The following is a 72,089-nucleotide window of genomic DNA, read 5'->3' on the forward strand; positions in this document are numbered from 1 at the left end:
AGCTGATTTTATTGCTAAAATTGTATATAATTTTTACCCTTTGAAAGTAATTTCAAAAATTGTTTTCAGTTTTGTTTAAATCGCCAGCCTGACTACACAGAACATGCAGAATTAAATTATTTATAATTGTCCCTGTGCACACTTTTACACTTAGTCATCTTACGCCCTATACCCTATGCCCTATGTTGCTTGTAAAATGCTTGTAAAATACCTGTAGAATACCTGATAAAAATGCTTTAACCACTTTACCGCCGGAGGATTTTGCTGTCTTCCGTCCAGGCCACTTTTTGCGATTCGGCGCTGTGCGACTTCAACTGACAATTGCGCGGTCGTGCGACGCCGTACCCAAACGAAATTTACGTCCTTTTTTCCCACAAACAGAGCTTTCTTTTGGTGGTATTTGATCACCTGTGCGATTTTTACTTTTTGCGCTATAAACAAAAAAAAAAGCGTTTATTTTGAAAAAATAACAATATTTTTAACATTTTTTTATATGAAATTCCCCCCAAAAAAGATGTAAAAACCAATTTTTTTAAAAAATTTTGGCCAATTTGTTTTATGCTACATATGTTTGGTAAAAAAAATCGCAATAAGCGTATTTTGATTGGTTTGCGCAAAAGTTATTGCGTTTACTAACAAAGGGAAAGATTTCTGTCATTTTTGGTGTTTTTTTTTTAACGCGTAATGGCGGCGATCTGCGATTTTTTTTGCGGGACTGCGACATTGCGGCGGACAGACCGGACCCTTGACTGACATTTTTGACACTTTTGGGGGTACCAGTGACATTACTGCAGTAATCAGTGCTATAAATATGCACTGTTACTGTAAAAATGACACTGGCAGGGAAGGGGTTAATTTTATTGGAGAGGGAGGGGTTAATGTATGCCTGGTGCTTACTGACGTGTAGGGGGGGAGGTGACTATGTGAGTCATGGACAGATCGGATGTCCAGCTATGCTGAACAGTCCGATCTGTCACTCCCTGTCACTATGGAGATCCGCCCGCTGTGTTTACACACAGCGGGCGGATCTCCAGACTCGATCCCCGACGATCGGGTAAGAGCAGCGGCGATCGCCGCTGCTCCTCCCCTGGCCCGACTCCCGCTGTGAATGAAAACAGCGGGAGCGAGCCTCCGGCGGCGCGCAAGCGCCGCCCAGAAGGGGGAGTGTCCAGTCACGTTAATACTACGTGGCTGGACGATAACGAACCACTCTGCCGCAGTAGTATTACTGTGAGCGGTCGTAGAGTGGTTAAAATCAATAGGAATACATTCTGCTCATGTGTGAATACAGTCTAAATGTTAGTGAATAAGGTGAACTTGTGTTCACATTGAATGCCCGATCATGGGCTAGCAAAAAAATCCTATTTTTTATTTTGCTTGCACTTTATTAGGTATTCAAAGTCAACACATCTTATTTGCTATCATTCACTTTTCAAATTCAACAAACACTTTCTAAATTGAACATTGCTAGTTTACTGGCTCTGTTCTTTTAGTAATTAGTAATTACTAGACAATTTTCTGATTGTCTAGTAATAATCAACAACAGTCCCTTTGTTAGGCTACTGACACTTATGTACTGTACATGTAATTCTGTTTCTGAAACTACAAAGGTATTTACGGAGCATCTTTAAACATAGAGAGTATTTGTGCAATACAGTGAAGTCACTAGGCTTTCAAGTAATCATGCGCTTGTCCTGTTGTTTTCTGTAGCTGAAAAATATTCTGAATTAGGTAAAAGCCCCAATTCAGTTTTCTTATAACTTAACAATTATACTCTTTTTACGTTTCACAGAAAGTCTGGAGATTTCAACATCATTTCATTATTTCTACAAAAAGCTTTGTAGTCAATGGAAACGGCAAAACAAAGCTAACTTTTAAGAGTGCAAGAAACTTTTAATAGCTACTGCAGGTTTGGGAAGTTGTTTAAACTATTGGTGTGTTGGCATGTTCTTATACTCTCATTAGCTGGAAACTTGATGTCAGATATTGTAATGAGCATCTGAACATCGTCAGAAGAACTGCCCATTTCTTGCATGTGTTTTGTAATTATTGCCAGTTTGTTGCCTGTGATTAGAGCCAAACAGCGAACATCCAAACTGTCAAGGCGTTCGACCGTTTGTTCGGCCCGCCGAACGACCACAAAGCACTGCGCTTCCACACAGTGCATTGGAAGCCCTGATTGGCTGAAGCAATAAAAGATTTGCCCAATCTGGGCACATAGCACAGTCAGAGCCATGATTGGACATTGTCATGATGACTCTATCCAATCATGGTTCATTCCTTTTAGTCCCACCCCACACTATAAAAATATTCTTCTCATAGCAGCTGTTTGCAGTGTGATATTGGCATGGAGAGAGATAGAGACAAGGCTCTGTTCAGCGCTACTAGCGAGTTAGTGTGCTATAGTGGGCTATTGTGATTCTATTGTGAGTGTAAAGTATCAGTTAAGTGTGAATCTAGTGATAGTGCAGTGTGAGTGTAGTTGTAGCCATTCATTTTTACTTTTGTGTCATTTTATTTTGTCATGGCAGGTTTCCTCCAGTATATTTAAGTGCATTACTGCATGTTTACCGCAGTATATTTCAGTGCGTAATTGCAGCTTTATCGGAGTATATTGCAGTGTAATAGTGCACGTTTAATGCAGTATATTTCAGTGTGTTGGTGCATGTTTAACGCAGTATATTTCAGTGTTTTATTGCAGGTTTACTGCAGTATATCGCAGTACGTTAGTGCATATATAACTCAGTATATTTCAGTGCGTTAGTGACCGTGTACTGCAGTATATTCGAGTGAAATGGTGGGATTTTCTGCGCTAATCAAAAATTGGCTGATGAAACAAAATTACAAAGGTGAGCTGCTGCACAAAGGAAACATAGAAAATCCAACGTGATATAAAGTCAAAAAAATGTGCTGCGCTACAGTAAATCGCCCAATTAAATGGAAAAGTGTTAATATGTTAATAACGTTTAAGTAACATTATGTGCATATGATATAAATCTTTTATAACGAGAACAAACTGTGCTCAAAATAAATATAAAAATATAAACAGGGGTGTTTTAAATCCCAGAGAAGTCCATAGCAATATAACGCAAGGATGGTGTTCAAGAAGATCAACAAAAGGTCCCAGAGATTGAATCCGTGTGACACTGTATGAGGAAATACATACTGGATACATCGCTGGATGGCGACCATTCAGGGGTATTCCCTTTATCGCAGAGATAGAGAGGGTAAAAAAGGGGGAGGGGTATGTTTGTATATTAAGAACAGTATACAGGTAAATATGAGGGATGATAATAATGGAGCTATGGACGAGGCAGAATCCCTATGGGTAGAGCTTCAAAGGAAAGGCACGGTGGGGAAGGTAATATTGGGCGTATGCTATAGGCCCCCAAACCAGAGGGAGGAGGGTGAGGTGGACCTCATGTTACAGATAGGATTGGCAGCAAGGATGGGAAATGTCATTATAATGGGGGACTTTAATTATCCTGATATAGACTGGGCAGAAGGAACCGCGCATTCAGCCAAGGCTCGGCAGTTCCTAAATGTTTTGCAGGACAATTTCATGGGTCAGATGGTGAATGCACCGACAAGAAACAATGCGGTACTTGACCTACTGATTACCAACAATACAGACCTGCTCACGGATATAGAAATACGGGACAACTTAGGGAACAGTGACCATAGGTCAATTGGTTTCAGTATTAATTACAGTAATAGGAAACACAAGGGTAATATAAGGACACTGAATTTCAAAAGAGCCAATTTCCCTAAACTGCGCTCGCTGCTAGAAAATATCAAATGGGATAGAACCCTGGGAACAAAGAACACGGAGGAAAAATGGGAGTGCTTCAAGAGCATACTTAACAAGGGGGTGGACCAGTGCATTCCACAGGGAAATAAATTTAAAAGAGCAAAACTAAACCCTGGGTGGCTAAACTCCAACATAAAAATGTATATTAGAGCTAAAGAAAAGGCCTTCAAAAAATACAAGACTGAGGGGTCATTGGCAGCATTTAAGCACTACAAAGAGTGTAATAAGAAATGTAAAGACGAAATCAGGGTGGCTAAAATAGAACACGAGAGACATATAGCGGAGGAGAGTAAAAAGAACCCCAAGAAGTTCTTTAAGTATATAAACAGTAAGAAAGCGAGGCCAGAACACATTGGCCCCATAAAAGATGATAAAGGAAAAATGGCCACTGAGGACAGAGAAAAGGCGGAAGTGTTAAATAATTTCTTTTCTTCAGTCTTCACAAAGGAATCGGGGGGCTACACGAACCCCGCTTGTAAGGCCGAACTAAATAATACACCTCAGGAAGTGCCGCCATGGCTAACAGAGGATAGACTTAGAGCTAAACTAGAGAAACTTAACATAAATAAATCCCCGGGACCGGATGGCTTGCACCCAAGGGTTCTTAATGAGCTCAGCCAGGTGATTGTCAGACCATTATTCTTAATCTTTAAGGATAGTTTACAGACGGGTATGGTGCCAGCTGATTGGAAAAAAGCCAATGTGGTACCAATATTTAAAAAGGGGCCGAGATATATCCCGGGTAACTATAGGCCGGTCAGCCTAACATCAGTAGTCTGCAAAATTTTGGAGGGGATGATAAGGGACCACATACAAGACTTTAGTAATGAAAACGGTATTATAAGTAGTAATCAGCATGGATTCATGAAAAATCGTTCATGCCAAACCAATCTATTAACCTTCTACGATGAAGTGAGCTGCCACTTAGATAAAGGTAAGCCTGTGGATGTGGTGTATCTGGACTTTGCAAAGGCCTTTGACACCGTTCCCCACAAACGCTTACTGTACAAACTAAGGAAGGTAGGTATGGACCATAAGGTGAGTACCTGGATAGAGAACTGGCTCCAGGGGAGAGTCCAGAGGGTGGTGATTAATGGGGAGTACTCTGATTGGGCGGGTGTGGAAAGTGGGGTCCCCCAGGGTTCTGTCCTGGGACCAATCCTGTTTAATTTATTCATAAATGATCTAGAGGAGGGGATATCTAGTACAATCTCAGTATTTGCAGATGATACTAAATTAGGCATGCCAATATCTTCTATGCAGGATGTGGAAATCTTGCAAGCAGACCTGAACAAAATAACGGGGTGGGCAACTACATGGCAGATGAGATTTAATGTAGAAAAATGTAAAGTAATGCACTTGGGGGCCAGAAACCAGAAAGCAAGCTACTCACTAGGGGGGGAACCTCTGGGTGAGTCTAGGATGGAAAGGGACCTGGGGGTACTGGTAGACAACAGGCTTGGAAGTGGCATGCAATGCCAAGCCGCTGCAAGCAAAGCCAACAGAATACTGGGTTGTATAAAAAAGGGGATTCACTCCAGAAATAAAGAGATTATTCTTCCACTCTACAAGACTCTGGTCCGGCCACATCTGGAGTATGCTGTCCAGTTCTGGGCACCGGTCCTCAGGAAGGATGTGCTGGAACTGGAGAAAGTCCAGAGAAGGGCAACAAAAATAATTAGGGGAATGGAGGACATCAGCTATGAGGAAAGACTACAAGCACTGAACCTATTCTCTCTGGAGAAGAGACGATTGAGGGGGGATATGATATCAATGTACAAATACTGTACTGGCGACCCTAGCATAAGGAACAAACTATTCAGAGAAAGGAGATACAATAAGACACGTGGCCACTCACTAAAACTTGAGGAAAGGCGGTTTAACCTTAAAGTGCGTAAGGGGTTCTTCACTGTAAGAGCGGTAAGGATGTGGAATTCTCTTCCGCAAGCAGTCGTATCAGCGGGGAGCATTGATAGTTTCAAAAAACTATTGGATGGACACCTTAAAGACCACAACATACAGGGGTATACAATGTACGGTTAAAAGCAAACACACACACACACATCATAGGTTGAACTGGATGGACTTGTGTCTTTTTTTTCAGCCTCACTAACTATGTAATATATGTAACTATGTAACTATGAAAGTGGAGACACCAACGTGCAGATCACCAGATATGAAACAAAGGGCTGCTTACCAGAGCAAGTTGGTCTCTCAATTTAATGAGTTGACCAATTTGAGCTTAGATGTAATACCAGTGGTAGCCACCAGATGTCTCCTTAATGACCCAGACACGACATTTACCTCATGTATCCAAGCAATGGAACTTATGTGTAGTACCACAGTACACCACAGGGTGTCTCCTTACGAGCTCACATGCGCGCGCGCACTCCCTAGACCCTCACAGGCTAGCGACGTAGACCTACGTCGCTTTGCCTGTGAGGGGCTGACCGCCGACGTAGATAGTCGTGCGGCGGTCGGCAAGTGGTTAATATCGTGATGTGGATATCGCATGTGAGCTCGTAAGGAGACACCCTGTGGTGTACTGTGGTACTACACATAAGTTCCATTGCTTGGATACATGAGGTAAATGTCGTGTCTGGGTCATTAAGGAGACATCTGGTGGCTACCCCTGGTATTACATCTAAGCTCAAATTGGTCAACTCATTAAATTGAGAGACCAACTTGCTCTGGTAAGCAGCCCTTTGTTTCATATCTGGTGATCTGCACGTTGGTGTCTCCACTTCCCTCATACAGTGTCACACGGATTCAATCTCTGGGACCTTTTGTTGATCTTCTTGAACACCATCCTTGCGTTATATTGCTATGGACTTCTCTGGGATTTAAAACACCTGTTTCTATTTTTATATTTATTTTGAGCACAGTTTGTTCTCGTTATATAAGATTTATATCATATGCACATAATGTTACTTAAACGTTATTAACATATTAACACTTTTCCATTTATTTGGTCGATTTACTGTAGCGCAGCACATTTTTATGACTTTGTACTGCAGTACATTGCAGTACATCAGTGCAGTTTTCCTGCAGTATATTGTAGTGTGTCCGTGGAGTGTGTCTGTGAAGTGAATACTCAAGTTAAAGTGCACCAAACACCACTTTCCATTGATTAAAGTGCACCATTGTAGACGTGTTATATTCTCCGTGTTGTGAGAGACACAGGACTCTGATCTGGAACAACGGATGTTTATTCAGGACTCACTGTACACTCCAACATGCATTACAGGACAGCTCGGTATATCAATGCATCTCTTACATGTGTCTAAGATGGCCACTCTGCCCCTTGACCCTTGTCATCACTCCTGGGTGGAGCCAGCCTTAAAGTAACAGTACATGTGAAACCCTTCAGGTATAACACCTTCCATCCATGCCGAAAAAAAAAAACACAACAAAACGAGAACAGGCATAAAACAGGAGCTAATAATTGTCCAATACAGTCCTCCAACTCAGGAGATTTACATGGCTTCTTCTGCGTCCGGATGTGAGAACAACTTCCAGGGACGCTACGGGGAGAACATGGCAGCGGATCACTTTCGGCGGGCCCGTCGAAAGTCTCGTAACCGCTCTTGTAGCTGAAACCGGTCAGGATGGCTACAGCGTCGTGGAGGATGGGCACCCAGCGACTTGGGGCCGGAGGAAGCAGGGCTGGCCAGAATGGACACCGGCTGGGCCAAGAGGGGATCCCCTAGCTCAGAGGGTGAACAGGCCTCTGGACCAGGGCTGGAGGGCTCTGTGGGAAAAGTTCAGAGTCCCCCCAAGCATCAGTCTCAATGCATCCTGATCTGGTAAGAGCAGATCCTTGAGACACTGGAGGTGCAGCCGATGTCAAGGATTCAGGCAGCTGAGAACGAGGACGCAATTGGTCCACATGCCGTCTGCAAATGGAACCATCTTCCAGGCAGACCCTATACATTTTGGGTCCCAAAGTCTCTGCGACGATCGCAGGAAGCCAACGAGTGTTGGAAGCGCCATAAGATTGAGCCCATACCTTTTTCTGGGCTGTAAACCGGGGAATCTTGACGTGTTTGACCCTCTTGTCTTGGGACTGCCGTACATGTTCCTGGACCGTTTGAGGGCGGAGCATGTCCAAAACAGTCCATGGTTGCCGACCCAAAAGAAGTTCAGCTGGAGTTTTCCCAGTGGTTTCATGTGGTGTGGTTCTGTAAGCAGAAAGGAAGGAGTCCAGCTGCTGGGGTGACAGGGACTGTTGTTTACTTGTAGCCACAGTAGCTTTGAAATAGCGTTTGAAGCTCTGTACAAACCTTTCTGCTTGACCATTTGTAGCCAGGTGGTAAGGTGCGGTCAACTTGTGTTTGATGTTGTGGGCAGTCAGGAAACTCTGAAACTCCTGGCTTGTGAATTGTGCACCGTTGTCTGTGACAATTTCTCTGGGGTATCCAAACGTAGCAGCGAGATGTAACAGTATGGAAATCGTCACCTTAGTCGTCGGCTGGGTAACAGGAATGACCTCAGGCCACTTTGAATGGGGATCAATAATGATCAAAAAGGTGTGTCCTCTGATCGGGCCTGCAAAGTCCAAGTGTAGGCGAAACCAGGAAACCGTGGGCCAAGTCCAGGGCTGGACGCACCCTCGAGGAGGGTCTCTTGCAGTTTGTGCACATCCAGCACACGCATTCACATATGTCGTGATATCTGAGTCTAGGTTCGGCCACCACACATAGCCTCGGGCCTTTTGTTTCATACGTGTGCCCCCGTGTGTCACCTTAGTCGTCGGCTGGGTAACAGGAATGACCTCAGGCCACTTTGAATGGGGATCAATAATGATCAAAAAGGTGTGTCCTCTGATCGGGCCTGCAAAGTCCAAGTGTAGGCGAAACCAGGAAACCGTGGGCCAAGTCCAGGGCTGGACGCACCCTCGAGGAGGGTCTCTTGCAGTTTGTGCACATCCAGCACACGCATTCACATATGTCGTGATATCTGAGTCTAGGTTCGGCCACCACACATAGCCTCGGGCCTTTTGTTTCATACGTGTGCCCCCGGGATGACCAGTATGTAGCAAGTCCAGAATGTGTCTCCGGAGGGTCTGTGGAACGATCACTCTGTCTCCCCATAAAACACAGTTGCCAGCCACAGTTAATTCCAGACGCCTACGGATGTAAGGTTCATAATCCTGTGTGACAGTTGCAGGCCAACCGTACCGTACCAAGGAGAGTATTGTCTTAAGGAAGGTATCCTTGGCTGTATGGGCTGCTACCTCCACAGAAGACAGAAAGGACAGGCTGGTGTAACGACAACTCTTGACTGGTGGAGAAGAGTCTGTTAATGTCCTTGTCAGACGGGACATTGGCATCATGGCTGCGATACTGGATTTTGTAGCTATATGCTCCCAAGAATAGGGCATAGCGTTGAAGACGGGCCGCAGTCATCTGGGAGATGCCTTTGTCAGGGCTAAAGATCTGAAGGAGTGGTTTATGATCAGTCTGTATGGTGAATTCCCTACCATACAGGTAAAGATGAAACTTCTTATTTGCCCATATGAGCGCTAGAGCCTCTTTGTCAATGTGAGAGTAGTTGCTTTCTGCTTTTGTCAAGGACCTGGAGGTGAATGCCACTGGTTTCTCTGACCCATCTGGTAAAACGTGAGATAGCACAGCCCCTAGACCATAGGGTGAGGCATCACAAGCCAAGGTGAGAGGCCTTTGGAGGTCATAGTGCACGAGCATGCGTGACGCCAACAGCTTTCGCTTAGAAACTTCAAAAGCACGTTGGCATGCAGCCGACCAGTTCCATCTGGAGTGTTTCTCCAAAAGCTTGTTCAACGGAAACAAAGTGTGTGCTAGATCTGGCAGGAATTTGTGGTAATAGTTTAGCAAGACCAGGTATGATCGCAGCTGTTGGACGTTGCTTGGGGCTGGAGCTTTTACTAAAGCATCAACTTTGGCTTCCGTGGTGTGTATACCCTCTGCATCCACAAGGTGGCCACAAAACTCCAATTTAGGTACCATGAATTGGCATTTCGCCAAGTTCACTTTTAGACCCTGCTCCTGGAGTCTCGCCAACACAAGCTCCACGTTACACTTGTGTTCCTGGTCCATCAGGCCCGTGATGAGCATGTCATCTAACAGGCACTGTTTGAAAGGAATGTCCGCCAAAATCTCATCCATTTTGTGTTGCCAAATGGTGGGGGCGGAGGCTACACCAAACACCATCCGATTGTATTCATACAGTCCCTTGTGAGTGTTGATAGTTAGAAACTTGTGGGACGAAGGGTGGACCTCAAACTGTAAATACGCTTGCCTGAGATCAAGCTTGGTGAACTTTTGACCTCCTGCAAGAGAGGCAAAAATGTCATCTACTCTGGGTAGGGGATACTGATCTATCTCCAGTTGCGAATTTAGTGCCATGCGGAAATCGCCACAAATGCGTAAGTCCCCATTTGCTTTCTTTACTGGTACAACTGGTGATGCCCACTCGCTGTGCTCTACCTTTGAGATGACACCTTGTTCCTCCAGCCAGCTTAGTTCAGCTTCCACACCTGCTGGGAGTTTGAAAGGTACCGTCCGAGCTTTGAAGAACCTAGGCTGGGCGTTGGGTTTCAGCCTGAGTCTCACACAGTCATGCTTTATTTTCCCCAAATGGTTATCAAAGACTTGTGGGAATCGCTGTTTCAGGGATTCCACCCATCCCTCTTTATCTCCTGATGGGATGGCCACGGTGTTGCAGGGGTTTATGGCGATGTCTGGCATGCCAAAATGAGCAATCCAGTCTCTCCCAAAGAGAGGGGGTCCCCCATGTTCTAGGATATATAATAGCATTCTCTTCGTCTGACCCTTGTAGGATACCTGTACTTTCACGTACCCCAGTGGGTGGAGTATCTGCTTTGAGTATGCCTGCAGTTTGATTGGTGTTGGACGGACAGTTGTTCGGATCAGAAGTTTTCTCCATTGTTTCTGGGTGATAAATGAAACTGCTGCTCCTGTGTCTACATCCATATTGAGTTTCTTTCCTTCCACGGTTACCTCTACAGTCATTGCAGAGGGTGCTGAATGCATATGATGTATGTCTAATCTGTGGAGCACTTCCTCATCCTCTGATTCAGATGACGATGTATATCTTCCCAACATATATGCCTTTGTCCTGGTGTTCAGAGGTTGTTTATTTAGCACCTTCTTACTACGGCAGACTTGTTTCAGATGGCCTGCCTTACCACAATTATGACAGAACTGATCCTTAAACCGGCAGACTTTGTGATCATGGTCTGTATTCCCACAACGGTAGCAAGCTGACTCCCAGCTTGGTGAGGGTCTATGTTTCCAGTTTGCTGCAGTTGGCTTGACTGCTGTATGGAAAACTTCCTCTTTAACCTCTTCCCTTCTGCTCTGGGGGTTCAATGCCTCTGTATCTTTCACAGCCATTTCCATCACTGAAGCTATCTCAATTGCCTTTGTAAGGATGAGGTCTTTCTCTGTTAACAGTCTCTCTGGCTAGATTCACTATTTAGTCCCATGACAAACGTATTCCTCAGTGCAGTCGGTAAATACTCCCCAAAAGAACAGGTTGAGGCTAGTCTGCGAAGGGCGAGCACATAAGCCTTAATATCTTCACCCGGCTGTTGCTGCCGCTGATAGAACCTGAATCTCTCTGCAATCTCTAGTGGTTTAGGCTGGAAGTGATTCGCTAACAGTGTCAGGAGTTCTGCCAAAGTCTTAGTTGCTGGTTTTTCAGGGAAAAGGAGATCCCTAAGAGTGTCATATGTCCTAGCACCAACCACTGTCAGAAATACTGCTACTTGTCTGTCGCCTGGGATGGCATTTGCACAAAAATACTGTTCGAGTCTCTCAATCCAGGAACTCCAGCATGTCTGTTCTCCTTCAAATTCACTTAATGTCCCGATCAATGACATTTTCCTGCTGGGCTCTGTGGGTGTTTGTATCCAGCTGACAATCCAGAGTTTTTTTCTTCTTTTCTTTTCTCACACGGATAGTAACCTTGTAAATCCCATCCTCGTCGCCACTGATATATTCTCTGTGTTGTGAGAGACACAGGACTCTGATCTGGAACAACGGATGTTTATTCAGGACTCACTGTACACTCCAACATGCATTACAGGACAGCTCGGTATATCAATGCATCTCTTACATGTGTCTAAGATGGCCACTCTGCCCCTTGACCCTTGTCATCACTCCTGGGTGGAGCCAGCCTTAAAGTAACAGTACATGTGAAACCCTTCAGGTATAACAACATGTCCCCATCTTTATTAACTTTTGTTAATAAGCCCCCCTGCATCATGTCTGGGAGACCAACAAGGAGAGGCAAATGTTCCTATGTGAGTGCGTCAGCAGCGTATGTGTCCACAGGCAAAGGTGGACATGGTCCGTCTTCAGGCAGGGCATCATTTCCTCTGTTTAGTGTTTTTGCCCATGCTATCCAGCCACAGCATGCAGAGGAGGTGGTGGACTGGCTTACTCCTCATCCTCCTCATCCTCCATCACCCAAGCAGAGACTAGTGCGCAGCTGCCAGAGAGGCTTATTTTTCCTCCTTGTCTACAGCTTCTCCTGCTATAGCTCCAGCATCAGGCATGGAGGTGTCAGCTGAGTTATTTGAACAAAGTGTCAGCCACTTACTCCTTGATGATGCACAGGCGTTACTTGATTCATCAACAGTACCTCTATAGGGTTACGATGTAAAGGCACCACCAAAACACCCAAAGCCCAATTTTTCCACACCTGTTATTTCTAACCAAAGTCTGCAAAGAGACACCAGAATTTATCCAAAACATCTCTAATCTTGTTCCAAGTGCACTAAATTGTTGCCTCATCATACTGAATGGCTATCAAAGCCATTGTTTACAAAATAAAGAAAGCTTGCAGGGAAAATATATATATATTTTTTGGCTTTATAAATGTAATTATTGCTGCAGCAGGTTCTACACACAGTACAAATGTGCCACTTTATAGGCAGACTAAGGGGACCCCCTGGGCACTATATTTAAAGGAATTTTTAATTGTTATTGTTATTTCTCATTTTTATGGTTTCACTAAATTACTGCTCATTAACAAAATGATGGTTTTTACAAACTTTTTTTCATTGATACATGTCCCCCAGGAGAGTACCCGAACCCCCATAACGATTGTGTGCCCAATTGTTTGCATATGAGCCTTCAAAATTAGCACTTTTGATTTTTCCAGTTCGGGTCCTATAGACATCAATGGGGTTAGATATTCAGTTCTGAGCATTTGCGATGTTTGAAAGTTCTGCTGCGAACCAAACAAGGGGTCATTTCAGCCCATCTCTACCTGTGATGTATTGTAAAAATGATTTACTTGGTGTCCCTGTATTGCAAAGATAGTTGGTTTGTTGCCTGCATATTGTAAGAATTGCCTGGGTTTTTTTCCCCAGTTATTGTCAAAATAACCCCTTTTATGGCTACACATACTAACAGTTGTCTGTGTGTTGTCCATGCATAGATAGTATCCCAGCTGAGCTGATATAAGGGATCCAAACAGCAAACAGGAAATTACATATCATCACAAACTACACACTACATATTTAGTCCATCAACTTCCTCAGGGGCCAAGGAAATCAACAGATGAAACATGTAGGGTACAGCTTGTGGTGATACCTAATTTCCTGTTTGCTGTTGGATCCCTGATGTGCATTTGTTACTGCAGTAGGTGCCACCTTAGATACTGACAGTGCCAGTAAAACTGTGGGATACCATTTACATTTGAAGTCTGCTTGTACCAATAGTGCTGTAATGCACCTTTTAAGTGTAAGTGTGATTTTATTCTTTTACTGAGACAAATAAAAAGCAGTGTTGCACTATTTAGCTCTCTTTCTTACATGCTCTTCTGATTACAAAAACTGGGGTCATACTGAATACCTTGAGAGCTGTGAAGCAGAGGTGAAGACTATAAAGAAATTGCATTCCGGGATCAAAGATCATGCTGTACTATGACCTTCTGTAACAAAAGGCCATGGGTATCTAGTACGGGGTGTTGCTATATGGTATTTGGAAGTGTTAATCAAATTTAACATTCTTAGGAAGTCCATATTTTTTGGATGTTCCATGCTACACACATGAAAATGTATTTTATATAAATTTTACATATCTTTCTGTACTGAAGCACATGTACTTGGACATTTTTAATAAAAAACATTGTTATGTGTTATTGCACAGCTAGATGCACTTATTTGTACTAGTAAGTGAATAGCGCTGTTTTTTCACAATATAAAATACACTGTTTATTTAAAATAGACACTTTTCAAAATGTAGCTTAGGTCTACTTATAAACAGTGAAATATTTTGAAGGTATGATAATTTTTTTTCTTTACTACACACACTTGTCACTTTGTTGCTCATACATTGTAACAATTGCCAACAGTGCCATCTTAAGAGCCTTATAGGCCCCTGGGCAATGCAGTGCACTTGGGCCCCCTGCCTACACAATCACCCATGAGAATAAAAATGCAAATTATTGATAAGGCGATATTTATTTTTATTGGTACCTCAAACAAAATCAGTGTTTAAACATTAACACAAGTCTCCGGAGTGTCCAGGTGTCTGGTCCCCGAACTCCCCGCTCCCCCCGGACTCCTCCGATCTCCGCTCTCTCCCCCCTTCTTCTTCTTCTTCTCCTCCGCTGCCCCAGCTTCCCCGGTCCGGACTGCTCTCTGACTCTGGGCGGAGCAGCGATAGCCCGGCGGCCAATGGGAGGGGCGCCTGGAGGAAGAGGGCGGGGCGGAGAGGAGTCCGGAGGAGGTGAGCGAGGACATGCATTCATCATGGCAAGAGAGCACAACTACCTGGAGTATATACCTTACTATATACATATTACAGGGACCAATATATACTACAAGAGAGTACACCTACCTGTAGTATATACCTGACTATATACATATTACAGGGACCAATATATAATACAAGAGAGTACAACTAACTGCAGGATATACCTTACTATATACATATTACAGGGACCAATATATACTACAAGAGAGTACAACTACCTGCAGTATATACCTTACTATAAACATATTACAGGGACCAATATATACTACAAGAGAGTACAACTACCTGGTGTATATACCTTACTTCCGGCGACAATACCGCGACTTCCAGTTAAGGAGAGAGGGCCGGGCGAATTCGCTGGTGCCACGCATGCTGGGGGACAGCAAACAGACACTACTGCAAGCCACCCCAGGAAAATGTCGGAGGCACAAGCCGCAGGGACCGCTCCTGGGGAAGCCAGCACCAGCCTTCCAAAGGTAAGGAACCCTGGGGTGGTGTTTCCTTACCTATCCCACTAGCTCCACAGTGTTTTCTTTTCCCCTTTGTGGCTTAAGGGGTGGAAGGGAGGTTTAGTTGTAACGCCGAGTGCTCCGGGTCCCGTGGCTTCCCCGGAGCACTCGAGGCGTCCCGCGGGCTGCAGCGCTCCGGTCGGCGTCCCCGAACCGTGAGCGCTGTTCCCCCGCATCGACAGTACTTACCCACCGGGTCCCGTCATCTCTAACTCCCGGCGCACGCCGGGTTCCTTCCTCCTCCCGGCGCGCGCGGCCCCGCTCCCTAGGGCGCACGCGCCGCTGCATTGAAATTTAAAGGGCCAGTGCACCACTAATTGGTGCCTGGTCCAATCAGTCCAAATCCTATAAAAACCCACTTCCCCTTCCTGTCCTTGCCGGATCTTGTTGCCTTTTGTGCCTTGAGAAAGCGTTTGGTGTGTTTTTCCCTGCCTGTGTATCTGACCTTCTGCTGTTGCCCCTGACTACGAACCGTTGCCGCCTGCCTTGACCTTTTTCTCCGTCTGACCTTGCCTTTGCCTTGTCCTTCTGTACCGCGCCTGAGTCAGCTGTCTTTGAGGTTGAGCCGTTACCGGAGGATACGACCTGGTTGCTACAGCCGCAGCAAGTCCATCCCGCCTTGCGGCGGGCTCTGGTGAAAACCGGTAGTAACTTAGAACCGGTCCCCTGGTACGGTCCACGCCAATCCCTCACTGACACAGAGGATCCACCTCCAGTGCAGTCACCTGCCGCCAGTCCGGACCCTGACATTAGTGGGGTACACTTGGGATCTTGGTGGTGGTCATCCCTAGTAACACTCCCTAAGGGGCTTGCTTTGTGCTGGGGGCCGTAAAGCTTTAGTGAGAGTTTGGTTTTTTGTCCTTTTATTTTTCAGGTCACCACATAGCTCTAAAAGGTCATCATGCAAGGCCATAATGGGAAATTCCTGGACCAAAGCACTTTGCAAGGATTGTTTAGATAGCTTAGTTGGGGAGCATGAGGAAGAAAAGAACATGGATCTAGCTGCTTTGGTCAAAGAGCTTTCTAACAGTTTTCAATCCTTTAAAGATTTGTTTTCCAATTTTCAATTTTCTCAGAGTTCCCCCCAACTGATTCAGCAAGAGCCTGCCCTACCCCCACCAATGGTACCCTCAACTAGTAGGGAGACACCGGGGGTTCTGAAAGACAAAGGGAAGGAATGTGAGTGTACCCCTCCAGGTTCCCAGGGGAAGTCAGAAGCAGAAGGGTTGGATGGGGAATCCACCAAGGCTTATAGATATAAATTAACCCTTGAAATTAACCCTTGAAGAGGTGGAGGGTCTTTTGGGTGCTATCCATACCACTTTAGGATTTCAGGAGGAGAAGAAGACTTTGTCTCTTCATGACCAAATGTACCTGGGGTTAGGCGAACAAAGGAAGAAGGTCTTCCTGGTACATGAGGTTCTTATAGAGGCGGTTAAAAAAGAATGGCAGGACCCAGAGAGGAAGCCTTTCTTTTCTAGAGCCCTAAAAAGGAGATATCCCTTTTCTGAAGAGGAGGCATTGGTCTGGAACAAATCGCTCAAACTACACACGGCCTTCTCTCAGGTATCCAGACACACAGACCTAGCCTTTAAAGATATGGGTTCTCTTCCTGACCTTATGGATAAGAAAATTGATTCTCTCCTCAGGAAAATGTGGGATTCCTCTTTAGGAATCCCACATTATGGCCATTATGGTGGTTGCTCGCAATCTGGAGTATTGGCTGACACAAATTAAAGCGCACATCGAGGCTGACACTCCTAAGGACACAATTCTGTCTTTCTTCCCCAGGCTCTTTCGGGGCGTGGCTTATATTTCAGAGGCTTCGGCGGAATCAGTACACATGTCTGCTAGGTCTTCAGCCTTAGGCAATTCCGCAAGAAGAGTTCTTTGGCTCAAAACTTGGCAGGGAGACAATAGATCCAAATTAGAAGGCCTCTGCCTTACTGTCCTCCCTGAAGGAGCTGGAGGAACAGAAGGACGTGCGCAAGGTGCCACTAAGAGAGTTGGGTGGGGGATTTTATTCCCCCATCTTCGTAGTGCCAAAACCCTCAGGCAAGTACAGACTTATCCTAAACCTGAAGCCCCTGAATCTCTTGATCGTTTACAAAAATTCAGGATGGATTCAATTGTTTCAATAAGAGCTATCCTTCCCCCAAATTGCTTTATGGCCTCCATAGACGCTTACCTTCATATTCCTATTTCGCATGGGGGGGTCAAAAATTTCTCAGATTGGCCATAAGGACGAAGGAGGGCGTAATGCACTTTCAGTTTCAGGCCCTCCCCTTTGGACTATCCTCTTCCCCCCGCATTTTCACCAAGGTCATGGCAGAGGCTTTGGCGTCCATGTGGCTCCGAGGTATATCAGTCATTGCATACCTGGACGACCTGCTCCTGTTTGCTCCTTCACAGGAGCAACTGTCCAGAGATTTACTGGAGGCAAGGCAATTCTTAGGAAGCATAGGGTGGCTTCTGAATCTAGAAAAACCCAGCCTGGTACCGGCCCAAAGAATCACGTTCTTGGGTTACAAACTGAATTCCACGCTCCAAAAGGTCTTTCTGCCTCTAGCACAGAGCCAGCAAATAGACAGAACAGTCAGCCTTTTAAAAAGCAATCTAGCGATATCAGTAAGGCAATCCATATCGACACTTGGCTCACTCACAGCCACAATTCCAGCAGTATGATGGGTGGAACTTCACTTTCGTCCTCTACAGCTGTTTATCCTGGAGATCTGGGACCACACTCAGCACTCTCTGGATTCCATAATGCACATCCCAACACGTGTAAGAAGAAGAAGGGTCTCGAATCTGTCTCAGGGCCTCTATTGGATTCAGACAGTATCAAAAATTGTCACTACAGACGCAAGTGGCACAGGTTGGGGGGGCGCACCTGGACTCCAATCTAGTGCAGGGGTTCTGGGGGAGCGAAGAATAAAAGAAATCCTCCAATTGGAGAGAACTGAGAGCGGTAGAACTGGCCCTAAAATCCTTTCAGACAGAACTACAGGGACGCAGGGTACAGGTCCACTGAGACAATTCCACAGTGGTGGCTTATGTCAACCGGCAAGGGGGAACGAGGAGCGGATCCCTGTGGGCTTTGGCAGCGAGAATCCTTCAGTGGGCCGAAGCCCAGGTTCTCTCCCTCTCAGCGGTTCACTTAAAGGAGAACTGAATCAGTTGGCCGACTTCCTAAGCAGGAAAACTTTAAGGGAAGGCGATTGGACTCTCAACCAAGAAGTATTCAGGTGTATCACTCAGAAATGGGGAATGCCGTGTATAGATCTGTTTGCCTCGGCAGAATGCAAAATCACGACTCTTTTTCTCCCTGAACAGATGGGACGGGGCACTCGGGGTAGATTCCCTCGCACAAACTTGGCCCTTCCCCAAATGTTATGCCTTTCCCCCACTGGTGTTAATACTGGCGGTGTTGAGAAAATTTCAGAAAGAGGATACTACCCTGATCCTCATAGCACCACACTGGCCCAGGAGACAATGGTTCTCGGTCACAAAAGGACTGGCAGTGGAGCCCCCTTGGATTCTGCCAGTACGGGAGGACCTTCTCTATCAGGGCCCAGTTCTCTGCCCACAGGTGGAATGCTGTAATCTAGCAGCCTGGCAGAGGAAGAGCTGTTTAAAAACAAAGGGTTTTCGGATCAGCTCGTGGCGACTCTGCTTAAAAGCAGGAAAAAGGGAACGTGTGCTATTTATCTTAAAACATGGAAGCGTTTCAAACACTGGTGTGTGGAAAGCTTCTTAGATATAGGTAGCCCAGTGACTGTACTGGAATTTCTACAGGTTGGTGCAGATAAAGGCCTATCCATCAGCACCATAAAAAGCCAGGTTTCCGCTATAAGTGTCTTCCTAGAAACTTCTTTAGCCAATGATCCCTGGGTGATTCGTTTCTTAAAGGCCTTAAATAGGCAGGGAACGGTGAGCAATCTCCCGTTTCCTATGTAGGATCTATCAGTGGTCCTACAAGCTCTCCTGGGAGAGCCATTTGAACCAATTTAGTCTTGTGCGGTGAAGTGTCTCAAAGTTTCATAAAGGCCAAGAAATCGTTCTGCCAACTTTCTGTTCAAATCCTGTGAAGGAACAGGAAGTATATTTCCAAAAGTTAGACGTTAAAAGATGTGTCCTTCAATGCATAGCTTGTACAAAGGAATTCAGGAAATCCGATTCCCTTTTTGTTTTGTTTTCTGGCACTAGTAGAGGTGCTAAGGCATCGAGACGTTCCTTAGCCAGATGGCTATGGTTAGCCATTAGCCAGGCCTACAATTCCTGTGGGAGGGAGGCCCCTATAGGCATCAGGGCACATTTCACTAGAGCTATGGCGACTTCCCAAGCGGAAAGAGCTAGTGCAACCCCAGAGCAGATCTGTCGGGCAGCAACTTGGTCCAGTTATGGAACTTTTACCCTGCACTACAGACTGGGCCTACTGTCCACTAAAGATCAGGCCTTTGGTCGCAAACTCCTTCAAGCGGTAGTCCCACCCTAAGGGTAAGTACTCGCTTATCCTCTCAAAGGTGCCTATCCTGAAAGACGATTAGGGAAAAATAGAGTTACTTACTGGTAACGTCTTTTCCAGTAGTCTTTCAGGACAGCACCGCTACCCACCCGAAGAAAGTCTGAACATAAGACAGTCAGAGGATGGAGGTTAGTATGATTTATACTTGTGTTTCCCCAGTGGCCGGAGGTGCTCTCAAAGAACTGAGGCAGCAAGCTGGCAGGGAGCTTAAAATCCGAATGATTGGGGCGGTGTTTCCTAAAAGGGAGGAGCCAGGTTCTCTCAAAGGTGCCTGTCCTGAAAGACTACTGGAAAAGACATTACCAGTAAGCAACTCTATTTTTCTTGCCTACATTTAATATTTTTACAATTGGTCAGATGCCAGCATATTGTAACAATTGCAAAAACAACTAGACTGGTGTTTTCCACATTGTCAAAGCTCTTACTGAGAGGAAGCCATTCCATATGTGGGGGTTAAATTAATTTTCAACCATATGTAAAAACTGTTCCCTTGTCCTCTGTAATGACCCGAAAGTAAATAACTCAACACCAAGGTAACTATATGGACCACCTATGTATTTATACATGGAGATCATATCTTACCTTAATCATCTCTTTTCAGGAGAGAACAAATTAAGTTATAGGTAATCTTTACCCATAGCTGAGCTCCTCCATGCCTCTTATTAGTTTAGTTACCCTTCTCTGCACTTTCTCCAGTTCCCAGATATCCTTTTTTGCAAACTGGTGCCAAAAACCTAACTTCATATTCCAGATAAAGTCTTACTAACTACAGTATGTGTACAGGGACAAAATGATGTCTATCTTTGGAGTATATACCTCTTTCAATACAAGTAGTAGTAGTAGTAAGTATTTTGCTAGCTTTAGAAACTACAGCATGAAATTCAATGCTATTATAAAGCCTACAATCTACTAGAACACCCAGATCCCTTTTCACCTTTGACTCTCCCAGCTCCATGCAACATTTGAATTCTTTGATCTTATTATCCGCCAAATAGGTCGCAGCAAATGATTCTTACAGTATGTCCCATACCAATTGTCCAACATGTGATGATTCTCCTACAAACGTGATACATATATTTTGAGAATGTCCTTGTAAGGCTACCATTTAGAATAGCTTTATAGTCTAATATGGACACTCACCTTCACTTCTAGGCCTTAAAGGGGTTGTAAAGTCAGAATATTTTTTTAACTTAATGCATTCTATGCATTAATATAAAAAGCCTTTTGTGTGCAGCAGCTCCCCTCAGTCTTCCAAATACTTACCTCAGCCACCTCTCTAACCAGCGATGTCCACGAGTGCTTCAACGGTCCGGGACCCTCTCTCCTGATTGGCTGAGTCAAAGCAGACACAGCAGACACACCTGCTGCTGTCAATCAAACTCAGTTAGCCAATCAGGAGAAAGAGGGGGCGTGGCCGGATGGGAGTTCTGTATTTGAATGAATATACGGTGCTGCAGCTTAGCTCGGGTGCCCCCATTGCAAGCTGCTTGCTGTGGGGGCACTCGTTAGGTGGGAGGGGCCAGAAGCTCCAGCCAGGGACCCGAGAAGAGGAGGATCCGGGCTGCCCTGTGCAAAACCACTGCACAGAGGAGGTAGGTATAACAAGTTTGGTATTTTAATATTAAAAAACGAGACTTTACAATCACTTTAAAACTCTTGAGGTTTGTTGTCTAGGCATCCTTTTTTACTTTATTTTCCTAACTCATGCTTGTTTCGACTGATACTCCTCTACGCTCAGAAGGCCATTCTTCTTATTTGGAAAAGTATTAGACTTCCATCCATATCCCAATAAATTAATTTTCAAACCAAAGTAGATAATCATTAATACAGGCAGAGCATGCCCCAATATGTTTTAGAAAATATTGCGTACTTGGCTGGATTTTTCAGCTGTACAACCTCTTGACTGTTTCCTCAGAGGTTTTATCATAAATGTCCTTTTTTTACATTTATCAAACTGTTTATACCCTTGCAATTATGGTCATGTGCTGAGCTTATGGCATAAAGAGAGGTTACTCTATGTGTGTGTTTTGTTTTTCTTTTTTATGAAGCTCTGCACAACTACTTTTGTAGTGTTTGGCACAGGGTTACTGTGTTCGTAGTAGTCCTTGTAACTTATATTTATAAAAAATAAAAAATAAACCTTTTATCTTTCTATCTATATTTTGCAAGCAAGTAATTGGCTTTCTGTTTTCTGCTTTATCATCAAGAATGTACTTCTCTATGTGTGTCTCTAAGATGTGTGTATTATAAGACAGTGCTGCCCACTGTCATCATTGGCTGCTTCGTTGTTTTCTTGAAAATCTGCATCTTTGACCTCTTTGTAGTTTAACCCCTTTACCATCGGAGGATTTTGCTGTCTTACGTCCAGGCCACTTTTTGCGATTCGGCACTGTGCGACTTTAACTGACAATTGCGCGGTCATGCAACACTGTACCCAAACGAAATTTACGTCCTTTTTTCCCACAAACAGAGCTTTCTTTTGGTGGTATTTGATCACCTGTGCGATTTTCATTTTTTGCTATATTAATTAAAAATGCTACAATTTTGAAAAAATAACAATATTTTCTACTTTGACAGTTAAAAAATATCCAATATATTAATTTTTTGTCATATATTTAGGCCAAAATGTATTTAGCTACATGTCTTTGACAAAAAAAATTCTCAATGAGCGTATTTTTAATAGCTTTATGACCGGAAGGTTTTACCCCATTCCTAAACAGGCCATATTTTGCGATTCGGCACTGTGTTACTTTAACGGACAATTGCGCGGTCATGCAACACTGTACCCAAATTAAATTTATGTCCTATTTTTCCCCACAAATAGAGCTTTCTTTTGGTGGTATTTGATCAGCTGTGCGATTTTTAATTTTTGCACTATAAACCAAAAAAGAGCGACAGTTTTGAAAAAATAACAATATTTTTTTATATGAAATTCCCCCCCACAAAAAATGTAAAAATCTAAATTTTTTATCATTTTAGGCCAAATTGTTTTCTCCTACATATTTTTGGTAAAAAAAATCACAATACGCGTATTTTGATTGGTTTGCGCAAAAGTTATTGCGTTTACTAACTAAGGAAAAGATTTCTGTCATTTTTGGTGTTTTTTTTTTTTTAACGAGTAATGGCGGCGATCTGCGATTTTTTTTTGCGGGACTGCGACATTGCGGCGGACAGATCGGACCCTTGACTGACATTTTTGACACTTTTGGGGGTACCAGTGACATTACTACAGTAATCAGTGATATACATATGCACTGTTACTGTAAAAATGACACTGGCAGTGAAGGGGTTAATTTTTACTGGAGAGGGAGGGGTTAATGTATGCCTGGTGCTTACTGATGTGTGTGGGGGGAGGTGACTGAGTGACACAGGGACAGATCGCAGGTTCAGCTATGCTGAACCCTGCAATCTGACCCTGCCTATCACTTAGGAGATCCGCCCGCTTTGTTTACACAAGCGGGCAGATTTCCACACAAGATCCCCGACAATCGGGGAAGAGCAGCGGTGATCATCACCACTCCTTCCCTGGCCCCACTCCCGCTGTAACTGAATACATCGGGAGCGATCCTCCGGCGGCGCGCGCGCCGCCGAGAGAGGGGAATGTCTGGTGACGTAGGTCTACGTCGCCAGACGATAACGAGCCACTTTGCCGCAGTACAGTCAACGTGACTGGTCGGCAAGTGGTTAATTTGCGTTATTTGGCATACTTGAAACATGTTCATTTTTAGGCAACTAAAAGAGCATCTCAAGCAGTTTTAAAGGATAAGTTTGCCTTTCAAAAAAATAAATGTACATCCTGTTGCAGGTAAAAAAATGTGCATTTATTTATTTACACTGCAGACTGTAAAGCATTGCACCCACGATTGGTGGATCATGGATGCAATACGTGAATCCTGCAGACTCTTATTCAGCTTTCTGCCTTACCTCTTGTATTACAGACATTTACTGAGCTGCAGCAAGAACCACCAGCGCTCTCACAGTTCATTGAAAACTACAAGCAGCCTGCCATGGCAGCCAACAATACTTGTAGTTTGTCTATTTACAGGTAACTGTGAATGAATGATGCAGCTGTGTGGGCGGAGCGCCGCACAGCTGCACTGTTTAAAAAGTGGCAACGAATGCGGAGACAAGATTCCCTGCCCACAGTCATAAAGCAGGGAGCACTGGGAGCGAGATGTGGGTGTATAGGAGCATGTTACAGTTTTTCAGGCGGACCTGATCGGACCCTCCATTCACCCCTATGGAGCAACAAATGTCAGCAGTGACATGTCCGCTGACACATGCCGCTATCCATTTCGATCCTGTCCCCCAAATCCAGACAGATGGTGACCCTATTTTCTATCCGTCTGGAACAGGGATTCCCAAACTACGGCCCTGCAGCTGTTGCAGAACTACACATTCCATGAGGCATTGTAAAACTCTGACATTCACATACATGACTAGGCATGATGGGAATTGTAGTTCCTGAACAACTTAAGGGCCGTAGTTTGGGAATCCCTGGTCTGGAGGATCGGATGGGATCAGATGAAAACTGACAGGCCGTCTGTTTTCATCCAATCTCCCCATAGAGGAGAGCGGGACTCTGACAGGTCTGTCTCAGCACAGTGAGCAGAGACGGACCTGTCATACACCTGCTCAGCGGAGACCAATGGATCGATCCCCACTGAGCAAGTGGATTCCCGTAAAACGGAGGCACACAGTGTGAAAGGGCCCTTGCACTCTAACTATGGCTGTAACACGTAACATGGTCCTAAAGGTCTAGATTGTAAGCTCTAACGAGCAGGGCCCTCTAGTTCCTCCTGTTTTGAATTGCATTGTAACTGTATTGTCTTCCCTCACATTGTAAAGCGCTGAGCAAACTGTTGGTGCTATATAAATCCTGTATTATAATAATAATAATAAAGGTGAATTTATCCTTTAAGCCCATCTCTCTAGTCTGCACTCACATGCTTACTTGTCAGTCTACCCATTTCTCTATGCAGCATCTCTGCAACTCATTAAAGGAAATGCTGTTCTTTTTTGCCCATTTCCAGTTTCTGAAATGAATGACAGCTTGTACATGTCACCTCCCCACTTTCTACATGGTATGACAATTTTCCCCACATATTCTCAGTCAAATAACTGCATTTCCCAAATCTTTGCATACAGTATATCTGGTGGAAAAGACTTTGAAAATGTTTCCACAGCCACTTTCCGGTGTTGAGAACGCTGTTGGTACTGAGTTGAAGGTATATTGAGGTTCATTTACTAAAGGAGAAAAGACCATTTTCAATTTTTCCCTGACCTTAGTAAATACAGAGTACTTTTTTGAGAAAAAAAAAGTAAATACAAAGTCATGCTAACTTTGAATATCCAATCATGTGCAAGGGAAGTGAAAAAATAGTATATATTTGCACATGGGTAGATGACAGAGATGTAAGCAACTTCCCTCTATTTAGGATACGAAGTGAACAAGCTTGAATTGATTAGCAATTTAACTCTTACCTATAGACCTGTATAGATCAGGGTATACAGTATGTGCAGGTGAATAGGAATGATCATACACTATTTTTTTTGCACACTGCTAAAGAAAAGTATAACTTGTGAAGATTGGTAATTTCTATGCACAGGCACAAATTATTAATTAAATTCAATGCAATGATCCAACTCTCATTGAACAGACACCTGAAATCTACCAGTAGCAACTACACATTTTTGAAGCTCATATGCTTTAATTATCTTAATAAGCTGTGTTTTAATTAAAGTACCTCACAATGTTGACATTGAAATAGTATTCCTATAGTGTATTTCTATGGTTCTTCACTGTAGTGACAGGTTTCAGAGAGCTCTCTTGTAGACATGAGAGGGACTCAGTAACATTATGGATGACCAAAAAACAGAGCGGGTTTGTAGTCAAGTATCTGAAGCTCAGGACGCATATTGATTTAAGAAAAATCCATTTGTGTTTGTCTGAACAACACTAATTAAGTCTATTGGGTAAAAAGGAACTTTAACATCAAACCCAAATACTTAACTGTTTGTGTGTGTTTCCTAAATACTTACAATATTGTATGTATGTTGGATGAATGGTGTGAAAGCAATGCTAAGCAGCTCCTCATCACAGATGCATCATCCTAAAGTATTAATATCTTATGTTTGCCTGTTTCTTTGATATATTTGCTTGCGCTAAATCCCCAGACAACTTCACAAAGAAAAGTTCATGCAATAAAATAAGAAAAAAAAAGTCAGATAAAATATTTTTTAGAGCTATGCCAAATGTCCTGTCCATGTAATATACAGAAAGTTGATCTACTTTTTACTCAAATGGCCTTTGAGTAAAAGTAGAAGTATCAATCAGAAAGCCTGATTGGCTCAGGGAGAAAAAATTGCAACACACCATGTCTATCAGAGTCTCAGGGGAAAAAAAATCACACCTAATCAGAGAACAAGAAAATAAACTACTGGGACTTGTTAATTAATTAAAATCACATGGTAAATGTTACAAAGAAGAACTCTTGAAAGTAGAAGAAACTGCAAAATAAGACAATCTGAATGTCAGAAAAAGGGACACTAAACATCATTATTTATAGTGTATAGGTAAAATGTGCCTTGTATATTTTTATGCATGTACAAAAGCTCCTTAACTCCCTTAGCGGTATCCCCGAGCGTGACTCGGGGTGGATTTTTCATGCTAGGATCGGTATCCCCGAGTCACGCTCGGGGTAGATGTGCAGAGCGTGCAGCGGTGTTCCTTACCTTCTCCTGGCAATCCAGCGATGATCTCCCATTGCTCTGATCGGCCCTGAGATCCCCGCCGCTCGTCCGTCGCTCTGATGACTTCCTGGTTCCGTTCCCTGCAGTAGCAATGGTGCATGGGACCGGAACTGGGAGGGAAATTCAAAAGTTGCACCAACACAAACATATATATATAATACATTTATATATACATATATATAAAATGTATATATATATATATAATATATATATTTTATATATATATATATATATATATATATATATATATATATATATATATATAATATAAATTTATTTTATATAATTTCAGATTACATTGTATCACCTCCTTTTTATATATATATATATATTATATATTATATAATAAAATTATATTATTGATTAGATTATAATTAATGCGTTTGTGTTTCAAATTTATCACATCTGGGATGTCTACTAGAGTCTTGTTTTGGACGGTTTAAGTCAGTAATTACTAAGAATTGTAGGCCTATAATACATAACGCCAAATTTCCATGCAAAAAATTGTACCGCTTTTGGTACATAATTCCTGACATAATCATACCGCCAGGGAGGTTAAAGCTGGACTAAACTGCAATTCTATTTTATTCATTTTTTTTTTTTTTTTTCACAATAAAAGTTTATTGAAAAGTATATCAAAACATAACATAGGTAAATGTATAAACATTGATAGATGAACATTGTTTCAATGAACAAGAAGAACAAAGTAAGTTTATCAGCATATCATACAAAGGTACATGTTTATAAGCGAGCTAGACGTAAGGAGATTGAGGGCAACCAACCCTCTATTCTCCATTCAATCTCATCTCGAAAATGACCTATTATTTATGAAATCGATTTACTTAGTTGTTGTGAGGCGGCAAAAAAAAATGCACCAAAGTACCTGAGTTTCTTAAATTCTAGAAAAGGAAAATGAAAAGAAGAAGTGTAGTTAGAATAGAAGAGTGGAAGGTAAGGGGGCGAGGGAAAGGGAGGTGTAAAGGGAAAAAAAAGGTGTTCCTAAACCACAAGTGTTTTAGAATGACCAAAGGTAATGAAATGGCTGACTGATTATGATCTATGTTTTCATGAGATTGTCGTAGTCTGAGGTGAGAGTGAACATCATCCAGGGGTACCATATTTTATGGAGAGTGTCTTCATTTTCTCTTTTTATGGCTAGAGTTTCCTCCATTTCATAAATGTTTTTAACCTTCATTATCCAGTTTTGTATAGAGGGGGTCTGTGTTGAGTTCCATTTTGTAGCTATTAGGATTTTGGCTGCATTCAGCATACTGTATGTCTAATTGGTGATCTTTTATATGCTCTGTAGGAGAAATCATTTAAGTGAAGAAGGCAACTAGCTGCATCTAAAGTCATTTTAGTGTCGGTAATTTGTCTGATCAAACCATTAACATTGGTCCAAAATGTTTTGGATTTCTGGGCAATCCCACCAGATGTGTAAGAAAGAACCCACATTTTCACTGCACCTCCAACAGGTATCAGACTGTGTGTTTGACCATGTTTTCCATTTGACGGGGGTGATATACCATTGTGTTCTAATTTTGTATGAGTTTTCCTGTAGTTTAGAGCTTATAGAGCATTTGTGGGAGAAAACACAAGCCTTTTCCCATGCATTGTCAGTGAAATTCTTTTTCAGGTCAGATTCCCAAAGCAATTTATACTTGTCTGTCGATTCATTCTGTGGTATCGCAATAGAACCGTAGGCATAAGAGGTCCCCCTTCTGATCGGTTTTTGGGCAAAACACAGTTTTTCAAAGTCTGTAAGTGGTCTAGTGAAAGAGGATTTATGTTTGTGTCTGGTTATAAAGTCATGTAGTTGAAGGAATGACCAGGTAGACAATTTCAACGATGGTTGATCTTTTAATAAATTTGAGAGATTTTTAATTTTTGTGCCTTCAAAACACTGAAAAATTTGTAAAGGTTTATATTTGTCATTTTCCTTAATTTGGAATGTTTTAGTTTCCAATCCAGGTGTAAAGTCTGGGTTGCCAGATAGGGATGTTAATGGGCTGTAGTTAGTGGAAAGACCATAAACTTCTGCTACAGAGTGGAAAGGTTTGATGGTGGTGTGGATAAGCGGGTGTTTTTTGATTGTCGCAAGAAGGTTTTTTGCATTGGACCAAATCAGGAAATGGGTCTGGCCAAAGTGTGCTGATCTTTTTAGATTGACCCAGTCCTTTGATTCTGAATGACAGTGCCAATCCAAAATTCTGTTAATATGTGTCGCAATGTAGTATTTTTTGTAGTTGGGGAGACCCATCCCTCCTTTGTCTTTGGGTAATTGTAGATAAGACAGTTTGATTCTGGATTTTCCTTTAGCCCATTTTTAATATTTAGCACAAACTCCCCATTTATCCATATCTCCATGATTTTTTTTTGCTGGGAAATCACTTTTAAAAGCACCCCACTAGAATTTGTGGCCATGGCTATCCTGAGTAACATTTACTTCCTGAAATCCATATGCCCTTAGGCCGGGCCTGCGTGCAGAAGGGTTCGCTTAGCTGAAAAAAAACCCTCCTCCCCTCCTGGGATGTATGACATCATTTGCCTAGGCCTAGAAACAAGGACGTAACTGAAGAAATATAAAAAAATAAATAAATAAATAAAACAAGTGAATAAAATATACTTTCCTATCTGTTTACCAATGCTGGCAGCATAAAGATGAAAAAATAGTATTGAGTGAGTTTAGTTTCACTAAACTGTTTATGTCATGAAAAAACTACAAGGGCTGCTATTTCTTGTCCTCTTTTGAAAGTCTGGCTTCAATACCTTTAAATACATTTCAAAGACCCAGAGCAAGCATGTTTGTCAGATAAGTGTCCGAATTTCTTATCCCTTTTCTTGTTCTGGGTTGGAGACTCAAAAAGCATTTAAAGGGTAACTCCACTTTTGTGGGGAAAAAAATCAGCAAATAAAGAAAAAACAGTATAGCGTATACAATTGCAACACAAAACATATTGGGATTAAATGTTATTAAAAATGACCTTTCCTTTTCAATCTGCAGCTGTTGTATAGTTCTGAAAATGCAATGCAAAATGGCCACCTGGAGCTGTTCTGTACACAGAATGTGTACTGACGACACCCCAGAAACAATTTCCTGCTTGTGTGATTGGCTCACCATATTTCCCAGAAGTCTACCTAAGGCTGGCCATACATTACAATTTTCTGTATAATTTTCTTTAGATTTATCTTCAACTATGTAGTACAAAGGCTTGCCTTATAGGATATTGAAAGCATTGTTTAGTTTTGACCTCATATTATATGTTTTTTGGTAAATCTAACAAAAAATTGTGCAAGGAAATTGAACATGTATGGCCAGCCTAAGATACAAGTCAGATTTCTGACATCCCCTGCAACAAACATTTCATTTTTGGTGAGATAATCCTCATAGAAACAAGTCTAAAGGGATGCAGGCCCAGCAGCTTTCCTCATTAGAGCCTTGCAGCTGCCACAGCTGATAGATAATTATGAAACCACTCCCATTTGACCCACTCAGCACAGAGGAACAAACAATGATTTCTTCAGAATAACGAAAGGTAGGAATCTGCAATAAAGTTAGTTAAAATCCCTGCAATGTACAGAGATTACCCAGAGGGGAATGTTTTTTTCTCAACAAAAGTGGAGTTACACTTTAAATAAAACATTAGCATGACAGCCAGAAACTCATTTTCTTGAAGGAGAGGTCAGCAATGGGAACCACCATATTTTTCTCACTTTAAACCCCATGCATAGTGCAAAGTATCACTGGTGTGTAAATATCTCTGATGCACATAGAGTGGCGGAGGTGAACTTCCGGGTCCCAACAACGCTGTAGAGGTAAGGCATTTCTATTGCGACTGTACAGCGTTGTTGGGGCAGAAATAGGTAAGCAAAGCAGGAAATTTGAAAGAATAGATGAGAGAAGAACAATTTTACCTTCATTCACATGGACATACAAAAAGAGCATCATTTTAATGGACAGGAATTATGGAAACCTTGCACATCACAAGTCTTATTCTTTTTTTTTTTTTTTCCTAGACAACTGCTTTAAACCATTAGTTTGGGAATCACTTTTGAATAAACACAAGAAAGAGATGAAAAGAGAGAATAAAAGAGAAGCATTGCACAGAATAGGCATGCTGGAGATCAAGTGAAATTGTTATTTTTATTGTTATTGAAATAGACAAATTCTATGATTCCAGTTGTGGGGGTTATAGATGTACTGGAAGAATACTTGGTATCTGACAGTGTACAAGAAGAATCGCTACAAAGCGCTACATGGGTGAATGTTTAGTAGCTAAAAGACTAAATATAACTGTACTAATTGGTGAGTGAGATTGAGTCATTACTTACAGCTTTAAACACTTGGAGTGAAGCAGCTCTGCAACTCAATTGTCTGCATTTTGTGAAGCCCACTTTGACATCTTAACCACTTAAGCCCAGGAAGATTTTACCCCCTTCCTGACCAGGGCCTATTTTGCGATTCGGCACTGCGTGACTTTAACGGATAATTGCGCGGTCGTGCGACGCTGTACCTAAACAAATTTGACGTCCTTTTTTCCCACAAACAGAACTTTCTTTTGGTGGTATTTGATCACCTGTGCGATTTTTTGATCATGCGCTATAAACAAAAAAAGAGCGTAAATTTTGCAAAAATAACAATATTTTTCACATTTTTTTATATGAAATTCCCAAAAAAAATGTAAAAATCAACATTTTTTTAACATTTCCGGCCAATTTGTTTTATGCTACCTATGTTTGGTAAAAAAAATCACAATAAGCGTATTTTGATTGGTTTGCGCAAAAGTTATTGCGTTTACTAACTAAGGGAAAGATTTCTGTCATTTTTGGTGTTTTTTTTTTTTACGAGTAATGGCGGCGATCTGCGATTTTTTTGTGGGACTGCGACATTGCGGCGGACAGATTGGACCCTTGACTGACGTTTTTGACACTTTTGGGGGTACCAGTGACATTACTACAGTAATCAGTGCTATAAATATGCACTGTTACTGTAAAAATTGCACTGGCAGGGAAGGGGTTAATTTTATTGGAGAGGGAGGGGTTAATGTATGCCTGGTGCTTACTAACGTGTGCGGGGGGAGGTGACTGAGTGACACAGGGACAGATGGCAGGTTCAGCTATGCTGAACCCTGCAATCTGTCACTGTCTGTCACTTAGGAGTTCCGCCCGCTTTGTTTACACAAGCGGGCGGATCTCCAAACTCGATTCCCCGACGATCGGGGAAGAGCGGCGGCGATCACCCCTGGCCCGACTCCCGCTGTGACTGAATACAGTGGGAGCGAGCCTCCGGTGGTAAAGAGTCCAGCGACGTAGGTCTACGTCGCTGGATGGGAACTAACCACTTTGCCGCAGTAGAGCTCGAGTGAGCGGTCGGCAAGTGGTTAATGTAAATGAAAGGGTTCATAAAAGTGTGTATAGTAAATGTATTAGGCTCCGTTTCCACTATTGCAACTTGTTGTGTGACTTGACACATGTCAAGTCGCACAGCAAGTCAAAAGCCATTAATTTTAATTTGGCCCGTTCTAACTGCTGCGACTTGAAAAATAGTTTTTGCACTACTTTTGGGCCGACTTCAGTGCGACTTCCTTCTATAATGAGGGACAAGTAGCACTGAAGTCCCCAGAAGTAGCCGCAAACAAGTCACACTAGAAGTAGCGTGACTTTGTAGCCGTAATAGTGGAAACAGAGCCCTAAACCTGCTGGCTGAACAGAAAAAACTCTCAAAATCCATCAAATTAATTTTGATATCTGATATGTCAAATATTTATTTTAAGGACACTGTGGATTTGATTTATTAAAACTGGAGAGTGCAAAATCTGGTGCAGCTCTTCATAAAAACCAATCAGCTTCCGTTTTTTTTTTTTTCCTGAAACGTTCATTGAAGAAGCTGAAGGTAGAAGCTGATTGGCTACCATGCACAGCTATACCAGATTTTGTTCTCTTCAATTTTAGTAAATCAACCCCTGTATTCTTTAGTGAAAGGCTGCCAATGTACTACGGTCACTTACTAAATGTTGATCTCTTGCTGTATATGTTGATGTATGTGGATGTATGTAGAAGCTAGACAGGTAAAGGGGCAGCAACTAAAGCCACTGTGAAAAACTTGTGGGCTGCATCATCTCAAAGGAATATTCAAATAAGAGAAAAAGATAAGTGTCTTCTTGCAGTCTTTATTTCTGTAGCCAGCACACAGAGAGACGAGTGTTCTGCAAAAAGTCAGAACGCAAACTTGAGTCTTGAACGCCATAAGACGGTCTCTATATACATTTACACATTTTTTAGTAGACGGCATCTAATTAACAAACATATATACATCAAAATACTTCTGTCATTGATGAGTATTACTTCATTTGACAACCACAGATGTATAAGGCGTAAAGCCACTTTTATCAACATTTTATCGCAAAGTTGACATGCATCATAACAATAATAGTGAAACTACCTCAAACAACCTATGTTATTGACTTAATGGTGCTCCTAAACATAAAATATCTTAGCTGGCAAAGAACAGAATAATGTTCTGGCCCCTTTATTTGTGTTGTGGCTCTGATAAGGAGGAATGGTTAGGCATCTTCATCCTAAATGGTGACTTTTCAATAGTTAAGTTTACCTTATGATGGGTCGGTTCAAGGATAAAGATATGTGTGTATCTCCTTTAAAGCTAATTATTTCAGAGTCTTCAAAGCCCTTGACCAAGGACAAGAGAAAAGATCAACTGTGCAGGGCAGGGACACCTCTTTCTCTGCTTAACCACTTTACCACCGGAGGATTTTGCTGTCTTACGTCCAGGCCACTTTTTGCCATTCGGCACTGTGCGAATTTAACTGACAATTGCGCGGTCATGCAACGCCGTACCCAAATGAAATTTACGTCCTTTTTTCCCCATAAACAGAGCTTTCTTTTGGTGGTATTTGATCACCTCTGCGCTTTTTATTTTTTGTGATATTAATAAAAAAATGCGAAAATTTTGAAAAAATAACAATATTTTTCTACTTTGACAGTTAAAAAATATCCAATATATTCAATTTTTGTCATATATTTAGAAATGTATTCAGCTACATGTCTTTGACAAAAAAATTGTCAATGAGCGTATTTTTACCGCTTTAAGACCGGAAGATTTTACTCCTTTCCTGACCAGGCCATATTTTGCGATTCGGCACTGCATTACTTTAACGGACAATTGCGCAGTCGTGCGATGCTGGACCCAAATTAAATTTATGTCCTTTTTTTCCCCACAAATGGAGCTTTCTTATGGCGGTATTTCATCACCTGTGCGATTTTTAATTTTTGCGCTATATACAAAAACAGAGCGACAATTTTGAAAAAATAACAATATTTTTCACATTTTTTTATATGAAATTCCCCCCAAAAAATGTAAAAATCAAAATTTTTTAACTTTTTTTGCCAATTTGTTTTCTGCTACATATTTTTGGTAAAAAAAAATCGCAATAAGCGTATTTTGATTGGTTTGCGCAAAAGTTATCGCAGCTACTAACTACGGGAAATTTATGTCATTTTTATTGTTTTTTTTTAACTAGTAATGGCGGCGATCTGCGATTTTTTTTGCGGGACTGCGACATTGCGGCGGACAGATCGGACCCTTGACTGACATTTTTGACACTTTTGGGGGTACCAGTGACATTACTACAGTAATCAGTGATATAAATATGCACTGTCACTGTAAAAATGACACTGGCAGGGAAGGGGTTAATTTTTATTGGTGATCAAGGGGTTAATGTATGCCTGGTGCTTACTGACGTGTGTGGGGGGAGGGGACTGTGTGACACAGGGACAGATCGCAGGTTCAGCTATGCTGAATCCTGCAATCTGACCCTGCCTGTCACTAGGAGATCCGCCCGCTTTGTTTACACAAGCGGGCGGATCTCCACACTCGATCCCCGATGATCGGGGAAGAGCAGCGGTGATCACCGCCACTTCTCCCGTGGCCTGACTCCCGCTGTAACTGAATACAGGGGGAGCGAGCCTCTGGCGGCGCGCACGCGCCGCCCACACGGGGAGGAGTCCAGCGACGTAAGTCTACGTCGCTGGACGGAATCGAGCCACTTTGCCGCAGTAGCACCAATGTGAGCGGTCGGCAAGTGGTTAAAGAATGTGTTGCATTGGTATTATTTAACATATATGATCAATATCTTGGCATAAAATGTATCTCAACCCCAAAAACAAAAATGTTATTTATTGCAGCTTACCAAAACTTTGATGTGGTGGCTCTTCCCCTTTTCCCTTTATTTTTACCTAGTTATTTGGCCAGTAATACATCTCCTGTGTTAGGGTGGCTATTTTTCACTCCTCCACTCTATTTTTATAGGTGCAAAGTAGCCACCCATTGTCAATTTGTGGAGAAGGTAATGTTTGATGGGCTATTAGATTTAGTTTTAGTTTTGGATTGCTTAGAGAGGGATTAGAACATCTGTTAGGTCCCTTACCCTTAAGCAGGGCAGCTGATAAGGCAGTACAGCCAGCCATCCGGTACTCAAAAGGCAGGAGAGCCAGCTGTACAGTCATATTGCAGATACAAACCCTTTTCTGCCTCCCCCTGCAGCGCTGCCAGCTTCTCCTCCTCTCCCTCCCTGCTTCCCTCCAGATGCACTGCAGGGGAATGTTTCAGGATGGAGAGAGTGGAAGGAGTCAGTAAATGTAATTTACCAGCCCCTTCCTTTCCTGAATAAACACAATGAGCGATCAGTACCGATCGCTCCTGCGTTCATTCATCACTGAAGCATAGTAAACTGTTTATAATGCTTCCGTTTGTGAATGAGCAGGAAGCCTCAGAGTGCTTCTTAATCATTCATCAGTGTAGCTAAAGCTGTAGAGAAAAGCACTGATAAAATCTATATGCTTAGTTGGGAAGGGGTGGGGGAACGGCCCTGTCAGGTAGGCTATATGGGGCCCTGTGATTTCTAACAACAGCCTTGCCCTTAAGCCCAATTGTTTCCTTCAAAAGAACCACCAAAGAACATTTTATTTAACATTTTCCAATAACTCCATTGCATTTTGCTAAAATGGGGAAAAAATCTTCACTCTCGCAATTTTGTTTATCCCTATTCTATTATGACATACCTGCATTAATGCAATAAAATAGCTATTCTAGATAGTTAAATGTCAGTTACTTGTGCTGGCTACATTGATTTATAGATGTATAGATTTTAATTCACCACTAAGTAAAAAATGATCTGTACTCCAAACATTCTAAGCTCTCTAGTAACTAAATCCATACCTATATACTCATCAATTCCAGGCATTTAAGCATCAGATGAAACATCACATGAATCTTTCTATCCCAAACCAATGACTAATACTTAATACACAGAGGGAGATTTACTAAAACTTTTGTTGCAGAGGATGCAGAAAATCAGATTTGTGTCTTACTGCAGACTTCTGGGAAGATCTAAAGGGCAAAATACAAAGTCTGTAGATATTTTCATTTTATCTAAATTTCAGTTTCCTAGATTTGACATATCTGTGACCATACATGAATTAATTTTATACATCACATTGTCGATAGGAAGGATAATCAGAATATCGCAAAGATCATGTGCCACACAATTAATGATTGTATAGATCTATCTACTTTCCAATTATCGGATTTTCCATCCAAGACAATCAGAATAATTTTGATTACATTGAGAGGATAATCTCAAATTTAATCAACAACACAGTGAGGCTGCATTACTAAAACTGGAGAGTGCAAAATCTGGTGCAGCTGTGCATAGTAGCCAATCAGCTTCTAACTTCAGCTTCTTCAATTAACTTTGACAAAGAAAACTGGAAGCTGGTTGGTTTCTATGCAGAGCTGCACCTGATTTTTCACTCTTCAGTTTAAAGCCCCGTACACACGATCAGATTATCGAACGATCTGTAGTCCGTTTTTTGTGGCATGCTAGTCTGATGTGGAAAGTTGAAGAGGTTATTTTCCTATGAATTTTCCCATACAACAGAATTCTACTCCAGAAGTGATGTCATGTGTTGGATTGCTTTGTATGTGTTCTTTCGTCTCTGAGAATGCCTAGTCTTGCTCTTAAGGTTTTTTTCCCTCAAACTGTACTAATGAGACGAAAATGTGTTGATGGACGACAAAAATTTTATAACCTGCACATCAGGATTTTTTCGGCCGAAAAGTCTGAGTCGGCTGTCAAAAGCACCGTACTAACAATCCGAAAATCGGCAGATCGGTCGTCGGACGAAATTTCCTTTTGGATTTTCTTATCGTGTGTACGGGCCTTAAGTGTTGTGAATCTACTTCTGTTTAGGCAGCCACAGTACTAAATATTAACCCCCTGCAGGCCTATCACTATCAAAGCATCCCCAGGCTAAACATTATTAAATATGTAATTTTAATTTTAGGCTTTATTTTATTGGCATTATTATATATAGAATATTTAGCATAAGTACCTCTTCACCTTCTGTTTTTATTCTGCCAGTTATTTGTATCAGACCCCGTTCACACTGGGGCGACGCTACTTGCCGGGTCGACCTCACAGGTCGCGGTACGCAGCTCGCACCGCGACCTGGGAGCAGCCGGCACGGACTTCATAACATTGAAGTCAATGCAGGTCGCTCCGGGTCGCCCCAAAGAAGCTCCGGACCCTTTTTCTAAGTCGGAGCGACTTGTGTCGCTCCTATTAGAACGGGTCCACAGCTTCTCTATGGCAGGCGACCTACGGCGACCTGTCAGGCGACCAGGTCGCCTGACAGGTCGCCCCAGTGTGAACGGGGTCTTAGTTTAAAACATTATTAAACCCTAAAGTAAATATTTATTATATTGTAGCTTACCAATTCTTAGGTGTCGTGGCTGCAATTGTTTTCTTTTTTAGGCTTTCTTTCTTTTTATTGGTGATCTGGCCAGTAAGTCTGATGTTTTTCAGCAGAAAAAACTGTCCTGAAGAAGATCAGCTTTTATATATTTATGTAGATCCTTTTATCCGAAAAGGAAAAAAAAAATCTGTACCTGCGTAAAAAGCATTAGCTGGAGTTTGGCCTCAATTTGTTAGTGTATTTAAATCTTCTAGTACACCTAACACCCCCCTCCTCCAGACTGACAATGCTGCTGTCCAAGTGTGTCTGTTGCTCCAGGGCATCTGTTGATCATTCATCAGGAGTACATTAACCTCCCTGGCGGTATGATTCTTTTGGATTTTAGGTGCTGAAAGCGGTACCATTATTTTGCATGTAATTCTTGTGAATGAGCAGCCCAAACCAACTGTATACATTTATTATATATATATTATATATACATATATATATATGTATGTATACATATATTATGTATACATATATATATATATATATATATATATATATATATATATATATATATATATATAATGTATACAGTTGGTTTGGGCTGCTCATTCACAAGAATTACATATATATATATATATATATATATATATATATATATATACACATATATATATATATATATATATATGTGTATATTTACATAAAAAGTACAGTAAAACTGCAGGAAAGGGCACTGGGGGGCAAACTAATGTGATTTTTTTTATTTTGAATGGTATCAGTGTGTTTGGTGTGTTTTTACATTTGAATTTGCCGCCGGTTCCACCCCCCCCCCCCTGCGAACATCACGTCGCAGGAGACGGAAGCCGGGGCACGGAGACGATCGGGAGGAAGAACCGCCACTAGACACCGCCGGACACATCGCTGGATCCCGGTGACAAGGTAAGAAACCTCTTTAACAGGATCCAGCGATGCTTCTGGCGGTACCCCGAGTGTGGCTCAGGTTTACCGCTTTTGGCTCTGAAATTTAACCCCGAGCCACGCTCGGGAATACTGCTAGGAAGGTTAATCAAAACCCCCATTGAATTCAATGTGAAATGAATCTTGAAAAATAAATTCTGGCCATTTTCAAGGCTAATAGTTACATGCTTGATAAGGTTGAATCAGACATCAGTCCATCAAGTTCAACCTGTGTGTGTATGTATACGCCACTACCAACACAAACAATTTTTGATCTTTTGCTTTAAAAAAAAAAAAAATTGTTTACTTCCACCTTGGACGGGAAGGGACATCATGACATCGCTCCGGTCCTCCAAGGCCATAGAGGTAATGAAAGATGATTTGTTTTTTTATCGCCTCTGTGACCAGCTAGTGCACTGCCGGTTAAAACAATAAGCCTGAGACTGAATAGTTTTCTGCTTCTGCTAAAAATCACCATTGAGATATTTGAATATTGCGGTCATATCTCCTCTTGTGCTTCTTATCTCCAGGGAGAACAATTTTAATGCTTGTAGTCTTTCCTCATAGCTGAGGTCCTCCTCCCCCTTTTTAGCTTTGTTACCCTTCTCTGGAATCTCTCTAGTTCCAGAACATCTTTTCTGAGGACTGGTAACCAGAAATGGATGGTATACTCCAGATGTGGCTGAGCCAGAGTTTTGTAAAGTGGTGGAATTATAGTTCTGTCCCTTGAGTCAGGGCTGATGCTACCACTAGAGAAACTAGGCAGCCACCAAGGGCACACTGCCACCTAGTGCGCAGCCATGGCCACCTGGCAGGGGCTGATTGGGACGGCCGCCACAGACATGCATTAAAGCAGGGCCGGCGCGGCATAGTAAGAGGTGCAGATAGAAGTCGGGAGAGATGGCTCCAGTGACACACAGGAAATGCTGCCTGGAGGGAAACACACACCTCTAGGGTCGGCTGCTGGAGAAACAGCTGCACTGAAGGAACACAGCGGACCCACTCCTTCATAACACCAGCTGGAACACCATGAAAGCTGCACTGGAGTAGAAAGGGGCCCGTCTGTCACACACTAGGAGGAAGGTGGGTACACTAAGCCCTACACTAATCAGGTGTCACAGCCACACAGTCCTGCTCTGTAGCGGCGGTGCAAGGCTGCTGGATGGGGATGTCTCTTTGCTGGATTATGCTGTCTCTGCTGTATTGAGGTATCTTTTGCTGGATTGGGATGTCTCTTTGCTTGATTTGGCTGTCTCTTTGCTGTATTAGTATGTCTCTTTGCTGGATTGGCACGTCTCTTTGCTAGATTGAGATGTTTCTTTGCTATATGGGGATGTCTCTTTGCAGCATTTCCCTGTCTCTTTGCTAGATTGAGATTTCTCTTTGCTATATGGGGATGTCTCTTTGCTGGACTGGGCTGTTTCTTTGCTGAAGTGCGATGCCTCTTTGCTATATAGGGATGAATCTTTGCTAAATTGGTGCTTCCCTACCTGGGGGTTAAATTGACACCTAATACCGCCTCCCTATTTAGCGTGAACTATACACCCCTCTTCGACTCTACGGAGCAGGATTTAAAACACTGGCAGGCGCATGATGTTTCCTCGATGGGCAGAATAGCGGCCGTCAAGATGACGGTTCTTCCACGTGTGCTTTATTTTTTTAGGACTCTCCCGATCCCAATACCGATCGTTTTTCTACGGCAGCTACAAACTCTCATCTACAAGTTTATCTGGCACAGAGGTGGAAGCTGGCTGGCCCGATCCACTATGTACAGATCCAAGTGGAAGGGGGGGTTGGGAGTCCCCCACTTTCTGAGATATTATAGGGCGGCACAGTTGGTGCAGCTGTATCATATTTTTTCAACACACAATAGGCCGCATTGGGTTGACCTGGAGGCGCAGGCTAGCCAGCCTGTGGCTTTAGACCTTCTGATGTGGCTACCTGCTAAGGAGCGGAAGGCAATATTGTGTCCCACTTTGTCCCATTCCCTGCAGCTGTGGGATATAGCATGTAGAGTGTATCCTCTCAGGTTCCCCCACACACTGGCAGCCCCTCTTTTAAATAATCCTCACTTTGCACCAGGGCTTCAAATTTCTTAATTCATGTGGTGGGTTAACAAAGGTCTTTACTGAATTGGTCATTTCCTGGATCATAGAGGGGTGCGACCTCTCACCTATTTTAGGGAAACGATGAAAATGCTCCCTGGGGAATCCTATCGCCTCCTCCAAATAACCCACTTCCTTCGGACCCTTCGGATCAGACAGACATCACAACTAGAGCACTGTATGAAAACAGATGCATGGGGGGGTCTGGGCTACGAGGAGGGATCACGGAACTGTAGAGCCTATTCACCAATCTGGCTACTAAGCCTTCATATCAACTGGCATGGGAGACTGACTTGGGGGAATCTATTGAGGAGGAGGAGTGGGACAGGTGGTCGACCATGGTGCACAGAGGTATACTTAATACCTCCTTGGTGGAGGCTAACTATAAAGTGCTGTCGCGGTATTACCTGGTACCGGCGAGGCTAGCGAGATTGTTTCCAGGAACTTCCCCCCCCCCCCTGTGTTTCCGGCATTGTGGGCAAGATGGGGACATGTACCACATCTGGTGGAGCTGCCCAAAGGTCCGGTGCTACTGGATCAGAGTAATTAATTTGATCCACTCGGCGACGGGGCAGAGAATTAGCAGGGACGCCAAAACGGTGCTTTTTTCAGATTTGCCAGTAGAGATACCGAAACATACACGTACTCTTATATTTTTCATTCTCCTGGCTGCCAAAATAACTATAGCGCGTGCTTGGAAGACCCCTGGGCTTAATGTCTTGCTGGTGAAACATAAAATGTCGTGGATTATGCTTAATGAAGAGTTAGCCAGCATCCACCAGGACAAACAACTTAGATTTGAGAGGGTGTGGAATCCCTGGATCACATATTTACAAGCCCCATAGCCGTGGCGGTGGGGGGGCGGGAGGGGTTCAGTGCGGGAGGATGATTCTCCTCTTTCTCTTTTCCTAATTCTCATTCTTAGCCCCATTCTTATACTTTTCTTCTCTGCTCTCTTTTCTTTCCCTTTCTTCTTTTTCTTCCTTTTGTCTTTCTTCTTTTTGTTTTTTTTTTGGGGGGGTCTGGAATTATGCAGGGTGGTGTAAGCTCTGAGATGTGGGGCTATGGCTTTGGATCTCAGAGTGAAGATCTGTGCCTTATCAGCCACTTGAGCGATGGCCACAAGCTTATTGCCTCGTTAAAATGCTAGTTATATTTCTCGGAAGTGTCTCAGGGCTGGTTCCCATGGTTGGCAGGGGTGTGTATGGTGATCGGCGCTGGGGGGGGTGCCGCGGCCCACCATGGACACAGTTTGAGCCCAGTTGGGGTGTCTGGGTGGGGGGCAGGGCCTCTACTCGCCTGTCCGATTATAGACTAGTACGGCTTCTGGATACTGTTCATGCCTCCCATTGCAAAGTACTATTACGAGACCATATGTGTTATAATGTTTGATACAACTGAGTCACTAATTTGTATGTATGAACACACTGCTGTGTGTTGTTTTGCTGTTTGTTACCCCTTTCTTTTTCACTGTTCTGAAAAACTTAATAAAAATTATTGAATACTAAATTGGGCTGTCTCTTTGCTATATGTGGATGTCTCTTTGCTGGATTGGGCTGTCTCTTTGCTGGATTGTGATGTCTCTTTGCTGGATTTGCCTGACTTTTTGATAGATTTGGATGTCTCTTTGCTAAATGGGGGTGTCTCTTTGCTGGATTGGGTAGTTTTTTTTTTGCTGGATTGGGCTGTCTCTTTGGTACTTTTGCATACTAAAAGAAATTTGCAGTTTTATGTTGAGATGTTATAATATTTTCTACTGTTTTTAAAAATGTAGAAGTTTACATCCCTACAGATTTGTCAGAAAACCATTACTTTTCTTTCAGAATCAACATTTTCTATGGGACACTATTCTACAAAAAAACTCCTCCCACAAATGATTGTAACTGATTGCAACCAAGATTTGTTAATTTGCACACGCAAAAAAAAGTATGTTTACAAATAAATTAATTCCAAACCATGTTGCAAAAATTAATACAGCCCTATTAAAGTCTTATGCTGGTCATACACTATACAAAAAAAAGTGTTTGAAAATATGCCATTTGGACAGTTTGTTAGTTTTTTGGCCAGTTAATGGGCACAAATCGGTAATCAATTGAGATGTTTTTGAGGCAAAAAAACAAAGGACAAGTTTGGAAAATTTCTGCAGAACGAACGATAAATTGAAAGGTTAATGTGTTTCTCGTCCAAACTGTTTGCACCAGGTATATGTGACAAAACGAACAAAAAAAAATGAATCCTTTATGTCCTTTGAACGGTTTATCAATCAAAATTTGGTCATTTGATGATGGAAAAATCGTTTGCTCTCACGGCTTAGTGTTTCTTATTCGAAAACTAGTTTGAACTATTTTTCGTATAGTGTATGGCCAGCATTAGGAGCGGAGCTAAATTTTAGACAACAAAATCCTAATTAACAAGAATTCAACTACAGGTGAGTCTAATTGTTCATCAAACAGGTATCCAGAAGACAGTTGATTATAAAAGGGCTTTACTTAACCTCCTCCCACCCGGCCACTGTATATAAACGGGTGGGTGGGAGCTCCGTTATTCTGAGTGGATGTTCCCATACGTCTCTCAAAGCGAGCACGTACTCACGGCCGCAAAGGCCGCGCAGTGGCACATTCCCGTGAAGGCTGTAATTACAGGACACAACCAAGACGAGTTTGGGAAATGAGAGCTGTGATTGGCCCTCCCAATCACGTGATGGCTGTGTCCAATCACAGCCTTCACAATGTAAACAGAGACGCTTGTCTCTGTGACAGTTCTCCCCACTGTCCGTTAAAGTCACGCAGTGCCGAATCGCAAAATACCCCCTGGTCAGGAAGGGGGTAAAATCTTCGGGGGCTTAAGTGGTTAAAGTGCCTCAATGCTCGCGTGTAAAGGCGAACGCACACGTTGGTCCCATACGCATACGTAAACAACAATAGCACCACACATGTGAGGTATTGCCACGAACGCCAGACTGAGAGCAATTATTCTAGCAACAGACCTTCTGTGTAACTCTAAACTGGTAACTAATAAAGGCTTATAAAGCATTGCCTATGGAGGTTTTCAAATACCGAAGTTGGGCTCCATTTCACAAGCTTGCCCTATTTTAAAACGTGATATGTTTGGTATCTATTTACCCAGCGCAACGCCATATTTTATATTTTACCAAAAATGTGTGTATTATATTGTCTCTGTGTGCATTGAAATTTATTAAAATGTATTTATGCATTAGTGTGTAAAATTGTGTTCGAAAAACTGCTGCGTAAATACCGTGTGACATAAAAATTAGCAAAACCCACCATTTTATTCTCCATGGCCTCTGCTACAAAAATATATAATGTTTGGGGGTTCCAAGTCATTTTCTAGCAAAAATACAGATTTTTAATTGTAAACAAAAAGGGTCAGAAGAAGGCCTGGACTTAAAGTGGATTATGGCTGTAGGTGCTATTTGAATGTTTCGCTTATCTATGTGGCCAGGCTGTGAAAAAGTCTCACAGGTCTGGTATCACCATACTCAGGAAGAGTAGCAGAATGTGTTTTGGTGTGTAGTTGCAAGTATGGAAATGCCGTGTGTGAGAAATAACTTGTTGATATGACATTTTTGTGAAAGAAAAAATAATAATAATAATTTCCTAATTTTCCAAAGAATTGTGGGAACAATAATACAACTTCAAAAAACTCACCAGTCCTCTTACTATATACCCTGGACTGTCTACTTTTCAAAAAGGGGTAATTTGGGGGGTATTTGTACTGTCTTGACATGTTAGGGCCTCAGGAAATGAGATAGGTACTTATAGAGTACATCAGGTGTGATCAATTTTCAGTGATTGGTGCCATAGCTTCTACTCTATAACTTTCACACAGATCAAATAATATACCCTAATTTAGGTTATTTTTACCAAAGAAATGTAGCAGTATACATTTTGGTCAAAATGTATGAGAGAATGTAAAAGAGAAAATACTTATTTGCAAATTTTTTATAACAGAAATAAATAAAATGTGTTTTTTTCAAGATTTTCCATCTTTTTTCATATGTAGCGCAAAAAATAAAAACCCCAGTGGTGAGTACCACCAGAAGAAATCTTTATTTGTGTGAAAAAAATTATAAATATTTAATTTGGGTATAATTTTACATGACCACGTAATTGTCATTCAAATTGTAAGAGCGCCGAAAGCTGAAAATTGGCCTGGGAAGGAAGGGGGTCAAAGTGTTCATTATTGAGGTGGTTAACAAAGAAAACCCCTTCCCATTTAATGCTGCCAGCAATGGCACCACATGGAAGAGAAATGTCACAAGGTCCGAGAAAGAAAATAATTTCTTAACATAAGAAAGGTGAAGGCTAAAAGAAGGTCAGCAAAGCTTTACTTATCAGTCAGAATACTGTAGTAAAAGCGATACAAAAATGTTAACAAACATTTTACAAAGAAGGATCTGCAACCATCTCACATAGACGTCCAGCCTGTCCATGGAGGTTAACATCTTGACAGGAGCATCTTCTGATGAGAAGGTTTAAAGAAAAACGTTCACTGCAGTTAGCTAAAGAAGTAAAAAGTCAAACTGATTGTTGGGGTGATTGTTTCCCATGACAAAACACGGGGTACACTACAGAGCAATGGCATGCATGGGTGTCGTCCACGAAGGAAGCCTCTCCTAAAGCCCATACACAAAGAAGCCCATCAAGAATTTGGCCAAGTCCATGCTGAAAAAGAAGACTACTGGCATTCTGTACTCCAGAGTGATGAGACCAAGATAAATGGTTTCAAAACTGTATGGCGTAGCAAAGGTAAGGAATACAAGGAAAAATGCATGGTGCCTACAGTTAAATATGGTGTTTGCAGTGTCCTTCTGTGGGGCTGCATGAGTGCTGCTGGTGTCAGGGAGCTGCATTTCATTGATGGTATCAAGTTCCTCCAACCATAAACTTGCTCATCCTTGTCTTTATGGACCATGCTTTGTGCACTGGACCAAATCATTTGGTGAAGGGGCGATTATGGTGTGAAGTTGTTATAGCTGCAAAGGGTGGGCCAACTCAATATTGAACCATATGGACTAAGACTGGAATGCCATTGAAGTTCATGTGCATGTAAAGGGAGTGTCCCAATACATTTGGTAATGTAGTGCGTAGATATATTTATACTGTATATACATATATACAGTATCTCACAAAAGTGAGTACACCCCGCACATTTTTCTAAGTATTTTATTATATCTTTTCATGTGACACCACTGAAGAAATTACACTTTGTTACAATGTAAAGAAGTGAGTGTATGGCTTGTACTACAGTGTAAATTTGCTGTCCCCTCAAAATAACTCAACAGCCATTAACCCCCCTGGCGGTAATCCCGAGCGTGACTCGGTGGATTTTTTAGTCCAGGATCGGTATCCCGGAGTCACGCTCGGGGTGGATGTGCAGAGAGCGCAGCGGTGTCTCTTACCTTCTCCTGGCGATCCAGCGATGATCTCTCATTGCTGTGACCGCCAGCCGAGAGTCCCGCCGCTCGTCCGTCCACCGTCGGTGTGATGACTTCCTAGTTCCGTTCCCTGCAGCAGCAATGCTGCATGGGAGCGGAACTAGGGAGGGAAATTCAAAACATTGCACAAAACACAAACACATAACACATTTTATATTATATATATATATATATATATATATATATATATATATATATATATATATGTATATATGTGTATATATGTATATATATATATATATATATATATATATATATATATATATATATATATGCACACACACACATATATATATATATATATATATATATATATACCTATATACACACGTGTATATATATATAAAATTATATTATTGATTCGATTATAATTCATGCGTAATATATATAATATATAACGCATGAATTATAATCGAATCAATAATATAATTTTATATATATATATATATATATATATATATATACGTGTGTATATAGGTATATATATATATATATATATATATATATATATATACACATATATATATATATATATATATATATATATATATATATATATATAATATAAAATGTGTTATGTGTTTGTGTTTTGTGCAACGTTTTGAATTTTTGAATTTGTGTTTCAAATTTATCACATCTGGGATGTCTACTAGAGTCTTGTTTTGGTCAGGTTTAAGTCAGTAATTACTAAGAATTGTAGGCCTATAATACATAACGCCAAATTTCCATGAAAAAAATTGTACCGCTTTTGGTATATAATTCCTGACATAATCATACCGCCAGGGAGGTTAATGTCTAAACCGATGGCAACAAAAGTGAGTACACCCCTAAGTGAAAATGTCCAAATTGGGCCCAAAGTGTCAATATTTTGTGTGGCCACCATTATTATCCAGCACTGCCTTAACCCTCTTGGGCATTAAGTTCATCAGAGCTTCACAGGTTGCCACTGGAGTCCTCTTCCATTCCTTCATGATGACATCACGGAGCTGGTGGCCCTTGCGCTCCTCCACCTTCCCCTCCACCTTCCATTTGAGGATGCCCCGCAGATGCTCAATATGGTTTAGGTCTGGAGACATGCTTGGCCAATCCATCACCTTTACCCTCAGCTTCTTTAGCAATGCAGTGGTCCTCTTGGAGGTGTGTTTGGGGTCGTTATCATGTTGGAATACTGCCCTGCGGCCCAGTCTCTGAAGGGAGGGGATCATGCTCTGATTCAATATATCACAGTACATGTTGGCATTCATGGTTTCCTCAAAGAACTGTAGCTCCACAATGTCAGCGGCACTCATGCAGCCCCAGACCATGACACTCCCACCACCATGCTTGACTGTAGGCAAGACAAACTTGTCTTTGTACTTCTCACCTGGTTGCTGCCACACACGCTTAACACCATCTGAACCAAATAAGTTTATCTTGGTCTCATCAGACCACAGGACATGGTTCCAGTAATCCATGTGCTTAGTCTGCTTGTCTTAAGCAAACTGTTTTCGGGCTTACTTGAGCATCGTCTTTAGAAGAGGCTTTCTTCTGGGACAACAGCCCTGCAGACCAATTTGATGCAGTGTGCGGCGTATGGTTTGAGCACTGACATGCTTACCCCCCACCCCTTCAACCTATATTCAAAAAAAGGGCAGAGACATATTCCGGGAAACTACAGGCCAGTCAGCCTGACATCAAAAGTATGTAAATGATTGAAGGGGATAAAAAGGGACTATATTCAAGAATTTGCTGAGGACAACAGTATCATTAGTAGTAGTCAGCATGGGTTTACAAAGGGACGTTCCTGTCAGACCAATCTGTTAACATTCTATGAGGAGGTGAGCTGCAATCTAGACAGGGGGAGGCCTGTGGATGTGGTGTATCTGGATTTTTCAAAGGCATTCGATACAGTTCCCCATAAACGCTTAATCTACAAGCTAAGGTCTGCAGGCATCAACCACAAGGTTTGTTTTTGGATAGAAAACTGGTTACAGAGGCATGTCCAAAGGGTGGTGATAAATAACGTGTACTCAGGCTGGTCTGGAGTGGTAAGTGGGGTCCCCCAAGGCTCTGTCCTAGGATCAATTCTGTTCAATTTATTCATAAATAATATAAAGAACGGGATTATTAGCTCAATCTTAGTTTTCACAGATGATACAAAAATAGGCAGGGCAATAACTTCACATCAGGATATAGAAATTTTACAGAATGACCTGAACAAAATTACAGAGTGGGCAACTACATGGAAAATGAGGTTTAATGTGGAGAAATGTAAGGCAATGCACTTGGGGGCTAAAAACGCAAACTACTCACTAGGGGGGAACCTCTGGCGGAATCGAGGATGGAGAAAGATCTAGGGGTCCTAGTGGAAGACAGACTAAGCAATACCATGCAATGTCAAACTGCAGCTGCCAAAGAATATTAGCATGGATAAAGAAGGGGATATATTCCAGAGATAAAACTATAATCCTGACACTTTTAAAACTCTGGTCTGGCCACATCTGGGGTATTCTGTCCAGTTCTGGTCACCAATCCTCAGAAGGGTTGTGCTGGAACTGGAGAGAGTCCACAGAAGGGCAACTAAACTAATTAGGGGATTGGATGACCTTAATTATGAGGAGCGATTACAATTACTTAATTTATTCTCCCCGGAGAAGAGACGCCTGAGAGGGGACAAGATAGCGATTTACAAATACCTCAATGGCGAACGCAGCATAGGAAATAAACTATTTAGTCTCAGGGAGTGTAAGAGGACACGTGGCCACACAATGAGATTAGAGGAGAAGTGGTTTAACCTTAAGCTGCGTAGGGGGTTTTTCATTGCCAAGGCGGTAAGAATGTGGAACTCTCTTCCACAATTGGTGATATCAGCGGGGAGTATCAATACTTTTGAAAAACTCTTGGACATGCATCTCATAGAACACAATATTCAGGGATATGGGAAATGAATATCGTCAGCTGACACACACACCTGCACGGGTTAAACTGGATGGACTGTTGTCTTTATTCAACCTTATCTACTATGTAACTATGTAACTATGCAGCAATGCTGGCAGCACTCATACATCTATTTCTCAAAGACAGTCTCTGTAATATGATGCTGAGCACGTTCACTCAACCTCTTTGGTTGACCATGGCGAGGCCTGTTCTGAGTGGAACCTGTTCTGTAAAACCACTGTATGGTCTTGGCCACCGTGCTGCAGCTCAGTTTCAGGGTCTTGGAAATCTTCCTTTAGCCTAGGTCATCTTTATGTAGAGCAACAATTATTTTTTCATATTCTCAGAGAGTTCTTTGCCATGAGATGCCATGTAGAACGTCCAGTGACCAGTATGAGAGAGTGAGAGCGATAACACCAAATGTAACACACCTGCTCCCTATTCACACCTGAGACCTTGTAACACTAAGGAGTCACATGACACCGGGGAGGGAAAATGGCTAATTGGGCCCAATTTGGACATTTTCACTTAGGGGTGTACTCACTTTTGTTGCCAGCGGTTTAGAAATGAATGGCTGTGTCTTGAGTTATTTTGAGGGGACAGCAAATTTACACTGTTATACAAGCTGTACACTCACTACTTTACATTGTAGCAAAGTGTCATTTCTTCAGTGTTGTCACATGAAAAGATATAATAAAATATTTACAAAAATGTGAGGGGTGTACTCACTTTTGTGAGATACTATATATATATATATATATAGCCTGTTTTTTGTTTTTTTTTTTGCACAGGTTAACTAAACCCTGTAAGTGCTGGATATTGTCAGCTATTCAGCACTGGTAAATGCTTACCCCCTCTGATAGGTTATGTTCTCCTAGGGACAATTTATAATCCTATATAACTTGCTTATTATGCTTATATCAATTACAGTTTGACCAGAGAGCTTCCTTTTCACAGAGCAGACACATTAAATCCTACATACGCTGCACTGCTGTAAAGCCTTCCTGGAATAAATGTACTATAAAGTTAACTCTTTCACAACCAGTACTACGTAGAACATAGATATATATACAGAAAAAGCAACAATATTATATTATACCAGACTCTCTTGTGTTACCCCATCTATCTTTTTGTTTTGCATCACAAATCATATGTATCGTAAGTCTACATTTAATTGAAGCTGAACAATTTAAAATGGCTAAATAGATGATGTACATGTATCTCTGTCCATCCAGTCCTAAGATACAAACAGCTTTGCCACAAAGAGCCTTATCTCGCTTTTAGTTAAGCAACACTTACAAATCTTGTCCCTCCCCACAACTGTGACTTGACAGTGAAAGTATCAGCAGACTAATGAGGGCATTTACCTGTCACTCTGCCATTTTACCCTGTCAGCATGACCCTTGTTGGCACACGAACACCGCAGCACAGCTGATTGGCTCCTTGTGTTGCTTCTTCCTCTTCAATCTGAGCTCTGCTGTATGGGAAGTTCAAGAGGCTGACACCATGTCAAACTCAGATAATGACATCAACGGCCAATTCACACCGGCTACACACTAAACCACAGTGATATCGGCTGCAGTGAGCCGGCTGTAGAGAGTGGTGTGATACACGTTTTATCGCATCACAAAGCTCCCTTTTTATCTTTTTTTTGTACAAACTTTATTTGAAGTGCACCAAAGTGACACTTCATTCATGTCACTGTACAGCAGCCAAGAGCAACGACATGCAGTGTTTCCTGTGCGCTGTGATAAAACACAGCATGTCTGCATTTCTGTCATTTTATCGCAGCTCACTGTACCCCAGCTTCTGGCTGCAATGCAGTTCAAACAGGGCACATAGAAAACAATTATTTTTCTGTATGTCCTAGCAGTGACTGGGGCTTTTCCAGTACAGAAAATATTTACTACAGACAGTACTAATGAATAATTTGTGTTTATATCTGCCAGGAGTCCCCTGTTCTGATATTCGTGGCAGCTGCTGGAGACATTGTTAAGTAGCAGGGGAGCATGTATACATGTTTAACCCTCTGGAGCCTGGCAGTGGGTGGTGCCCTAATGGCCCATTTGAATCCTTTAATATGGTGGATTTGTGGTTCTGCCTAAAGCCTAGTGTACACTAGGAGCTTTTTCTACGTTTAACCCATCAGGGCTTAACAAAGAAAACCTGACAGCTCAAGAAGAGCTGCTGTACTAACTATCTGACATTAGTACAGCGATCTCCCCTGCTGTTTTATTGTGTTCTGACATGGCCCCCACCCCCCTCTGCAAGAGAGAAAAGATTGGAAAATGGGTGACATGACAGTGACTAGAAACCCTCTTCTTTAGCAGGTTGCGCTTTGTGACATTTTTTAACTCAATGACCTAGTTGCTTTAACAACTTCCTATACCTGATTGCTTGTTACATTGTTACATAGTAGTTGAGGTTGAATAAAGACAATAGTCCATCCAGTTCAACCTGTGTAGGTGTGTGTGGATGTAATCATTTCCCATACCCCTGAATGTTGTGATCTTTGAGATGTACGTCCAAGAGATTTTTAAAAGTAGCCATACTTCCCGCAGTTACTACCGTTTGTGGCAGAGAGTTCCAGTCTTAGTATAGTTACATCCACGTTATTTGCTTTTATCTAGTAAATTCAATTCAGTTGCTATTGTTTCTTTTATGAATGATTGTAGTGTGCATTTAATCCAACATTTACATTGTAAGCAAATCTGGTATACTAAAGAATAGCGCACACATGAAAAATCTGGTATACACATTGGGTTTGGTTTACTAAAGGTAAATAGATTGTGTACTTTGCAAGTGCAGTTTCACTCATTTTCCTTAGTAAATGTAATGTGGTAAAGCACTATTTTGTAAAGAATACCCAATCAGGTGCTAGGGAAATTTAAAAAAAAAACAGCATTTTTGCTTGCAAATGATTGAGAGATGGAAATCAGCAGACCTTTACCACATTTACTAAGCTCTGGGAAATGGTTGTAACTGCACTTGCAAAGTGCACAGTCTATTTGCCTTAATAAATCCGGGAACACTGCCTACTCTGCTAAAAAATATTTTTTTTTTATCGTACATTCAACCTCACCTTGCTTGCAGATATTGCCATATTACTTTTACAGGAGCTGCTCACTGCCTGCAAATTAAACAACTGTCCTCTGCTTGGAACATCTTTTACTGGCCATACACAAGGAATTTTCTAGCAATTTATCCCATTATAATATTGTCATTACAAAGGATTTATATTGCTCCAACAGTTTGCATTACAAAATAAATTGAAACAGTACAATTACAAAATAGTTCACTAGAGGAGAGTTAAAGAGGAAGTAAACCCTCCTCTGCAACTTTTACCTATAGGTAAGCCTATTATACGGCTTACCTATAGGTACTGTAAATATCTCCTAAACATGTACCGTTTAGGAGATATTTACCTTACATGCAGCCAGTGACGTCACTGGTGCATGCGCTCTGAAGGAACGGCCGCTGCTGCCATTTCTTCAGAACCCCGTGCCGTGACTGTCGGCTCCCGTGCGCGTGCGCGGGAATGACGTCACGGCGGCTCCGGCCAATCAGATGGCCGGATGCCGCGATCTCGGAAGAAGGGTGACTGAACATGTCGCCCGTCATACAGGTAAGCGGGCGGCACGGCGGGGGCTCATTCTAAGGTAAGTATTTTATAATGAGCTAGTATGCGATGCATACTAGCTCATTATGTGTTTCTCTTTCAGGGTGAGAAAAAAGAAAAAAAAACTAATTTGGGTTTACAACCTCTTTAAAAGGGCCCCATTAATGGAAGCTTACAATCTAACCCGCTTTTAAATGTACAAACAATCAAACTCATCAACAAGTGACACCAACAGTTTTCTATCAATATAGCAAGAATGCTGCTAGGTCGTCTTTATCCATTTACTCATTTTTGCAATGGCATAATTTAATTTACCATCCATTTACTTGTGCACCAGGATTTACCAACAGCTTTCTTTCTGTGGTTGGAGTACATTGGACTTTGGGGTTGATTTACTAAAGGCAATTATATTGTGCACCCCAAGTGATCTCGCTCCAAAGCTTAGTAAATGAGGTAAAGCTTCAGTTTGTGTCATAGGTGTGCGCAGCCTAATGCATTAGGGTGTGCACACCAAAGCTCAAACATACACTACCAATCACTCACGATGTTCATTCAGAAACAGAAGGGGCTGGTAAATTATATATTTACCGGCCCCTTCTCCCCCCCCCCTTATCCTAAAGCATCCCTGCAGCAACAACTGGCGGGAGAGGAGGGAAGCCAGCAGAGCTGTGGGGGGTAAGGGGGAGGGGAGCCAGGGCAGTAGGGGGAATCTGTGCTCCAAAGGATGATTAGGGTGTGCCTGGGTACACCTGGCACACCCTGTGCGCACGCCTATGGTTTGTGTAGAATACTCATGCAAGAAAAATAAAAAACTGAATTTTTGCTTGTACATAATTGGATGATAGAAATCAGCAGAGCTTCCCCTCATTTCACAGCTTCCGCTCACATCTAGAGCAAATGCACTTGCAGTACACAGTATATTTGCCTTTAGTAAATTTACCTCCTTGTGTCCATTTGATGTGCAAAGTCAATAGTTTTCTTGCCCTTACCTGCATACCTCTGATATCCTCTTAGATGTGACAGTCAGTAAGCAATCCTGACAGCTGCATTCTTTAGCTGTACTTGACATTACAAACTCCTAATTTTCTGCAGGCCTTGTACCCATAAAATGTGCTTAATTTACAGTGCTATACGTGAAAGCCTCACAGACCAACTTAAACCTCAGGTAAAAGTTTAAAAAATTATTATTCAATTGTATATATATATATATATATATATGTGTGTGTGTGTGTGTGTGTATTATTAAAGGGGTTGTAAAGTCAGACTGTTATTTATCCTAATGCATTATATGCATTGAGATGAAAAGCCTTCTGTGTACAGCAGCCCCCCTGAGCCCCCCTAATGCTTACCTGAACCCCCTCTCAATCCAGTGATTTCCACAAATGTCTCAGCCGTCCAGGACTCTCCTCCTCATTGGCTAAGACACAGCAGCGGCACCATTTGCTCCTGCTGTTGTCAATCAAAATCTGGTAGCCAATGAGGAGAGAGGGGGTGGGGCCACACCACATTTCCGTGTCTGAATGAATACACAGAGCTGTGACTCGGCTCAGGTGCCCCCATACCAATCTGCTTGCTTTGGGGGCACTCAAAGGGAGAGGGGGCGGGGCAGGAGAGCCAAAGAGGGACCCAAAAAGAGGAGGATTCAGGCTGCCCTGTGCAAAAGCAACTTCACAGAGGAGGTAAGTATGACATGCTTGTTATTTTTATTGGAAAAAAAAAAAAAAACAAGACTTTACAATCACTTTAACATTTTGTCGGATCGTACCTGCGCTGCATCTGAGCACCACAAATTAAAAATGTAATTTATTTTAACTTAAGTAAGGAATATTCATGTAGCATTTACTTCCTGGAAACCACTTGCCCTACCTCTCAGGCATGCAGGCAGGAGGTTGTGCTTAGCTAAGAAAACCCCTCCTCCCCTCCTGAAGACTCCTGGGATGTATGACATCATTTGCTTAAGCCTGGAAACCAGGAAGTAACTGAAAAAAAATTAAAAAAGAAGTTTAAAATGAGTAAATATGATCTACCTTCTTATCTATTTACTAATGCTAGCAGCATGCAGATTAAAAATAGTCAGGGTGCCACCTGAAGACGGTGCTATAGCACCCCCAAATATTCTCTTTTTTTTTTCTTGTGAAATCCTGGACTTCGCAGAGTCTAGTGGTGGTGCACAGTGCATGACACTGATTCGGGGCAGGAGGCATCCAGTGCTACCCCCAGCAAGGGATGAAGAGGAGGACTGGGTACTTTTAACCTGGGGGTCAAACACAAACAAATATCCCTTTCCAAGAGGGCCCAACTTATCAATTGGGAATGTACAGCACAGCATATAGAGTGAGGAGTGCAATAGGGAATGTAGCACACAGTACAAAATGACCACAAATGGAGTAATCTTCAATAGTTTGTTTCTTTAAATGACATCTTTTTTTGTTTTTCAATAAAAATAAATTTTCCAAAAAAAAATCATTTTTGAAAGCTCAATGTCTAGTGGGTTGGATTCCATGCAGTGAGTAGCCAGTATGTAATACTTTATTCTGTAAGTTGTTCAATAACTGTACTTCACTGTAACCACTGAGAATTTAGTACCTGGGCTTTGATCTCCACTACACACTCAGTAAACTTAATTTGAATTCATTTTCTAAGTAGCTCCTGCTATATCCTATGGCGTGGAAACCCAGATAGCTTCGGGTAATGTATTCCTGACAAGGCAGTATGGCTTTACACATATTTAAAATGTATGCAACAAAAATCAATTTTTTCATCCTGAGACTTTTAAACAGTTTCCTTTACTTTACATGTTTTTCATTGTACTGACTGCTGGAGAGAGTGTTTGGGAATTTTGAAAAGTAAGCAGCCACTATAAAGTGCTACTTTCTGCCTTATGTATATTAGTAAAAAACTTGCTAAAAAATTCACATTAACTCCTTGTGCTAATTTCTTCAGAGAAAACATAACTAATATACGGTAATTCCACTGCAAAACTTGAATTTATGAATGAATATCCTCTTATCTTTAAAACTAAGATTATATATATGTCCTGCAATGAAGCTTAAACTGGGAGTGAAAGGGTTATTTTTCAGCACATACCTCATGGGGTTACTGTGTGTACTTACTAGAAAAACCAAAAGCTTCCCAACAGCCCCCACCTTTTCTGCCCGGCAATGGTAGCCCGCCACCCACCCACTCCCAATATAATACCTGTTACTATGGCAGAGATCAATAGCTCTTATATCTGAGCCCCTTTAAAAGCATTCCACTTCATCTCTCCTATAAACAGCTATTATAACTTAGAGGTTGTTAAATATGTATCATGTTATACTATACCTCACCTGTATTACACAGATATCACAGCATCATAAACTCCATATATTTGTAAATATGTTATTTAAATCAATTCACCAATTTCTTACTTTGCAAATGATAGTAAAAATCGCAAATGTGTGTGACTGCACTCTGTGCACTTTGCCAAAATGAATAACCATTTTGCTGCCAGTGATGTAAAATGTAACATTATGGCTTCTCAAAGCTAATAGTCTCAATGTAATTATAATGTATCTATCTGTCTATTTTCTGAATCTAATAAACCACCTACATACGTATTCATGTCCATGCCATGCCCAATTTACACCATCTCATTTTACACAGGTTTATTTTTACAGCATATATCCATTGCAGATAAACATTTATGTAAAATTCTACCAAAAACTGATATTTTAGCTTTTCGTGGTATTTAGCAATCAAAGTCGTATGTCAGATTTTTTGAGTACATGGTGTTAATGAACACAATGAAAACACAACACTTAACAACATAAAGAAGTACAGTAAAACCTTGGTTTGAAAGTAACTTGGTTTAAGAGCGCTTTGCAAGACAAGCAAAATTTTCAAATAAATTTTGACTTGATATACAAGCGATGTCTTGATATACAAGTAGCCTCAAGTCACAGCTGAGTATAAAAGAGAAGAGAGGCGCCTCTAAGTGTAGCAATATGGTTACATTTAATGAAGGTACAACTTTTAGCAATTCACATGGTTGATGATTGGAACAAGCACATCTAAGGATTCAGGCATCCGGGGTAAAGCTGTCCACATAGGACCATCCTCCGCACCGCCATCTACGTCATCCCTTCCATGCTGCCCCTCGCTTTCAGATCTCTTTACTGCAGGGTGGTCTTCCCGGTCAGGATTACAGACTGCCAGCTGGCGGTGCAGAAAATAGTCTATGTGGACAGCTTTACCCTGGATGCCTGCATACTTAGATGTGCCTGTTTTATTCTTCAACCATGTGAGTTGCTACTTGTTGTACCTTCATTAAATGGAACCATATTGCTACACTTAGAGGCGCCTCTCTTCTCTTTGATACTCTATAGCTCCTGCTGGATTTTGCTTCTAATCCCCTTATGGAAGTGGCTATTTGTGGATGGACATTTTATGCAACCTATCGCAATGCTATAATCTTTTTATATGGACTATAAACTGAAGGACTTATGAATAAATGGTTGTGGAACAAATCATTTGAGTTTCCATTATTTCTTATGGGGAAATTCGCTTTGATATAAGATTGCTTTGGATTACAAGCATGCTTCCGGAACGAATTATGCTCGCAATCCAAGGTTTTACTGTAATTAAACAAAATATAGCTAATTCCCAACTCTATAGCTGATATAAGCTAAAGAAAATACAGTGCATTGCAAAAGTATTCGGCCCCCTTGAACTTTTCGACCTTTTGCCACATTTCAGGCTTCAAACATAAAGACATAAAACTGTAATTTTTGTGAAGAATCAACAATAAAGTGGGACACAATCATGAAGTGGAACGAAATTTATTGGATATTTCAAACTTTTTTAACAAAAAATAACTGAAAATTGGGCGTGCAAAATTATTCAGCCTCCTTAAGTTATTACTTTTGTAGCGCCACCTTTTGCTGCGATTACAGCTGTAAGTCGCTTGGGGTAGGTCTCTATCAGTTTTGCACATCGAGAGACTGAAATTTTTGCCCATTCCTTTCAAAACAGCTCGAGCTCAGTGAGGTTGGATGGAGAGCGTTTGTGAACAGCAGTTTTCAGTTCTTTCCACAGATTCTCGATTGGATTCAGGTCTGGACTTTGACTTGGCCATTCTAACACCTGGATATGTTTATTTGTGAACCATTCCATTGTAGATTTTGCTTTATGTTTTGGATCATTGTCTTGTTGGAACACAAATCTTCGTCCCAGTCTCAGGTCTTTTGCAGACTCCATCAGGTTTTCTTCCAGAATGGTCCTGTATTTGGCTCCATCCATCTTCCCATCAATTTTAACCATCTTCCCTGTCCCTGCTGAAGAAAAGCAGGCCCAAACCATGATGCTGCCACCACCATGTTTGACAGTGGGGATGGTGTGTTCAGGGTGTTGAGCTGTGTTGCTTTTACGCCAAACATAACGTTTTGCATTGTTGCCAAAAAGTTTGATTCTGGTTTCATCTGACCAGAGCACCTTCTTCCACATGTTTGGTGTGTGTCCCAGGTGGCTTGTGGCAAACTTTAAACTACACTTTTTATGGATATCTTTAAGAAATGGCTTTCTTCTTGCCACTCTTGCATAAAGGCCAGATTTGTATATACAACTTATACGACTGATTGTTGTCCTATGGACAGAGTCTCCCACCTGAGCTGTAGATCTCTGCAGTTCATCCAGAGTGATCATGGGCCTCTTGGCTGCATCTCTGATCAGTCTTCTCCTTGTATGAGCTGAAAGTTTAGAGGGACGGCCAGGTCTTCGTAGATTTGCAGTGGTCTGATACTCCTTCCATTTCAATATTATCACTTGCACAGTGCTCCTTGGGATGTTTAAAGCTTGGGAAATCTTTTTGTATCCAAATCCGGCTTTAAACTTCTCCACAACAGTTTCTCGGACCTGCCTGGTGTGTTCCTTGTTCTTCATGATGCTCTCTGTGCTTTAAACGGACCTCTGAGACTATCACAGTGCAGGTGCATTTATACGGAGACTTAATTACACACAGGTGAATTCTATTTATCATCATTTGTCATTTAGGTCAACATTGGATCATTCAGAGATCCTCACTGAACTTCTGGAGAGAGTTTGCTGCACTGAAAGTAAAGGGGCTGAATAATTTTGCACGCCCAATTTTTCAGTTTTTTATTTGTTAATTAGTGTTGTTGATTCTTCACAAAAAATTACAGTTTTATATCTTTATGTTTGAAGCCTGAAATGTGGCAAAAGGTCACAAAGTTCAAGGGGGCCGAATACTTTCACAAGGCACTGTAAATGTAATTAATTAAAGGCACAGAAATAAACAGTCCTCGGGGACAGTCCCGTTGCCAGTGATGACATCCCTTATGACGAAACGTACGTCGGGCAGAGGAAGTAGTGGTGACATCAGCACGCCCCCCAGGGCGCTGGGCTATATTGTACATGAATGCCTTTTGTCTTTTCAGCTTTGTAAGTAGATGTCTTTTAGTAAATAAATGTTTTACCAGACATTGCGCAATGAGGATCTCTTCCTTCTCTTCCTACATACCATGTCCCATTTGACTGGTTGGGAATACTGTATGGTGAAGGGCCATTTGAGGAGGGATACTGCAGAGTGTGTCTTAGGCAAATGATCATCTGTGTGAGCTTTCTCGTTGGGAGATACTTCCTATACCCATAGTGAGGGGTACTTACTAAAAGCAAAGTCAGAACCTTACAAGGCCTCACCTTCTGGTAAGAGGCCAACTTTCTTTGTCTTGGAGTGGAGCACGATTAGGTGGTCACTTACAGCACCAGCTTATTGAAGATGTAAACATTTTGATCACTATTTCTCAACCTAAATCATTTTTGGGGACTTTATTACCTTATCTTTAGACTTTTACACATTATTATTTTTTGCATGATTGCACAGAATTCCTGATAATTATATGCATATATTATTATCACTTCACATACTGGCGTGAGGTACTTTATGTACTTTAATTAATTATATTTGTGAATTGTATCATTTTATTTCATTTGATGACAGCGCAACATTTTTTCTTTCTGATTTTAGATCTTAATCTGGCACTTGAAGATGTTGTAAAACATAAACCTTAGGTGGTCAAAGCAACATTTTTATGTAAGTCGTAACAAAGCAGACTTACCCCTTGCTAATAAATTGAAGTGTTTTCTATCCCACCCCCCAATAAAACTTAAAATGAGGATTAGCCAAGGCACTAATATACCACTGAAAAATGCTAGTGGAGTTTAGAACACAATTAATAAGCTTTACTCCAACATTACCTGTGTAAATTCCACCTTTATATTTACGGACATACATACAGCTAACAAAACTGTGAATTCAGGGATGAGACATGGCCCTGATGGCTTTCTTTTGCCATGTTCTACAAAAAAAATTGCTAATATACTGTCTCCCTGAATAGTAGCAATGCACAATAAGATTAAAACTTCTAAAAATGTCCTTTTAAATCTTAGCTCACATAGTTATGGTCCCTAACCACTCTACAACCGCTCACAGTAATACTACTGCGGCAGAGTGGTTCGTTATCCTCCAGCCACGTAGTATTAACGTGATTGGACACTCCCCCTTCTGGGCGGCGCTTGCGCGCCGCCGGAGGCTCGCTCCCGCTGTTTTCATTCACAGCGGGAGTCGGGCCAGGGGAGGAGCAGCGGCGAACGCCGCTGCTCTTACCCGATCGTCGGGGATCGAGTCTGGAGATCCGCCCGCTGTGTGTAAACACAGCGGGCGGATCTCCATAGTGACAGGGAGTGACAGATCGGACTGTTCAGCATAGCTGGACATCCGATCTGTCCATGACTCACTCAGTCCCCTCCCCCCCTACACGTCAGTAAGCACCAGGCATACATTAACCCCTCCCTCTCCAATAAAATTAACCCCTTCCCTGCCAGTGTCATTTTTACAGTAACAGTGCATATTTATAGCACTGATTACTGCAGTAATGTCACTGGTACCCCCAAAAGTGTCAAAAATGTCAGTCAGGGGTCCGGTCTGTCCGCCGCAATGTCGCAGTCCCGCAAAAAAAATCGCAGATCGCCGCCATTACGCGTTAAAAAAAAAACACCAAAAATGACAGAAATCTTTCCCTTTGTTAGTAAACGCAATAACTTTTGCGCAAACCAATCAAAATACGCTTATTGCGATTTTTTTTACCAAACATATGTAGCATAAAACAAATTGGCCAAAAATTTTTTAAAAAATTGGTTTTTACATCTTTTTTGGGGGGAATTTCATATAAAAAAATGTTAAAAATATTGTTATTTTTTCAAAATAAACGCTCTTTTTTTGTTTATAGCGCAAAAAGTAAAAATCGCACAGGTGATCAAATACCACCAAAAGAAAGCTCTGTTTGTGGGAAAAAAAGGACGTAAATTTCGTTTGGGTACGGCGTCGCACGACCGCGCAATTGTCAGTTGAAGTCGCACAGCGCCGAATCGCAAAAAGTGGCCTGGACGGAAGACAGCAAAATCCTCCGGTGGTAAAGTGGCTAAACCAAATAAGGATCCTCATATATGGTCAAATGTTAGGTAATTTCACTTCTAAATATAGATCTGAAAATACTTACTCAAATTATTTATCAAGGCCTCTCCCTTTCTTTATTAACATAGAGACATGAGGAACTGGAGAAAAGTTCAAAACTAATCTTAGAAAGTATTTTTTTACTAAAGGGTAATTGATGCTTGAAATAAACTACCAGCAGATGTAGTGAGACAGTCAACAATAAATAACTTTAAACATGCTTAGGACAAACATGTACTATATTGTCCAACGTATTGGGATGCCTGCCTTTACACGCACATAAACTTTAATGGCATCCCAGTCTTAGGCGGTAGGTTCAAATATTGAGTTGGCTTACCCTTTGCAACTATAAAAGCTTAAACTCTTCTGGGAAGGCTTTCCACAAGGTTTAGAATTGTAAGGAGGGAAGGGGGGTTTTTGGGACTTTAAAGTGGAGATCCACCCTAAATTTATACTTACCTCCATCCAGTGGCGTAGCGTGGGTTGTCAGCACCCGGGGCAAGGCAAGTAATTTGCACCCCCTAAACCGTGGGATTTTAGCACTCGAGTCTCTTCCACTAGATTAGTTAAAGAAACCCTTACCCCCTAAGCACATGTATTGTTTGTTATGAAAATACTGATGTAATTAAAGTAAAATGCATCTAAATACAAGTTTCAATGACCAGTGTGCCCCCTTTCAATGCAGAGAGACCAGCGTGCCCCCTTTCAATGCAGAGAGACCAGCGTGCCCCCTTTCAATGCAGAATGACTAGCGTGCCCCATTCAATGCAGAATGACCAGCGTGCCCCTTTCAATGCAGAATGACCAGCGTGCCCCTTTCAATGCAGAATGACCAGCGTGCCCCTTTCAATGCAGAATGACCAGCGTGCCCCCTTTTAATGCAGAATGACCAGCGTGCCCCCATTCAATGCAGAATGACCAGCGTGCCCCCATTCAATGCAGAATGACCAGCGTGCCCCCATTCAATGCAGAATGACCAGCATGCCCCCTTTCAATGCAGACAGACCAGCATGCCCCCTTTCAATGCAGACAGACCAGCGTGCCCCCCTTTCAATGCAGACAGACCAGCGTACCCCCTTTCAATGCAGAGAGACTTACCTGCAGCGGCGGCTTCTCCTCAGTCCCCCACGTCTCCTCGAGTCCTCCCGCCTCCTCCTCGGCCAATAGCATTCGTTCGCCTTTCGGCCAATCAGGAAGCGGGTCTCGGACCCGCTTCCTGATTGGCCAGGAGGAGGATCCGTGTGACAATAGCGAATTTTCATTTGCTATTGTCACACAATGGGTGGGCTCGGGGTGCACTGCTCTGCGCCCCGGGTCCACACTTTTTTGAAGCCTATTTGAGCCTCTGGCTCTAATCAGGTGATTTTTTTAAAAAAAACCCACTCTGTGACAGCGCTAGGCTGCTGACTCACTCCTGCTAAACTGACTGAGCAGTGAGGAGAGGCAGCATAGGCGGGGCTTGGCTTGCAACGCCACCCCACCCTACACCAATGGACAGGTGAGGCACAGTACAGCTCCGCCCCGACCAGCTATTTTCAGCCATAGGGCAGCCGCGCTGGACATCTCCCAGCCTAAAGATGGAGGCAGCCACGGACATTGTGTGAACTGTGTATGTCAGAGTCAGACAGACAGAGTGACACTGCGGATGCGCCCCCCCAGATGTTGCGCCCGGTGCGGCTGGCCCCCCTTGCACCCCCCACGCTACGCCACTGCCTCCATCTTCTCGCTCCGGGTCACCTGAAAAACAAATGGATAATTGCAATTTTTTTTTTTTTGCTTACCTCGTATAGAAGAAAATATACTTACCTTACTTCCTTCTTCCTCCCCTCGGCGGCCACGGTGATTCGTCACTTCCTGGGTTTGCAATGATTCCTGGGAGCTGAACGTCATCGCTCCCAGGAATCAATGCGCCTGCACCGGCCCCGACGTCAGTTCCGGGTCGCACGCGTCATTTCCTTTTAAACAGCTTCTGGGCATGCCCAGAAGCTGTGGAGGGATGACGCGCGCGCACCGGAGGTGACGGCGGGGCTGGTGCAGTGCATCGTGGGACCGAAGAAGACAGAAGAGGACGCAGAAGAGGATCGCGCTGGCTTCAAGCTGCCCACACCTGAGATGGCAGCGCTGGACAATACTTTTTCAAGGTAAGTATTTCTCCTAAAAGGTAAGTGCAACCCAGGACAGATCAGAGGCTAGCCATTGTGGAATGTACTAGCCCTGACTGTCCCGGGGGTATTTTTATTAAAAAAAGTATTCCCAGGGTGGAACTCCACTTTAAATGAGGTGTCTATGGGAATGTTTTACCATTCTTCCAGAAGCGCATTTGTGAGGTCAGGCACTGATATTGGATGAAAAGGCCTGGCTCGCAGTCTCTGCTCTAAATAATTCCAAAGGTCTTCTATGGGGTTGAGGTCAGGACCCTGTGCAGGCCAGTCAAGTTCCTCCACCCCGACAGGAGGGGCGTGACCAGATGTGATTGCGGCTGCAACTGATTTCTAGGAGCTCCGTTATCCTACTGTATTAATCCGGTTTGCAGTGCTGCTGTACCCAGTAATTCTGCTCCCTTGCTAGGGGACTAGGTTCCTGACACCATGAGGATGTCCACGTGGCTACAAAACAGAAAGGCAAGTCACTGCTGGATCAGCGCCAGACCTGCTACTCACAAAGCCAGAGCGCAGGCAACACAGAAATAATGTGCGGGTGGTGGGGCTGCCTGAGAGGGCTGAGGGTAACAAGCCGGCAGTGTTTGCTGAATGGTTCTTTAAACAGCTTCTAGCCCTGGAAGATCTACTGCCAACCCATGTGGTTGAGAGAGCCCATCAAGTCCCTACAGGTCAGTGCCCCCCACGTGACCTTTCCTTGTCCGTTTTCTAAACAACAGAGACAGGGATCTGATTTTGGCTCAAACAAAGAAACATCCGGATCATCAGTTTTAAAATGCCAAGATTCTAAGCATAAAGGCTCGGTCATGTCCTTTGACACTCCTCAGAAGGCCAGCGACTGGCTAAACACCGACCCGTGAAGGCCTTTTTTCCTCTTCACCTGCCACCTGTAACGTTCATGCGTTTTTGTTTGCGGATGGATTTACAGCTGCAGAATTATTACACTCAGTAGCCTTGTAGAGAATCTGTTGAACAACATATCCAACTCTCAGGACTTCATCACCGTGTAAAGCCTGTTATATACTATATATATTAATAGATGTTTAATGGAGGGATAGAGTATATGAGGATATATAGATGAGAGACAGGCTATTGTATGGTGAGCACTAGAAGTAGTATAGGAGAGTTGTAGGTGATGGTAAGCAGATAGGTTCTGATGTCAAGTATAGTGCAGATGGTAGAGGACACAGATGGAGTATACTTTAGACAGAGTAACCTAGTGCAAGGATAGTTCAAGGTAGTCCCAAGAGCTAACAGTCTTATGCAGATGATAGTGAATAGATAGATACAGATAGTCTTGGTAATTGCAGTAGATGACAGTAGGAGATTGATTAGTAAGAATCCCCTGCGGGGTACTTATCACTTAGATAGGTTAGGAATAACAGTGTCCATTGGAGAGGGGTGATCCCGTAGCGGGATACGGATCACCAGCGAGGTTTGCGGCTTTAGTTCAGCAAGGAAGGTATGTCAGCAGCTCCGACTTCTCAGGCATAGGTGCGATGAACATGTGGGTGAAGGTGAACACAGCATGCCAGGGGTGATCGGGTGGCGAGACACAGGATCCGAAAACAGGTTCAGGTAGCGAGATACAGGAACGTGTCGAACTGGTATGCTGACTTCAGACAGCGGGACGCTCCAACCATGGCGGTTGAACGAGCGATCAGTGAGAGCAAACCGGCGATTGAAATAGCCGCTCATAGCGGCGCTCAGCAGTGATGTCATCCGGTCTTAAAGGTGTATGCGTCCTTTGTTATACAAGATGGGACGCAAAGAGAGGAGAAATATAGGAACAAGGGTACCATAGGTACCGGAACATTACACCACCTCAAGCTGTGCCTTTTCTACAATTGTTTATATCCCCAGCTGCCTATATGGCGCCTTTATTACTCCTGTTGAGTTTTGCTGTAGACAATATGTTCTCGCTTTTGTTGCACTTCCCGAAATTTCCTCTATGCCTGTACTGTGTCCCACTTTAACCTTGGATCACTGGGTCCCTTGTTGATCTTGACTCTCCGGGAGTTCCGTTGCTCCTTTCTCTGGGTCCATGGAGTCTTCCTTGGAAACACAGAAGAGTCACCTAAGTACAGCCGAACTTTCGTGAACAGCAGTTGGGCCTCAAGTGTTTTTTTTTCGTTTGGGATTAGGCTGCATACCAGGCGTTTTTTTTTTTTTTTTTTAGTTTCTGGTATAACAGCAGGGATGTTTCTTGAACCAGCTCACTAGACTTCATGCCTTTTTTTGCACTGGACTACATTTGGATGCTTTCATTGTCAATCTACAACACATTCGTTGCTTTAGACTTCTCACTCTTTACCCCTGGTCTCTATCGTTTGGTACCCAATTATATGACTAATGTAGTTAGAATTGTCTTATGGAATATGAGAGGGTTAAATGATAAACTTAGGAGGGCAGCTGTGTTTCAGTACCTTAGGCCACTCAAGCCACATGTCATCCTCCTGCAGGAAACGCACCTGGATGGCAGCACGGTCCTGGCATTGCACAGACCCTGGATCCAGAGAGTTTTGCACTCTACTTATTCCTATTTTGCCAGAGGGGTCTCTATCCTTATTAGTAAAGCCATCCTGTGTACCATACATTGGGTGATCTCCGATCCAGGGGGTCAATATGTGGCTGTGATTTTAGATATTTGGTATCAGAAATTGCTTATTGTGAATGTATACCTACCTTCACCTTTTCAGCCCCAATTACTCCATGATTTACTTATCAAACTGGCCCCCTTTGTTCACCTTCCCATGGTGCTGATGGGCGATTTTAATATTATTCTTGATGCTTCCTTGGATACTTCCAATTCTAACAGACTGGGCTCTACTGAGCTTTTCTCCTGGGCCTCAACAGCTGGGCTTTTGGAGTTGTGGAGATGGAAACATCCATCTACCAAGTGTTACTCCCATCTTTCCAGAACGCACATCCCGTTATCTATTCCCTGACATTCCTCGCTGGTCCTAGGAAGAGCTCTTGGAAGTTATCTACGGGCTGGCTGCAGGTTGATCAGGTACCCTTTCATCTTTAAACAGCTATTCCCTAGTACTAGTCCACCAATGTGGATTCAGTTGAGCCCCCTGTGGAGTGGGATGCATTCAAGGCAGTCATCAGGGAGAATGTATTTCTGCTATTAAAACGGCACGTAAGGATCATAACTCTGAAATTGTTTCACAGTAGGAAAAAGAGCAGAAGTGTTCGGAAGAACATGCTGACTTTCCTACAGATGCTACTTACACATCTTTACTGGAAGCGTGGCATCTTCTTTTGGTACACTGCTCTAATCTGGCACACCCCAAAGCTGGGCATAAGCCGGAGTCTCTTTTTGCTTAAGGCGAAAAAAATGGTAAGCTATTAGCCATGTTATTGGCTGACCAAAAATCCCGAATTAACATCCCTACAATTCGACAGGCGGGGGGCGACCTAGATACAGACACAGCGGGTGTAATAACCAAATTTAGACACTATTTCTTTTCATATATGCACCATATGCACTCATTCCACCATATGACCCTACTGCTCTGGAATCTCTATTGGGAAGTCTAGCTCCCACAGTTCTTACTGAAACTGAGAGAGATGCCCTAAAAGCCAAGATAACGCCTCTGGAAATCGAGGCAGCTATTTTTGCCTTTCCTCCTTATAAGACCCCAGGGCCTGACGGGTTCTCAGCTGACTTCTAGAAAGCTTATGCAGCATGCATTGTTTGCCCACTGCCTAGAACAACAGACCCTCCCGCTGTCAATGCTAGATGCCTATATGGTCCTCCTTCCTTCCAAAACCAGATAAGGATCCCACAGAATGCTCCACCTATCACCCAATTGCTCTATTGAATATGGACCTTAAAATTCTATTCAGGGTTTGAGCAAACCCAGTTGGTAAAGATTATTCTTTCCTTAGTTCATATTGACCAGACTGGTTTTATGACCGGAAAGTCTATGGACACTAACTTTAGAAGAGTATTTACACACCTTTAACTCCCTAATACAGGACCTAGAGTGGACGGGATTTGGGCCTCTGTATCGGAAATAGATTGCACTGCTATATAGCAGCCACCAAGTGGTGATCCAGCTTGGACTCCCTGTCTCCCTCTTTTTAGCTATAGGCAGGGGCACCAGGCAAGGGTGTCCCCTCTCCTCCTTTCTTTTTGCCCTGACTATGGAGTGCCTGGCGCATGCCCTTCGATCCTCACAGGCGGTTGGAACCATTCAGGTGGGCACTATTCGTGAATGTCTCGCATTATATGCTGACAATTTCATTTTATTTCTCAGGGATCCGGGGCCTTCTCTCTGCGAAGCATTGACTATACTAAATTACTTTGCCTCCTATTCGGGTCCTAAAGTTAAATGGAACAAATCGTCTATCTTGCCTCTAGATGAGGGAGCCATGGGAGTGGCCAATCCGGGTCTCCCTCTGTGTTGAATTTCTTCCCTTACTTACTTAGGAGTCTAAATTACTGCAATTACTTAATAACTATATGTCCGCGAATTTAGTCCCCCTGGTGTCGCAAATAAAATGACTAGAGTCCAGACCTGATAAAGGTCCCGTTGTCTTTAATGGACAGAATAAAGCTTCTTAAAATAAAAGACCTTCTGGTTATCTTATACTTCTTGCACCATGCCCTGGTCTGGGTGCCCAAATTTTAAAAAACTGGTTACTGTCATCAGCTCATTCCTATGGTCCCCCCTATCCCCTTGCATAGGGCTAAAGGTCCTACAAGAACCTTGGGGTCAGGGAGGCTTAGCCCTGCCAGATTGGCAGAAATACTATTTCCCCAGACAAATGGTGTTCGCCCGCCATTGGCTTATGGTGGATGATGGATATTCAGCCACTGTGCTGGAACCGGCGCATCTTGGATCTTATGATGGTTTAAAGCGTAACTCCACTTTTGTTGAGAAAAAAACTTTCCCCCCTGGGTGATCTCTGTACATTGCAGGGATTTTAACAAACTTTGTTGCAGATTCTTACCTTTTGTTATTCTGAAGAAATCATTGTTTGTTCCTCTGTGCTGAGTGGGTCCAATGGGAGTGGTTTCATAATTATCTATCAGCTGTGGCAGTTGCAGGGCTCTAATGAGGAAATGCCCTAAATCTGACCTGTATCTTAGGCAGACTTCTGGGAAAATTGGTGAGCCAATCACACAAGCAGGAAATTATGTCTGGGTGTGGTCAGTACACATTCTGTAGCCATTCCAGGTAGCCATTTTGCATTGCATTTTCAGAAAATTACAACAGCTGCAGATTGGAAAGGAAAGATAGTTTTTAATAACATTCAATTACAATATGATTTGTGTCGCAATTGTATACACTATATTGTTTTTTCTTTATCTGCTGATTTTTTTTTTCCCACGAAAGTGGAGTTACCCTTTAAGGTTCGTTTTGTTTAGAGGTCTACTCTTCCGCTTACAATAACCATGAAGGCCACCATTAAAGCCTGGGAAGCCGTGACCAAATTGTCAAGTCCTAGTCAAGTGGGTATTTCACCATTCTCTCCTTTATGGATAAATCCATGGCTTCCTCACTTTTGTGGTCTACCTGACCCCATGGTATGGGTGACTAAGGGCATTAAAATGGTAGAGAACATCACTAGAGATGGAGAACTCCACATCTTTGATCAGTTGAAAGCAAGACTCGATCTCCCCAACTCATACTATTTTAGATTCCTCTAATTACGCCATGCATTTTAGGTTGGTTAGGTGGCATTGGCCTTGTGGCTATACTACTGTAGCATGACCCCCACAGGGGCTGCTAAGTATGTTCAAGCCCATGACCCTGAGGCACCTCCAACCCGCTGGACACTATTGGTTCTGATATAGTAACTCAGAGAAACAACAATGACACTTTAATATCAGTGTATCAATCTACTGATGTAATAAAGGAATGAACAGATAAACAGGTAGAGTCTCAACACAACAGGAAATATTAGCAGGCAAATTTGAGATTCTGAAGCTCTGGGTCCCAGAACCACTGTGAAGCCCAAGACTCAAAATCTCATGCAACAATAATGTAGCTATGAATAGATATAGCAATATTTAACTAAAGAAGCAGGTAGATATAACTGTAATGCAATGACAATCAGATGTTTAAATCTATATTATCTATAGATAAATAATCAGATCTATCACCTATAGGGGGCCCCCTTAACTATGAATTACGTGAGTCTCTTCCTAGCAAGGCCTTGCAAATCTTCGCCGGCGGCAGGAGCTCTAATCATTCACATTGACATTTGTAATCCAAATGGAAAAGGGGGTATTTGTAATCCAGGTTCTGTTTGAAATGAAGTCAGTATAAATCACTGTATGTGTGTATAAGCAGCCTTCTGGTTCACCACGCACTGCCAAAGCTCAGGAGTGTCCTAGTGCAACCGCTCCAATTATATCAAAGTTCTCGCTGTGTCTGTGCTGAGTCACAGGTTCTCTCCCTCTCTCGCTGTCAGTGAGCTTCTGCCTCAATACAGTTAGGTCTCTCTCACCAAATCCTCTGACACTCCTCTCAGGTCAGTCTCCACACCAGGTCAGTCACTTCCCGATGACATACACTACCTCTCCAAGGTACCTCCACACTAGGCCGCAGCCTCTGCTCGCTCTGCTCTCCTCCTGCTCTTCCCGACTCTCCGCAACTCACGCGGCCACTGAAGCAAGAGAGGGTACATCCGGCACCACCCCTTATTTGTAGACTCTCCCATAATCCTGTGCAGAACCCTTAGCTCCCTGGCAGTATAGTTCAATCCTGCCCGCTTTACACAGTCTTCATCCTTCTTCAGACTAAATCGCTCACAATCCAACACTCCGCTCTCCCAGGAGAACCCGCAAAAAGGACCAAACTTAAAGAAACAGTACATCAGCCTCAATTATACTGTATATAATTTCTTCACTTGGCTACACTACTATGTTTTTTTTTCTTGCACTAAAATTCTATAAAAATAATAAAAAAAATAATAAAAATCGCTCATTCATGTCTTTATGGACTTGCATTGCGCAGTGGTCCAAATAATTTGGTGAAGGGGGGATTATGGTGTGGGGTTGTTTTTCAGGGGTTAAGCTTGGCCCCTTAGTTCCAGTGAAGGGAACTCTTAAGGCATCAGCATACCAAATCATTTTGGACAATTTCATGCTCCCAACTTTGTGCGAACAGTTTCGGGCTGGCCCCTTCCTATTCCAACATGACTGCACACCAGTGCACAAAGCAAGGTCCATAAAGACATGGATGAGCAAGTTTGGGGTGAAGGAACTTGATTGGCCTAGCCTCAACCTGAAAGAACACCTTTGGGATGAATTGGAGCGGAGATTGTGAGCCAGGCCTTGTCGTCCAACATCAATGCCTGACCTCATAAATGTGTTTCTGAAAGAATGGTCAAAAATTCCTATAGACACACTCCTAAACCTTGTGGACAGCTTCCCCAGAAGAGTTGAAGCTGTTATAGCTGCAAAGGGTGGGCCAACTCAATAATGAACCCTATAGACTAAAACTGGGATGCCATTAAAGTTCATGTGCGTGTGAAGGCAGGCCTCCCAATACTTTTGATGATAAAATGTAGCTCTTTAGTCAGACAATAAAGTTAACAAAAAAAAAAAAAAAAAAATGGGCAGACTCGATGTCTTTTTCTGCCGTCACTTTTCTATGTTTCTATGCTCTATGACATGACAGGGATATCCTCTATCCCCCTTTTTGTTAGGTATAGAGTTAGAACTCCTACTTTTATCTTTATGAAAACATATGGCTATCAAGGGATTGGAAAAAGCGGGAACAGAAAAATATTCTCTAAACAATATTCTCTTTACTGTTAATTCACCCAATGTCTCTTCACCTTGTCTTTTTAACATTCTTCAGAAATGTTCAGCATTTTCAGGATTGAAAGTCAATCCATCAAAGTCGGTTGCTATGGGTGTCTTCCCTATATCCAACAACCTTGTCTAATCTGCAGCATACTTTACATTTTCATGGACTACGCAATTTACATATCTTAGAATTCATTTACAATCAAACTTCACTTCTCTCTACCAAGCAAATTACCTCCCTCTCTAATCTTGCTGCTCTTTTATGCTCCTGGAGTCAATATCATATCTTTTGGCTTGGTAGAATAAATGCCATTAAAATGGCACTCCTCCCAAAGCTACTTTTTTAAACTTAGTTTTGTACTGTGAATGACTCAAAATAAACTAATTAAATTAATATGGAGCTCAACCCTTCCCACGATAATAGAGCATGGCCTGATTCTTTTGGTTAATTTATTATAGAGCAGCTTACATGGCACCACAGCCCCTTTTACATGCACAGTCAGAAATCCCTTTTTGGGTTTTACTTGATGCAACTGATTGGGATCCTACCGCCATCTCCACCTTGATCTGGCTCCTACTCCACCTAAGACCATCATAACTGAACCCTTCTTTGACACATTCCCATACATTAAGGTAGAGGACTCTATAAAATATTCTGGAGGTCTTATCTCACCTCATCTACCCTTGCTAAGCTTGGAAAATGGCCTACATTTCCACCTTGACAGGAGACCCCAAATAGATGTAAATTGTGGACTCTAAAATGCTTTACAGATGTCTACTCTTCTCTTACTATTGACAGTCTCAAACCTTTTGAATAATTTCAGGAGAAACACGAGGAACTTTTTCCCATACATACAGCTACATTATTATGTTTCTTATTCTCTTCTAGTACTGAAACCCCTCAAGAGTTTTTATTGGTTTTGAGAGTAAATATTCTGGCTCTAGAGAACTCCTGTAAAGTCCTATTTCTCTGGTACCTAACTCCTGCCGGTATTTCCAAGTATGTCCCCCAATTATCCACCCTTTTGATTCCGAGGCTGTGGACAGAAGGGAACTCTGCTACATAATTATTATGTGGAACTTGTATTGATATCCATGTATATTTTCATTTTGTATTTGTAAAACTTTAGTAAAACAAATTGAAAAAAAAAATTAATAAATTAGAAGTCGACAAAGTTTGTCTGCACCAACCAGTGCATTGCATAATAACAGACCAGATCTTATGGGTCTGGTATTGATTTTAAGGGGGTATCTCATGCAAAAAAACAACACAAAAACATGCCCCCCCCCCCCCCGCCCCACCCTCAAAATCCATATTACATTATCCGAACATGCAGCCTGGCTGGCTGGGAAAGGCTCCCCCCCCCCAATACTAAATCATTCCAGGCCACATGCCTCTTCCCCACATCCCTGGCCAAGTAGATGTTGGGGTCTGCAAGCACATTTTATCTTATAGACACT

The sequence above is a fragment of the Pelophylax lessonae genome, assembly GCF_965119305.1.
Source record: "Pelophylax lessonae genome assembly, chromosome: 1".
In the NCBI taxonomy this organism is placed as follows: Eukaryota; Metazoa; Chordata; class Amphibia; order Anura; family Ranidae; genus Pelophylax; species Pelophylax lessonae.